A 69,650-nucleotide genomic window follows, 5' to 3' on the forward strand; every position below is an offset into this window, starting at 1 on the left:
ATAATGTCTTAATATTGACGTAAAAGTGCTATTTCTAAGTGAAACAAACTGCCGGTGGAAATAATCATTTTATTTTTTAATATGGGAAAAATGTCTTGTTCTGCAAAAACACCTTGTCTAATCAGAGTCAGTTATGCAAGTCTGAAATGTTTGTGCATCAACCACACCGGGCCAATTACACAGGGAGCTTGAGGAATGATTCCACTACTATTTTTATGTGCGTCACTGTGGATGTCCCAAACACACCAGCATGATGTCACCAGTCATAATGGAAGAAATAAAGCTGAAAAGGGACAGAGTTATGGTTTCCAGGCACATAATGCCGTTTTGTAGCACAATCAAGTAATTATGTTACCTTCTGTTGTGATTGTGATAAAAACGCTGTACAAATCAAAGTAAAAAGAAATTTGACATCTTGAAATTCTCTGTCTCTTTAAAAACTGCTGCTCTTTCTGAAACTTTGTCTTCAGGAAGTCATCACAACATGGCTCCTCTATTAACCCTTTAACAACATCTTTACCAGCGTTGCTCTGAGCAGTAGCTCCTTTAATGAGCTCAGCAGACGCTCAGTTCCACCAGGTGTTTGCTAATTACTTCTGGCTAGTCTGAAGGAGCTGAGTGGCGGACGGCTGCTCTGCGAGGCGGAAGCTTGGAAACTTCAGCCCAGAGGAGGAGCTTTGTTCTTGAAGGCGGAGCTAAGTCCAGCCAGGTATTTTGTACAGCTGAATGCCTGATTAAAGGATTTCTTAAACATGCATAAAAGAATCAAGGCAGCACTCCTGGTATGTTTTTGGTGCGGGAACAAAATTATAACATGATATAATGCTCAAAAAGTGGATTTTACATGACATTGCCCGTGAAAGGCTTAACTGTCTATGGGAACTGTTGAAGCAGCAACTTGTGGTCTGGGTTGGCCACCAGGTTTCCATCGTCTGCGGCTTCAGTTGGACTTTCTGGCTGAAAACTGTCTCACAGAAACTGGCGCAACCAAGACTGTTGTTTCCTGGTTGTACATATTGCCAAACATATTGCAACGTTATCACCAACATAGTTCAGATTCATATCAGACTCGTTAACATTATTAACATTAGACGCTCCTCATCTAACAAACGGGGATGTCGTTTTCTCTGTGGCGTCGTGTGTGTGCCAGCTCGTGTTCACGCCTCACACATCTTCACCTTTTCCTCCTCTGACGCCGTCTCAGTTCTAACCTCTTGCTTTTTCATTTTCTGATGCATAGTGACAATGCTACCTGTCTGAGTGTCTCTGCAGCGTTTCACCCCCGCAGCCTTTGTTCGGAAGCCACGGCATCGATGATGATGTCGTTTGTTTCCTCCTACTATCTCTTTGATATGAACATTAAAGCGAGCGAACGTTAATTGGAGCTGAAACAGAGTTAAATTGCACATCCTCTCGAATGTAGCAAATGTCTGACTGAGCTGTAATTTGAAACCCCTCACAAATATTAAGAGATGTTTTTTTTGGTTTTTTTCAGGATGACAGTTTTACGTCCAATGAAACTAAGAGCCCGAATGTAGAAAAAAGATGTCAGTCAGTACTGGACTGACCTGGAGTGGGAGATTAAACTGGATGAATGTGACATTATTCAACTAGATGTGCGTTGTAGCTGCTGTTGGATGTAAAATGCCCTGAAGCATGAACCAGTTCCTCAAATTTGACTTTTAATCTCCAGTTTGGTCACCACACCATTTGTTTTTGCTAAAATATTGCAACTTTCTGAAGTGACTGAGGAAGACCTATTTTGATTGGCTAATCTTTGACGATTCAGCTCATGTATTATAACATCAAATAACTCTAGCTCAGTCCCCGTCAACACGGAGACGAGATCAGGCTCATCCCCAAAGGTTTTTGTCGTTTTGGTTGCGCATTCTCACAGATCCGATGTCTTGAGAGAACAGAAAAGAAGAAACCAGGTTCCAGAGTGGATACATTTACGGTTTTATGTGCCCATACAAGCTATATTTATTTGGGTATTTTTGGATGGTATTATGTTTTTTCCAGACCCATAGTGTCATATTATAGCATAATAAAATAACTATGTTACCTTCAGAGGCCCAATGCTTTATATATCAAATATGACTTAAAACAAAATTTGACTTTGTGATTCAACACCTTGAAATTGGGCCTCTGTCTGTTTAAAACTCTGAAACTCCGTGTTCAGGAAGTCATCACAAAATGGCTCCTCTATTAACCCTTTAACAACGCGTTGCTCTGAGACGTAACTCGTACGTTGAGCTCAGCAGATGATCAGTTCCATCGTGTGATGCTAATTGCTCGTCTGAAGGAGCTGAGTGGGGGAGTCGTAATGGAGAGCTGCTCTTACTGATGGAAGCTTGGAAACTGGAGATCAAAGGAGGAGCTTCGTCCTCGAAGGCAGGGCTAGGGCCACCCGGGTGTTTTGTACAGCTGAATGGTGGTCATGGAGACCAAATGAATTCTCAAACATGCATCAAAGAATCCAAGCAACACTCTAGGTATATTTTTGACGATGGAACGACATTATAACATGAACTAAAGCTGGAAAAAAGGTCAACTTTACATAATACTGCCCCTTTAGAAACAAAGCAGTGCTAGCTTCATCTCTTTCTCTGTCTTGCATGACAACAAACATGGTTCTGTGGCAGCGTCACAGCGCCACCAATAGGCCCAGCATAGTTAATACTTTCAGTGGTGCTGCAATCCTTTCTTGGACGCAAATTTTTTCTTAATCATTTGCAAATATTTACTGAGTTACCCCGAGTCCGAGTCCACTTCTGATTGGCTTGCTGCCAAGCAGGCCTGCTTCATATGGGAACGGGAGTTTCTGAGTTTGAGACAGAACCTTTGAAGCTGCATCTACTGCAATGTTTTGTTTTGATATTTAAATTTCTACTGTAATTTGTGTCTTTTTAGAGAAGCTATCCAAGACTTTGCTTTGTTTTTCACCTCTCAAATGTGTTTTCAAACCTACAGTAACTTTTGAGCAATTTGTCTTTACAGAATCCAACGTGAGGAAACTCCAAACACCTTTCGACAGGAGAAGGTTGAAGTCCCCTTTTTCCAGCACAAGGCCACAGACTTGGATTGGGAAATTGGAAACTAAACTTTAAAAAGACACCAATAGGAAAAACTTTCTTGTGTCTTTCAGAATCTTCAAAAACTTTTCTCTCTGAACTTTTTCCCTCAGACAGATACATTTCCAACGTTCGCTTACAGCACAAAGAACTCTTATGTAATGTTATGTATTTTTAGAGAAAACAATCCAAGAATTTCCAGTAGTTATACAACACCGCAAGACTGACAGCGTTCTGTTCAAAGCTCCATCTAAACTAATGCAAGTCGGTCAAAAGAGAGTAATGGGAGAAATGAGGTGGAGGCTAAGAAACGTTGTTATAGTTTCTCAGTTGTTGCTCGTTGGCCTTTCGTCTCCCTGCTATAATTCTGTAGCACTTTCTTTTCTTAAGCCTTCTTCACCGTTTTCTTCCCCCCAAAAATCCTGCCCTTACCCTCAAGCGGCACCTTTAGTCGGCCGCAATTCCAAACGGAGCACAAACACAGCCAGAGACGCACATCCACAATAACAATGAGAGAAACTCGGAGGCATCCACGACCGGTTCACATTCAGCGGCGTGACTGCCAGGGCGAGTTTACACAAACACGCATGGAGAAATGGTGTGGCAGGGTTTCCAAATGAAAAATGGAGCTAAAAGGCGCTCAGAGCTCTTGTTTCTTTCATTTTGCATGCTTCGATTTAGAATAAACTGGAGCGCTTTTGCTTTTGCTATGAAGGAATTGATGGGACACATGAGCGCTCTGCCTCGACATTAGTAGCAAAGTGCGCTGCCTCGTTTCGGTGCGTCCTCCCCAGGATTCACGTTGCTGCGTATCAAAGAGGCGAGTTTCTGTTGCTGCTCGAGGAGAGATCCGCAAGAATCTGCCTGTTCTTGCTTTCCCCGACTGTTGAACTGTGCAGTATAGTTTACCCATCCTCACCACAGCCCCACAATGCCTCCTTTCTCTTCCTTCCCTTTTCCATCCCTTCTTCTTTTGGTCTTGCGTTACTCTCCTCCCCTCGCTGGCTGATGCTGTGTGTGTGCTGCAGGGAGTCTGCTGTGCTTCTGCCTCTCTTCTCCACAAAGGTTCTGTCCTTTGAGCTGAGCGACGGGGGAAGCTTTGCAGTGAGCACCTGAGGAGAGGCAGGAACAACGCAGAAGACGGCAGACATAGGTGGCAGTTTGGAGATGGAGGAAATGTTACGCTTCAGTAAAAACATGGGCCTGTTTATCGCTGCTCCATTGCCTCGAACATCAGGGCGCAGAAAGATCTGGGAACTAGAAATCTACACAGCACGACTTTTAGAGTAATGCGTTTTGTTTTTTTTAAGGAAAGTCTTTTTGTGTTTTGCATATTTTGGGTGTTTTTCTATTTATTTTAACCACAGTCAGATCTTGTAATGCTATTGTTCTGTTAATATTTAACACCAACAATGATGTATTTTTTAATACCTCTCATTCTTTTAATAGAGCCCCTAGCTACACCAAAAGTTATCTCACGGATAAATCTCCAACAATTAGCAACATAAAAAAACCCATCATAAACGCATCACACAGTCACCAATTATGAAACCAGCAACAAACATTACATTTTGTAAAGTGCCATCAGTAAATTCATCCATCAAATATGTTGGTCAGCGTTGCAGTGGTTATGGATCAAAAGCAACTGTAACCAGGTGAGTTAATTATTTCAGTCTTCATTACTTCATTCTAATTTTACTTTTTACTATCTTCTTTGAGTAGCTCTAATATTTCTTAAAAACTAATATATTTTCACTAGAAACTAAATAAAAAAATACTTGGTAAGATAACAAATTCAAAGTTCTGCAAATTCAAACTAGTTTCATACTCATCTTATTTGTATGTGTATCACATCATTCCACCCACAACAAGGAAGAAAGTAATAAAAGTTTCCAATACTAACGCCGATACTGAACCTCTAATTGTGACTGTAGGCCAGAGAATGAAGAGTAAATGATCTCCAAAGAGAATAATTCATTTGTTTTCAGAGATTTTTTTTTCTGGGCTCACACTGATTTACAACTGGTGATTCCTCCTTATATATATATATATATATATATATATATATATATATATATATATATATATATATATATATATATATATATATATATATATATATATATAACTACTGAAAGGCCCTAGTTGGAATTGCTGTTCCATTCACAAACAATAAAGCACGTCTTTAATCCTCACATTTTTAGCTAATAACCAACTCCACATTAACTAAGTACTGAACTATATGAAACGATGAGAATTGATTCTAAAGTTATTTTAAGATCTTGTCATTATTTTTGTGGAGCCCCATTTTGATCAGGTTTGTTAAAGTGGTGAAGGTATTTTATTATTGGAAATAGTCTCCTTACCTGTAGAGAATATCATACACAGTTGAAACCAGAGATACAAACATTGTTTAAAAAGACAGACATGTATAAATTAGGACACATTTTTCTTGTTTTAGCTAGGTTAGAACCATCCAAATTATTTATATTTGATAAACGCCCAACAAATTGGCAACAACATGTTTTAAAGGGGTAGAATTCAAGGACAGCATCAAAAAAGTAAAAAAAAAAACATCTCACCATTTAGCAAAATGCCAGAAAACTAAACCAAGAAGTTTTTGGTCTGATTTAACATCAGACACCAAGAAAAAACATGTTTGTGTCTTCTTAGTGTATGTAAATATGATTTCAACAATGCCTATGAATTTATAGAATAGTTAAAAAAAATCCTCAGAGAAGTGGAAGGCTAACAGCTAGCCAAGCAAATCCTCTGTTTCAGACTGTATCCTTAAATTAAAACCGAAACACAAAATGATGTACAAGGGATACATTGCTATGTCAGCAGATATCAAACATCTAGACTTTCCCAAGATATCAGTACTTTGTCTTCTGACCACAAGGATTGTCTTTGTGGCCCAGCTGGAGTGGTCTGATGAGATGCAGCTCACAAGGCAGATTGATACAACTAGTATTGTCAATTAGTGTAGCAAGACATCCGTTTAGCTGAGAAATCAGCAACAACATTCAAACGTTTCTGTGAAAGTGTAGACAATTAACATCTGCTAGCATAACAGGTGTACCTCAAGGGTATGAACATTTTCATTTTGCGCTATTTTTAAGTTGCTAAAATCAGCTAAAATCAGCATTGCAGTTCATGGTTTGAACTAATAGCCTAGCAAAATTTGGTTTTCAGTGCTTAGCCCTTATGCTGATATTACATAACCTTCACAACGATGCTAAAACTTTGCTTAGCCTTGCTTTCTAAAATCTCTAATGAGTTTCAGCTACATTTAAATCTGTTCTACAGCCTCGTTCATAAATCAAAAGTACTGACTATCTGCTGCACACTGGCGAACTATGGAGAATTCAGCCAACACCGTGGTCATAATTATGGTCTACATAAGCTAACTAAGAAAACTCCAGTTCTTTTCCAGTTAACTCTTTATCACTTTTCTTGCTACAATATCCCACAGTGTTGTTCTACCTCATTTATTATTTCCCACTCATCTACACTGCTCTTTTTAACTGCATGGCCAACAATGATTTAACTTCTTTGACCTCTACATCACGTTATAATGTTATTCCCTCATCAAAAAGCATACCTGCAGTGTTGCCTTGATTCTTTCTTGCATGTTCAAGAAATCCTTGAATATCCCGTGCCAACCATTGAGCTGTGTGAAATAGTTGTGGGTGACTTCCTGAAGGCGGAGTTTCAGAAAGAGCAGGAGATTTGAAGAGAGAGAGGCCCAATCTCTAGGCGTCAAATATCAAAGTCAAATTTCTTTTAAGTCATATTTGATATATTCAACATTTTTATAACAACTGAAGTTAACATAGTTACTTGATTGTGCTATAAAATGGCACTATGTGCCAGGAAAACAAATAATACTGCCTCTTTAAAGTAACTGTTTACAAAGTAAGCAGTCTATGAGAATAAAGTAACGAAATTGCACTAGAACTTATGGAAATTGTATCTTGATTTGGTAGTTTTCATAAACTATGTGGCTAAATTGCTGTAGTCTTCTAGTGTAGTTACCATTAATTATATTCATTTCCACTGCGACTGTTTTCATAGTCCATTCCAGTTTATTGGGATATTACAGTGGATTGTTTTATTCATTTATTTTTTACTGTCAACGTGGGTGCTAGTGGACTCATACTAGCCAACACTTCTCTAAATATTCAGGAGCCTAAAACGCTTTCTTGGTTTAAACTGACCAAGCAAAATGTTGGCTTCAGCTTCATGTAAGGACTTGAATGTGCCTCTTTGTCAACCTTTCCCCTCCTTCCCCGTTCTATAAATAGAGCCAAACAAAATAAAAGAATGACAGTCTACAGCATATCAACCCGTCAGCGGTCTGTGACCATAGGCATCAAAGAGAGTTGGATCAAAAGCGATGAAAAATACATCTTAAAAACTTCATTCACGCAGCCAATTGCCTTCAGTTACAAGGCGCTTCAAAGCCAGAGCGTCACCTCATTTCCTCCGAGACGCTGAAGTACCGAAACCATTAGCTGGATGTCTGAAAAATATTCACTTCATGTCTGATTTTTATCATGTATAAAGCTTTTAATGAGAAGAAGAAACAGCACCCAAACCAGAGTGTAGTGTCAAAGTTTTAGGCAGGTGTGGAAAAAAAAAAAGACGCAATACAAAATTACGTTTCAGTCCACATTTCTGCGTTAGAAATGTGTTGGTCTGGTGTAATATTGTAATCTTAAGTGTCATGTTTTCATTGGCTGTAAGCATAAATCATAATAATCATAAATAAAAGCTTGAAAACACAAGTCTCTGAGGAATTGATCTATAAGCAGTGTATGCCCAGAACAACCTCCAACAATAAGCTGCTTATGACTGCTTATTTAACACAAACAACAAATATGCCTTAATATGCTTTATTACACACTATGGAAACCATCTTGGCACTACCACAGAGGCTTACATCCAAAGTTTACCTCATCATTTGGGGAATCTGTGCCAAGGAAAATGAATGGTGCATAGCAGGGTTGACATTTTAACGCGTGGATACTTTTACAAGATGCTAGAGAAACGATTTAGATTTTTGGTGTTTTAGAAGTAGGAGAGAGTAGGAGGCAAACAAACAAATAAACAAACATGACCTCTGCATTCTTTAAATTTGTCCATTTTCAAAGCCGCTTTTGCAGCTTTGAAAATTAGCTTTGAATAACTTCAGTTGTTCTAAAAATGTTGTGAATTACCTGGAATTCACTTCCAGGTATTTCCTCTGTGTTAATAGTAATCGGTTGACTTTTTATGAATCCAGGTTTTCCTTTGAGATTAGGGTTAGGATTCCTGTGGATTCCCAGTGAGACGGCAGCCACTTTGACATTTAAATCAATTCTCAATAAACATATTTCTTTGCGCCAGTGAATGTTTTAGAATCCCTACAGTGGCCATCAGTATTCTGGTGCTCCACATTGTTGCTGTGCCTCTCCCAAAACCCAGACAAATGGCAAATATAACCTTTAGTTGTCCAGACACACACATGCATACACACACATATGCACAGTCACATTTACAGGCGAAAGAATCAAAAATGTCTCCTAGATGAGAGCTCAAACTTTGCTCTGCATATTAGTTTCCCAGCCTGCTAAGCCATCATTAATTATTAATAAGTAGCGGATGTAATCCCTTATTCATGGAGATGTGACCGTGGTTTCAGAGATGGGTCCAGAATCTGAGACTTTATTAGATTCAGTTTGTTTTTCACTTTGAGCCTTTACACAAGCATGACGCTGAAGTTACTGTGAGGAAGAACTCTGAAAACTTAAACTACACCAACATGTCATTGCCAAAGGGATAATCAAAATAAGAGCACCGATGTGTACAAATGATGATTAGATGAACGTATCAGAACATGGGCACAATTTCAGTTACTTCAAGCATTCAGCATCCAGAGTTGAGCAAATCTTCTGTGGTGTAGACAGAGCATCTACCTATGTGACATATATTAAATATATGCGTACGTGAAAAGTTAGTCAGTAACAACGCTAGATCTGTCAGGAAGGCGTGTGCATGTGTGTGAGTAACACATCTTCTCTAGCGAGGATCTTGGTGAGGAGCCAGAGCAGTCGACAGAGGTGGAGATCATCAGCCTCATCAGGGTCTGGAAATAAAGGAGCTGCAGAGCCTTCAGTCAGTGCTGGAGGATTAACGCTACCGGTAGTCTCTGTGGCTCTCTCTCGTTGTCTGCTAGTTCTAGCTTATGTTTAGTCTTTCGAGCTTTGCCATCAGAGTTTCATATCCTTGCGTTGCTGTCTCCAGGTTTCATCAAGGAAATTTCCAAGAAGGAGTTATCCTAGTGATGGCCAAATGAAGCCTCATGAAGCAATGAAGCTTCCCGGCCTGCTGCTTTGCCCAAAGGTTCGTTACTCGGTGGTTCATTCATTTCTCACTAGTGACATCTGCTGTCCAAACTGTGGCAGCCTTGTCACTCAGACAGACATATTTAAAAACAATTAGTAAATGTAATATTGTCACAAAATTTTTGTCAAACTCATGTTTAGTAACATGAGAGTTTATTAAATCCTATTTAACTTTAATCATTTTTAGTTATTAAAATGATTTGTAGTCAATCCTGGTACATGTTGACTGTCAGTGGCTGTTTTCTTTTGTCATCGACTGATTTGACAGACATTTGTTTTAGTGTATTCAGAGTGCGGTGCTTGTTGGGGCAGACGGTATTCTTTGAGTTTTGATTTGCCTCCTAAAAACGAAAATTCTTCAAAAGTTCTCTTTTTCTTGGATTCCTATTGGCTCTCTGATCTGATCCCTTATATTTTTACTCATCAGGCCAGAATTTTACTCTTCCAGCAGCTTTAGTCTGTTTCTGCTGTTAGAGACTGATATATTTTTGCAGAACAAAGAAGTGGAAATTTCAAGAAGGTGAGAATTTTGGAGGTGAAGGTGTTAATTATTTTTTATTTAAGAATCTTGTGAATGATCATCTCAAAGTATTCGCAGATATCAGATTTTTTTCTTCTCGCTGACTCCTTTTCAATCCAGTTCATTTATGTAGCACATTTCAGCAACATTGCAGTTTCAAAGTGCTTTACATAATAAAAAAAACACACAAATATAATGTCATAAAATATACCATAATCAACAATTGAGAAAATCAATAAACTTTACATTTTGATGAGTGCCATCATCAAAATCATTAAAACACATGAACTATAAAAGGTTCCTTTTATTTCGGCCACTGCTGAAGACAAATACTCCTTTGCTGCGATCAAATACAATAACCCGAGAAGCAGCGGCTCATCACGCCTTTATTTTGAAAACCGACATGCAAAATGAAGCAGTCACGTGACCCATGCAATGCGAGGGCTTGTTTGTTGCCAGTCACGTGGTTTTCAACAAGACGACACAAGCAGCGAAGCCATCGGACACGCCCCCTTATTACTCGGTACACGCCTGGAAGCCTGGCTTCAGATAGCCCATCACTAAATTGTCCATCTGTTTTCACCTCCCAAGTCTCTTACCTGCAAAGAATCTGCCTGCCTGCTCCGCCCAGCCCCATCCATCATTTAACTCCATCTGGACCTTTGGCTCACATTACCCTCACCAAAGTCCACACGGGTTCCAGGACAACCTTCCCCCCACAGTTCACCAGAACCGTCATACAAGTAAACAGTTTCTATTTGCATCTAGATCAACTCACCTCTGACCACCAATAACACAGCTCTGTTCCAGGTGCCGCCGTTCGTGTATCACTTCCATTATCCAGAGACGCTACGCGGACCTGTCATTGTTGTTCGATCTTTTGTTAATAAATCCCTTTTTCTAGACTTGGACTTGTTGAGTCTGCATGTGGGTCAGAAGATTAGAGCCGAACATGTCAAGATCAGAAGATTCTTGTTTTGACTGCTGGAGGGAAATGGTACCTTGTGAACATAAACACTGAAAACCACATAGTGCAAAACAGTGAATTGTATTAGATATGTACAAATGTATTTACAGACTAGTACTAAACAATTCAACTTGATGAAATCCCCGCAGATATTATTTCTTTGGGGGGAGTTAGCTCAAATGGTAGAGCGCTCGCTTCGCATAGGAAAGGGCCCAAACTTCTGAAAAAAGAGGCCAGAGGGGCCGAGTTTTCACGGAGTGGTGATGCTTGGACAGCATTTCAGCGTATTATTGTAGTTCGTAGGTTTAAAGCAGTTTATCTCAAGCTGTCAAAGATGGGTCGCGGACCCACGAACCTGTGCGTCACGCTGTTCGTCTGCCACTTCGTGAAGCCGCTCGCAGGAGCAGATTCATATATTCATCCTATACCATTAGTTATGTTGGATTTTGCGCCGTAGATATTTTAAAATTGTTTTTTATTGTGCCGCCTTTACAAAATGTTTTACTGAGTTATGGTTATAATACATATCAGGCTAAATATGCATAACCAAAACTGTAAATTCAAAAGAAATTCAAACTTTTTTTTTCTTTTTTTTTCTCTTTACCTTTGTGGTTGAGTCCATCTTGAGGAAACAGCGATATGATTCTCGCCTTGATTAGCCGCAAGAGCACGTCCCTGACGTACGCGGACGGCGGAGATCAGTGGAGGATGACGGAGGTAGATGGATTACCAGTATTTTATTTTACTTTATTTTTTTATCCAATTACTCGATTAATTGTAAGAATAATCGATAGATTACTGAATTACTAAAATATTTGTTTACAACAGGCCTAAATTAAACTGTAAAGTGATCTGAAACTGCTGATTTGATGTGACGTTGCCATAAATAAATTAATCAGTGAAAACAGTGATTTGTAATATTTTTCTCTGAGAAATATACCTAAACATACCATAAAGCACCGGTTGCAGTGGTTTTTTTTTTCAGTTAACATTTTCAGAAAGTTCAGAATGGTCAAACTTTGCAATTTTTACATCTATTTATCAATAATAGTACAGCTTTTAATTCACTTCATATTTGTGCCTGGTAATGAATGTATGCGATAATATTAGATTGTTTTTTTGGGGGGGAATATTTTCATACAATGAATTACATTTTCAATAATCATAAAAAAATCATAAAAGGATAAAAATAGTCTAGTGTTCTATTAGCTCTTATTTTATTGTCATATGGAGACAAAATTTGTTTTTTGATAGAAAATAAAACTGAATGACTTTTAAAACATCTAATCTCAAAAGTGAGCATTTTTTCCCTCTGACGTCTGAAGCAGCGTCTCACATCAAGGCGCCTGAATGGGCTCCTTGCGCGTCAGCTTCCGTGTTTGGGGAAAAGCGGCTCGGTTTTTTCCAGTCTATTAAAAATGTCATTTTACAGTAGGTGTTTGCAGGGCTTGCCAAAGCTAACAATTAACGATGTACATCATATTTGTAAGGCGGGATCCAAAGCCCCATCAAGCAAAAGTTGTTTCTATTCTTGTGATTTAGCCTCATCCACAGCGCCTCCACAGTTGTTACGGTAAAAATATTATCTAAGTTTGTTTATATATCACAATTATTGTGTTGCAGACAGTGAAGTACAAATTGTGTTACTTTTATCTCCTGCCTGGCACAGCAGCGTTCTTACCCAGTGGTGAATGTCTATAGACAGCTTTGTTAACGTGAACCGTCCAATAAGTGTTGCCTGATTTTTTTTCTGCCTTGATTGACATCAGGTTGAAGCTTTAAGTTAGCTAACCTCGCAGCTGTGTTGTGTCGATGATGCATTTGAAAGCTTGTGTTTTGTATTGCAGATTGCATCGTAATGAACCCAAATATATTTTTAATTGTGTGTAAGCAAATTGTAAGGTGATGTTTTCTGGATTTGCCAAGAACACCCATCATTATCGTTTATGGTAAGTAAAAAGAGCAAACTTCAATGGCTTTTTCCAAGTAGAAATGCAGTGTTTTTGTAACCTTGGCTTGCTAAGAGTTATGTTGTTTCCGACATGTTTTACACTTGTGTACCCCCTTTCAACGCCATGCTCCCATATTATTATTTTCTCGTAAATATCCCACATTGTAGACCGCCCTCCCCCCTCCCCCGTGTTATTTTCCCTTCCCGCTCCCCTTTGACGCAAGATAACTATGAGTAATTGTTCTGTTCTCATGGTCTGTTCTTGAGAAAATTTGTAAAAAATAGAGATAAAGAAATGTGCCAAGTACTGTATCCAGGAAATAACATTCTTCTAATTTTGATTATGCAGTTCGACATATAGGATCATTGTCATATATTATCAACGTCAACAGTATTAAGCATTTAATGTGCCATTTTACTTTCAATCTTATTGTTTATTAACTGCTCTCCTTTAGATACCCATTGTAATCATTTTTATTTTTATATTACACCAGGTTCTACCGAGAGGTAGTGGGATCGATGCCCGCATTCTCCAGAAAGTCTTTCTCTATACAGCTCAGTCTTTTATCCGTCCCATCAATGAAGATTGAGTATCTTGTGAAGTACTGGGGTATGCCTCAAGAGTCTATACTCATGACCCAGTTGCCAAAATGGATGATATTGATTTTGGGTTTTTTGCTCTTTTCATGACATTACAACAGTTCATGAGATAATTAAAAGAACTAGCAATGGAGCCTTGACCAAAATTGTACATCTAGGGTGATCATGACTATAAAAAGTAGACCCCTAACACATACAACGGTGTTAACATTTGTTTTATTCCACATTATTTCCTAAGGTAAAGTATCTGACGAGGATGGGATTTGAACCCACGCATACTTAGCACAATCAATTAGGAGTCCATCGCCTTAACCACTCAGCCACCTCGTTCTTGCTTTCCTCATTGAGTGAAGGGGAGATGATCAAGTTTTGCAAAGAAGTCTTTCGATGTTTTTTGGAATGGACCCAAGTTAAAATCCTGAGATTTTCTGAACCCTTTCCCTGCCATCGTGTGGGGAATTAGCTCAAGTGGTAGAGCGCTCGCTTAGCATGTGAGAGGAAGCGGGATCGATACCCGCATTCTCCAGAATGTCCTTTACTATCCTCCTTCTCATTTATCAGTCCCATCAATGAAGATTGAGTATCTCGTGAAGTATTGGGGTATTCCTCAAGAGTCTATACTCATGACCCAGTTGCCAAAATAGATGATATTGATTTTGGGTTCTTTGCTCTTTTCTTAACATTATAACAGTTCATGAGAGAATTAATAGAACTAGCAATGCAGCCTTCACCAAAAGCGAACATTCCGTGAGATAGTCTTTAAACTATCCAAAGTAGGCTATTAACACAGACAACAGAGTTGATGTCTGTTTTATGCCACTGTATTTCATAAGGTAAAGTATCCGACGAGGATGGGATTTGAACCCACGCGTGCTTAGCACAATGGATTAGCAGTCCATCGCCTTAACCACTCGGCCAAAAATGGGGCAAAAGGGACTGCTAGAGGTGGGGGAAAAAGAAAGGAGAGGGGAAAGAAAGGGGGGGGAAAAGAAAAAAGAGAGAGGAAATATCTGAAGCTTCTTCTTAAGTTCATGCTTCAGATATTATTGTATTATTGTAGTAATAATACCTGTTTTATGCTCCACAAAGCATTTTTTACACTAATTTCAAGTTCAATATAGCATAACATCCACATTACTGTTAATTCTGAATTACTGAATTACTATACTGTTGATAGTATCACTTTTGAGAGGGCCAACAAAATTATAGAACACAAATAAATGATCAGTGACATTTATTCACTCTTACACAACTACATTCACAGAGGACTAACAATATACCTCAACATGTATAAAGCAGCACCTAAAGGCTCACTAAAAACATACAGATAGCAACACCTAGAACAAAAATGATGAGATATTAAAAGATGAAAACTAAAAAGAAAATCTTTCAAACAGTCACTGCTTCCCAAGAGACTCTTTCCATTCCAAAATGGTCTGTCCAGAGGCTGGACAGTACCATTTTCCCTTAATCTGTGTATGGCCAGTGCTTTTGTTTTTCGCCTGGCCACAAACTGAACACTGATAGTGGTAGTCCTGCTTCCATTGGCGCTTTTTGGGAGGCTCCCCTCTTGCCAGGCGTTCCTGGTCTTCTAATTCTGCCCTATTCTGTCTCCACTTCCTGTAGCGATTCATGTTGGCTGGAGCCTGATCTGATGGTGATGATGATGCTGAACCAGCAGCAGCTGCTGGGATTGATGAGTGAAGTGGTGGTCTATAGTACTGATATAATGGACCCAGAGGAGATGGCAGGGGTGGGAACTGTCCTTGTCCAAATGAGGTCAAAACTGGAGCTGGTGGACCGTAGCAGAAACCCAAAGAAGTGGATGGCGCTTGTGGCATCTGATTCTGCTCACAGTAGGACCAAGCAGATGATGGTGGCTGGTTAGTCTGTGGACACAGGAAGCTGGCAGGAACTGGGGCCTGTGAAAAGAGTCCTGGCTGGTATGAAGGAGGACATTGCTGGGCGGAGCCAGCTTTACCACCAACCCGTTGACGGATCAGTGCCTCGCCTTCTCTGTTTTCAGGTTCCTTAAACTCCATGCTTTTATGTCCATGTTCCACAGGAAGGGAGGGGAGCTGTCTCGCTTGTGGAAAGGAGGCGTCAGCCACGGACACCTTCGGAGGAAGATTCACACCTTGGAGAAGAGTGTCCCTGTCTGTTCTCTTCTGCCGCTCATGTAGCCTGAAAGATAATACAACATAAATTGTTTCCTTTCAAAATCAAGCCATCTTTAAAGTGCAATATCTGTTGAAAATAAAGGACATCTTACCAAGCACACACAGTGGTATTGTTGATGGTGACCAACAACAAGTTGGTCTGGTCCTGTATGGGCCTGGAGTCCTCAAGTAGTTGTTTAAAGTGGCAGTACGTTTGAACAATAGATTGTGGGATGGGTAAAACCTTCCCCTTGCTGTCTTTTGGTCGGTTTCTTGCTTGCTGATATTCTTTCAACAGCTTGAGGCAAACGCACTCAGACACTCTGTTTGCGTCAGGTCTCTGGGCAGCCTGGCCATGGGTCATGAAGAGTCTGTGTAACAAACAGGTCATTCAAATAGCAGAAAAACACAAGCTCATTAACACTGATTTGATTGGAGCAGTAATGAAATGCAGTAGAAAAGTTCTTCTCATTTTGATGAGTTCAGCAAACCCATATTAATCTCCTAAGCTTAATGCTAAGAGAAAAAAAATATTGTATTTGCAATTCATGACTTGGCTTCCATCAGTGAATATGCAATCAAGTTATCCATTGTGTCAAATATTAGACAGGTTACCTTTCAGCTGCTTGCTGACCAGGTGCAGAGCCACTTCGTTTCCGGGAAGCCCTCCAAGGTCCTGGTAACGTGCTCTTCTTGGTTTTTAAGGTGTATTTGGCAGGCTGCTTGTCCATAGCATGCAGGTTAGAATACAGCTGCAAGACATTTTCTACCTCTGTTGTTGACAATGCAGTTATTGTTCTGTTGAGGCTCAAAAGGTACTCTGCCAAGCTGTCAACTGCCTCCCATCCAGGAAAACCTCTGTAGTCACACCGGGTCTCCTTAAAAGAAAAATACATAGATACAGATATGCACACAGTCATTTCTTTATGTTATCTGAAACAATTTCCTGGAACTGATGGTTGACCGGACTGGATAATCCGTATTTCTACCAAAGAAAAAGGCCAACATGCCACAAAAGAAAAAGAGAGAAATAATTTAGTCTAAAACAGTGGTTCCAAACAAGTGCTGCAGAAGCCTTTTAATCATTTAAGTAAGCTGTTTGCAAGCAAGACACCAAAAACATGCAGGGAAGGGGTACATGAGGACCAGGTAAGGGAACTACTGGTTTAAATAAAGTAGATTAAAGCATAAAATCAAGTACTGTTTCAGATTTATTAAGAAAAAATGTTTAGATGCTGAGAAAGATGGAAAAGGGAAAGTAAATCAAGCTAAGCCAAAGCCTAATCTGGAAATATGATTTTATAACAACAACTACATCCCAAAATTGTCTATTGAACATAATCCAGCAACCAAACAAAGTGTTGCATGCTGTAATGAAACAAAATGAACCCACATAGGTCTCACTCTACCTGGGATACTTGGTCCACCTGGGAACAGCTACTTGGTCCACTAAAGGAGTGGTCATCAGTAAGCTGACCTCCGACTGAAGCAGCAGCATGAGTGGGAGAGGCAGGGGTTGAGTCGATACTGGTTTCCTGTAAACACACAGAAGCGACAGCAAATGTTCCTTATATCGCCCAAAAAAAAAAACCTTTTTCTCTGCACTCATGATGGCAAGGTATTTATAGTGGCTGCTTATTTGTTTCAGTGTAAACCACTATATTAACGTGACAATGGAATCTTATTTTTAAGAAAATATCTAAATATGAAAATGGCGTACACAATAATAAACAATGTTACAAACTGACATTTTTGGCTCTTACAGTATTTATAACATAAAAGTTTGAAATGTTTTTTTTTTTGCTTTTGTTCATCTCATTTACATGATCATCACCAAACTATTCAATAACAACCATCTTCAGTTACTGATGATAATCTCATAAATTATAACAATAGATTGTAAATGCCAATGTAGAAGCATGGAACACATGAGGGTAATTTGCTCTGTTAATAAGACAAATTACTCACTAAATACAAGTGTAATGTAATTAAAACATTACCTGAGATGACATGGGAGAAGATTCTTCCTGGAGAAAAAGAATGTTAGGGGATGGCATTTCCAACTGGCTTTCACACTGTAGCATGTCGTGGGGGCTCTCTGAGAGAATGTCAGTGACGTCACTGATGGTGACATCAGGACTGTCCTCCTGAGCGTTAGCTGGCATCTCTGGCAAAATAACTCCCAGTTCGCTGTCCTGCTGGGGACCTAAGAGGTCTCCTCTGTCTGACTGTGCAAGAAGATACTCCACAGCAATCCGCTCACCTTCAAGGAACATAAAGGACATTTGACAATTGTATTTGAAAGTGGCAAATTTGCTGTACAAAAATCAGCATTTTTGTGGAATTTGTTAGGTAAATGTCCAATACCTGTCGGACAGCCTGGGGGAACAAACTCTGGCAAGAGGGCATGACCCAGCACTTTGTTGCTCAGAGTGTTGAGGTTGGACATCAGACGAACATCATAGAGTTTACTGTGCGATCTGCGACTCATATCTAAAGCTTCTTGGGTTCTTTTCATGTTCCATCTGGATCCACCCTCAAGCATATACATTTGAGTGTGCATGGCATTGCTTCTCCATCCTTAAAAAACAGAGTTGCAAAGATTGGCAGCATTTATGAAATGATAACTTCTATGGAATTTTTTTCAGAAATTATGCTTACTCTCATTTTTAGATGTAAGGTTACAATTCTGGTGTTACAAAAATGAATGACATCAAATATACCAATTCACAGTTTACCTGGTATGAAGGAGCACTGGTGTCGATGAAAGCTTTCAACTGAAGACGAGCCCCTGCTACATCTGAAGGTTTGAACTTCTTTGTCTCCCTTTTGTGTTGAGCGAAGCTTGGTGTACAGTTCAACACCAGGTGGATCTTGGATGCATGGCAGGTGCTTCTGCTGCACTTGCCACACATGAGTCATGCTCTCAGGGTTGATCAGGCGGAGACCTGAGGTGTCAGTCAGTTCCCACATGGAGTTTAATAATTCCTGAATGAGGTTCCGGGTTTCTTCTACCCCTCTTGTCCTTCTTCTGCAATGTTTAGCAAGCTCACTCGAATTAATGTTGGCCAAAACTTGGGCGTCAGTGGGAGGATGACCAGTATATTTTTTCTTCAGCTCTGACCTCTTTGCTTCTTTAAGGCAGCTGACATCATCTTGATCCCATTCAAAAATGCAGCAGGACAGCTTGGAGCAGAAAGTTCCATAAAGAGGATGATGTTCTGTGGTGAGACCGGTTGTGAATCGTCTCATGTAATGAAAGATGTCAAGCCTCACTTTAGTTTTCCATGGTCGAAACCACTCAAGCACTGGAGGCACACCTGTTTAAGCAAAAATAAATATATAAATAAAACACAAATTAATCAATTCTACAGCAGTTAATTTACCTTATGACTCACAGCTGATTGTATTAATGTTGCTACATAAAACATAACTGCTACATAGATCACAATACCTTGTTCAAAATACATTTCTTAATAAAATAATTAAAGTGACCCTAAAATATTTTAAACTTTGAACTGTAAACAAATGTTACAGTGAAGTGCAACGAGGTCTAAAAATCACAAACCTGATTCACTACAGCAGTCTCTGTCAACATAAAGGATTTGTGGCTCTGGTTCCCCAGCATTCCGGAAGCGCATGACAATTCCTTGGCACAGTTCCTCTAACCCTGCTCCTTCACCTGTGGTCAGCACACAGTTCAGAACCTGGCCATATTCATTGGTGATGTTTGTCATCCATGTAGCGGTCTCAGAAATTCCACCAGCAAGTTTCTTGGTGATCTGTTTGGTAAAAAAAAAAAAAAAAAGGTAATTATAATCTGATTAGAATTTGGAATGCAAATTATAATCAGAATAACAACATATTTTAGAGGTGTTTTACTGTACCTTTTTGGTTGAATCAAGCTTTAAAATCCTTCCATATGTTGACGTGATGACACCCTTCATCTCGGACAAGTGACAGAGTATTTCATTGGCATGCACAGTCTCAAACCACTGTGCAAGAGGAAGGGGGCTAAACTCTGGTGGATTCTGATAGACCACTTCATGGATCCTACTTAACGCGGTCTTCTTCTTGTGAAGCTCACAGTCAGTCAGATAATCGATGGTGCGTTTTGCCCACTCCTCACTGTGCAGTTCTTCTAATGCTTGCTGCACGTAACTGGAGCTATTTCCAACAGTGCGTGGTTTCAGCAAAGTCACACACCTTTTGTCCAGAGCCAGTTGTGTGGTGAGAATGGCTGGAAACCTGTTTCTATGGGCAGGATCTAACTGATTTAGCACCTCTGTGCTCCATGGACAAACAGGAATCATGCATTTACTGCACCGTGGATAATCTCCCCCAATCAAATAATATCTTGAATCAAGATCTATAACTTCTCTGACCTTTGTGTAGATCCCAGAGTGATGCATCTTGGTGTTACATTGATGACACTTAAGAGAAATACCCCACATCCGCATAGGTGCCCATAAAAACATCCTCTGCCTGAAGTAGACCAGGGGATCTGGAGGTGCATTCATTATCTTTGGTAGAGAGGGTGGATGAAACCAGTTTTGTGAGAAGTGTTGTTTAAACTGTCCAGTAGAATTATAAAGGCACTGTGCAATCCATTGCTGGTCTGCTGGCTTGATGACCCGCAAAAACTGCTTGGGAAGAAAGCTGACCCAATTCACCTCCGGAGGCCTAAGGTGGGGAATAGATGAAGCAACTGAAGGAGTTGGCTGGGGGTGTTGCACTGTTGCAAGGCACTGTTGTGGCTGAAGTGCTGGTTTCTGGGGAGATGCTGCTGGTTTCTGGGGAAGTATTGCTGGTTTCTGGGAAGATGCTGCTGGTTTCTGGGGAAGTATTGCTGGTTTCTGGGAAGATGCTGCTGGTTTCTGGGGAAGTATTGCTGGTTTCTGGGAAGATGCTGCTGGTTTATGGGGAAGTATTGCTGGTTTCTGGGGAGATGCTGCTGGTTTCTGGGGAGATGCTGCTGGTTTATGGGGTGAAGTTGCTGGTATCCCATGTAGTTTAAATGCTTGATGTTGGTCTGGCATAGATGGTGATGTTTTGCCTGGTGGCTCATGACCTTCTTCAATATGATGAAGCAAACCAACTGCACCCATGACCTTTTTCCCACAATGTTCACAACATTGCTCTGCATGAAAGTCAGACAAATGTTCAGAGAAAAGTTCCACATTGACATCTTCACTACATAATGCACACTTTATCTGATTTGGAGTTTGACTGACTGACATAGTGGGAAGTTGGCAGCTCCCTGAACTTGAGCTCCTCTGCGCTGTCTGGTCAGCTGGAACTGTGCCTACACCTGAAATGTTTTGTGTGGCTGGATCTGCTGCAGCTTCAACTATGCTTGAGCTCCTGTGCATAGCAGGATTAACTGTTTTTAAAGCTGAACTGATTTGTGGGCTTGAATCTGCCGCAGCCCTAGGTACATCTGTGCTGCTCCCTGCACCTGGCATGCTTTCTGCTTCAATCCCTGTTGTATTTGCCTGCTCAGCTGACTGTGGAAAAACAACATTGAATAAACTTGTGTAATAAATCATTAAATTATTTCCAGTGTTCTATAGCCATTTCGAATTATTGTCTGTTTTTGTCTTACATATTAAGATAGGTAACAAAATAATAACAAAAACTTAAGTGAAACACTTAAAAATGTCAACAGTCACTGATATGCAACATAGCCTTTTTTAATCTATTGTATACAATAAAAGAAATTAACTTACCGTATGATAACCACAGTTGCAGGGAATTTTTTTCCCAAATATGTCGATTGTCCTGACTTTTTGGTTGAAGGCAGGAGTCAGTGGGCATGTGTCTATCCGCTGGATGACAGATTTCCATCTTCTGGCTCCAGGTCTCTTCCCGGTGGTAAATCGGAACTTGCCCTGAGCATACAGCTGCATAACACCAGCCCAGTAAGAGTCCGGTTTTCCTGTCTTCGTCATCTTTAAAACTGTACAAATCACAGCAGATGTTAGAATAATATTCCAAGCAACAGTTTCCTTTTATGGTGGACAGTAACTATCCACCATATAAATAAACTATTAACCATAAATACTCATTTTACCTCGATTAAACAGTCAAAAAGTAGGAGACGGAGGAGCAACAACATTCGTTTCTTTCCGCGCAGGTCACTGCGCATGTCATACGTGATGACGTAACACGCAAAATCCTAGGAGTTTGTTCGGATTGGTTAGGACTTTGTTAGGAATTGTTAGGACTTTGTTAGGAACTTGTTAGGACTTTGTTAGGACTGTTAGGAATTTGTTAGGAATGTTAGAAATTTGTTAGGAACTGGATTGACGGCCAGTCGGCAGCGGGTGCGGCCACCTCGTCCTTGCTTTCCTTATTGAGTGAAGGGGAGATGATCAAGTTTTGCAAAGAAGTCTTTCGATGTTTGTTGGAATGGACCTAAGTTAAAATCCTGAGATTTTCTGAACCTTTTTCTTGCAAGCGTGTGGGGAATTAGCTCAAGTGGTAGAGCGCTCGCTTTGCATGTGAGAGGCAGCGGGATCGATGCCCGCATTCTCCAGAAAGTTCTTTTCAAGACAACTTACTCTTTTCTCTTAAGATCGAGTATCTTTTCAAGTACCACAATCTGACGTAGATTGGGTCAAGGATTTACAACGAGCTCTATTGATATTGTGTTGAATGAAACCTCCTTAAAATACTGAGATCTTCTGATCGTTTTTCATGCAAGCATGTGGGGAATTAGCTCAAGTGGTAGAGCGCTCGCTTAGCATGTGAGAGGCAGCGGGATCGATACCGGCATTCTCCAGAATGTCCTTTACTATCCTCCTTTTCATTTATCAGTCCCATCAATGAAGATTGAGTATCTGGTGAAGTACTGGGGTATTCCTCAAGAGTCTATACTCATGACCCAGTTGCCAAAATAGATGATATTGATTTTGGGTTCTTTGCTCTTTTCTTAACATTATAACAGTTCATGAGAGAATTAATAGAACTAGCAATGCAGCCTTCACCAAAAGCGTACATTCCGTGAGATAGTCTATAAACTATCCAAAGTAGACCATTAACACAGACGATGTCTGTTTTATGCCACATTATTTCCTAAGGTAAAGTATCCGACTAAGACGGGATTTGAACCCACACCACCTCTTAAACACTCGGCCACCTCGTCCTTGCTTTCCTCATTGAGTGAAGGGGAGATGATCAAGTTTTGCAAAGAAGTCTTTCGATGTTTTTTGGAATGGACCCAAGTTCAAATCCTGAGATTTTCTGAACCCTTTCTCTGCCATCGTGTGGGGAATTAGCTCAAGTGGTAGAGCGCTCGCTTAGCATGTGAGAGGAAGCGGGATCGATACCTGCATTCTCCAGAATGTCCTTTACTATCCTCCTTTTCGTTTATCAGTCCCATCAATGAAGATTGAGTATCTCGTGAAGTACTGGGGTATTCCTCAAGAGTCTATACTCATGACCCACAATGCATGTTATCAAATTTGGGTTCTTTACAATTTTCTTGACATAGTAACAGTTCATGAGAGAATTAATGGAACTAGCAATGCAGCCTTCACCAAAAGCGTACATTCCGTGAAATAGTCTTTAAACTATCCAAAGTAGGCTATTAACACAGACAACGGAGTTGATGTCTGTTTTATGCCACAGTATTTCATAAGGTAAAGTATCCGACGAGGATGGGACTTGAACCCACGCGTGCTTAGCACGATGGATTAGCAGTCCATCGCCTTAACCACTCGGCCACCTCGTCCTTGCTTTCCTCATTGAGTGAATGGGAGATGATCAAGTTTTCCAAAGAAGTCTTTCGATGTTTGTTGGAATGGACCTACGTTAAAATCCTGAGATTTTCTGAACCTTTTACTTGGAAGCGTGTGAGCAATTAGCTCAAGTGGTAGAGCGCTCGCTTTGCATGTGAGAGGCAGCTGGATCGATACCCGCATTCTCCAGAAAGTGCTTTTCAAGGCAACTTAGTCTTTTCTCTAAAGATCGAGTATCTTTTCAAGTACCACAATCTGATGTAGACTGGGTCAAGGATTTACAACGAGCTCTTTTCATATTGTGTTGAATGAAACCTCCTTAAAATACTGAGATCTTCTGATCGTTTTTCATGCAAGCATGTGGGGAATTAGCTCAAGTGGTAGAGCGCTCGCTTAGCATGTGAGAGGCAGCGGGATCGATACCCGCATTCTCCAGAATGTCCTTTACTATCCTCCTTTTCATTTATCAGTCCCATCAATGAAGATTGAGTATCTGGTGAAGTACTGTGGTATTCCTCAAGAGTCTATACTCATGACCCAGTTGCCAAAATAGATGATATTGATTTTGGGTTCTTTGCTCTTTTCTTAACATTATAACAGTTCATGAGAGAATTAATAGAACTAGCAATGCAGCCTTCACCAAAAGCGAACATTCCGTGAGATAGTCTTTAAACTATCCAAAGTAGGCTATTAACACAGACAACAGAGTTGATGTCTGTTTTATGCCACTGTATTTCATAAGGTAAAGTATCCGACGAGGATGGGATTTGAACCCACGCGTGCTTAGCACAATGGATTAGCAGTCCATCGCCTTAACCACTCGGCCACCTCGTCCTTGCTTTCCTTATTGAGTGAAGGGGAGATGATCAAGTTTTGCAAAGAAGTCTTTCGATGTTTGTTGGAATGGACCTAAGTTAAAATCCTGAGATTTTCTGAACCTTTTTCTTGCAAGCGTGTGGGGAATTAGCTCAAGTGGTAGAGCGCTCGCTTTGCATGTGAGAGGCAGCGGGATCGATGCCCGCATTCTCCAGAAAGTTCTTTTCAAGACAACTTACTCTTTTCTCTTAAGATCGAGTATCTTTTCAAGTACCACAATCTGACGTAGATTGGGTCAAGGATTTACAACGAGCTCTATTGATATTGTGTTGAATGAAACCTCCTTAAAATACTGAGATCTTCTGATCGTTTTTAATGCAAGCATGTGGGGAATTAGCTCAAGTGGTAGAGCGCTCGCTTAGCAAGTGAGAGGCAGCGGGTATCGATACCGGCATTCTCCAGAATGTCCTTTACTATCCTCCTTTTCATTTATCAGTCCCATCAATGAAGATTGAGTATCTGGTGAAGTACTGGGGTATTCCTCAAGAGTCTATACTCATGACCCAGTTGCCAAAATAGATGATATTGATTTTGGGTTCTTTGCTCTTTTCTTAACATTATAACAGTTCATGAGAGAATTAATAGAACTAGCAATGCAGCCTTCACCAAAAGCGTACATTCCGTGAGATAGTCTATAAACTATCCAAAGTAGACCATTAACACAGACAATGTCTGTTTTATGCCACATTATTTCCTAAGGTAAAGTATCCGACTAAGACGGGATTTGAACCCACACCACCTCTTAAACACTCGGCCACCTCGTCCTTGCTTTCCTCATTGAGTGAAGGGGAGATGATCAAGTTTTGCAAAGAAGTCTTTCGATGTTTTTTGGAATGGACCCAAGTTCAAATCCTGAGATTTTCTGAACCCTTTCTCTGCCATCGTGTGGGGAATTAGCTCAAGTGGTAGAGCGCTCGCTTAGCATGTGAGAGGAAGCGGGATCGATACCTGCATTCTCCAGAATGTCCTTTACTATCCTCCTTTTCGTTTATCAGTCCCATCAATGAAGATTGAGTATCTCGTGAAGTACTGGGGTATTCCTCAAGAGTCTATACTCATGACCCACAATGTATGTTATCAAATTTGGGTTCTTTACAATTTTCTTGACATAGTAACAGTTCATGAGAGAATTAATGGAACTAGCAATGCAGCCTTCACCAAAAGCGTACATTCCGTGAGATAGTCTTTAAACTATCCAAAGTAGGCTATTAACACAGACAACGGAGTTGATGTCTGTTTTATGCCACAGTATTTCATAAGGTAAAGTATCCGACGAGGATGGGACTTGAACCCACGCGTGCTTAGCACGATGGATTAGCAGTCCATCGCCTTAACCACTCGGCCACCTCGTCCTTGCTTTCCTCATTGAGTGAAGGGGAGATGATCAAGTTTTCCAAAGAAGTCTTTCGATGTTTGTTGGAATGGACCTACGTTAAAATCCTGAGATTTTCTGAACCTTTTACTTGGAAGCGTGTGAGCAATTAGCTCAAGTGGTAGAGCGCTCGCTTTGCATGTGAGAGGCAGCTGGATCGATACCCGCATTCTCCAGAAAGTGCTTTTCAAGGCAACTTAGTCTTTTCTCTAAAGATCGAGTATCTTTTCAAGTACCACAATCTGATGTAGACTGGGTCAAGGATTTACAACGAGCTCTTTTCATATTGTGTTGAATGAAACCTCCTTAAAATACTGAGATCTTCTGATCGTTTTTCATGCAAGCATGTGGGGAATTAGCTCAAGTGGTAGAGCGCTCGCTTAGCATGTGAGAGGCAGCGGGATCGATACCCGCATTCTCCAGAATGTCCTTTACTATCCTCCCTTTCATTTATCAGTCCCATCAATGAAGATTGAGTATCTGGTGAAGTACTGTGGTATTCCTCAAGAGTCTATACTCATGACCCAGTTGCCAAAATAGATGATATTGATTTTGGGTTCTTTGCTCTTTTCTTAACATTATAACAGTTCATGAGAGAATTAATAGAACTAGCAATGCAGCCTTCACCAAAAGCGAACATTCCGTGAGATAGTCTTTAAACTATCCAAAGTAGGCTATTAACACAGACAACAGAGTTGATGTCTGTTTTATGCCACTGTATTTCATAAGGTAAAGTATCCGACGAGGATGGGATTTGAACCCACGCGTGCTTAGCACAATGGATTAGCAGTCCATCGCCTTAACCACTCGGCCACCTCGTCCTTGCTTTCCTTGTTGAGTGAAGGGGAGATGATCAAGTTTTGCAAAGAAGTCTTTCGATGTTTGTTGGAATGGACCTAAGTTAAAATCCTGAGATTTTCTGAACCTTTTTCTTGCAAGCGTGTGGGGAATTAGCTCAAGTGGTAGAGCGCTCGCTTTGCATGTGAGAGGCAGCGGGATCGATGCCCGCATTCTCCAGAAAGTTCTTTTCAAGACAACTTACTCTTTTCTCTTAAGATCGAGTATCTTTTCAAGTACCACAATCTGACGTAGATTGGGTCAAGGATTTACAACGAGCTCTATTGATATTGTGTTGAATGAAACCTCCTTAAAATACTGAGATCTTCTGATCGTTTTTCATGCAAGCATGTGGGGAATTAGCTCAAGTGGTAGAGCGCTCGCTTAGCATGTGAGAGGCAGCGGGATCGATACCGGCATTCTCCAGAATGTCCTTTACTATCCTCCTTTTCATTTATCAGTCCCATCAATGAAGATTGAGTATCTGGTGAAGTACTGGGGTATTCCTCAAGAGTCTATACTCATGACCCAGTTGCCAAAATAGATGATATTGATTTTGGGTTCTTTGCTCTTTTCTTAACATTATAACAGTTCATGAGAGAATTAATAGAACTAGCAATGCAGCCTTCACCAAAAGCATACATTCCGTGAGATAGTCTATAAACTATCCAAAGTAGACCATTAACACAGACGATGTCTGTTTTATGCCACATTATTTCCTAAGGTAAAGTATCCGACTAAGACGGGATTTGAACCCACACCACCTCTTAAACACTCGGCCACCTCGTCCTTGCTTTCCTCATTGAGTGAAGGGGAGATGATCAAGTTTTGCAAAGAAGTCTTTCGATGTTTTTTGGAATGGACCCAAGTTCAAATCCTGAGATTTTCTGAACCCTTTCTCTGCCATCGTGTGGGGAATTAGCTCAAGTGGTAGAGCGCTCGCTTAGCATGTGAGAGGAAGCGGGATCGATACCTGCATTCTCCAGAATGTCCTTTACTATCCTCCTTTTCGTTTATCAGTCCCATCAATGAAGATTGAGTATCTCGTGAAGTACTGGGGTATTCCTCAAGAGTCTATACTCATGACCCACAATGCATGTTATCAAATTTGGGTTCTTTACAATTTTCTTGACATAGTAACAGTTCATGAGAGAATTAATGGAACTAACAATGCAGCCTTCACCAAAAGCGTACATTCCGTGAAATAGTCTTTAAACTATCCAAAGTAGGCTATTAACACAGACAACGGAGTTGATGTCTGTTTTATGCCACAGTATTTCATAAGGTAAAGTATCCGACGAGGATGGGACTTGAACCCACGCGTGCTTAGCACGATGGATTAGCAGTCCATCGCCTTAACCACTCGGCCACCTCGTCCTTGCTTTCCTCATTGAGTGAAGGGGAGATGATCAAGTTTTCCAAAGAAGTCTTTCGATGTTTGTTGGAATGGACCTACGTTAAAATCCTGAGATTTTCTGAACCTTTTACTTGGAAGCGTGTGAGCAATTAGCTCAAGTGGTAGAGCGCTCGCTTTGCATGTGAGAGGCAGCTGGATCGATACCCGCATTCTCCAGAAAGTGCTTTTCAAGGCAACTTAGTCTTTTCTCTAAAGATCGAGTATCTTTTCAAGTACCACAATCTGATGTAGACTGGGTCAAGGATTTACAACGAGCTCTTTTCATATTGTGTTGAATGAAACCTCCTTAAAATACTGAGATCTTCTGATCGTTTTTCATGCAAGCATGTGGGGAATTAGCTCAAGTGGTAGAGCGCTCGCTTAGCATGTGAGAGGCAGCGGGATCGATACCCGCATTCTCCAGAATGTCCTTTACTATCCTCCTTTTCATTTATCAGTCCCATCAATGAAGATTGAGTATCTGGTGAAGTACTGTGGTATTCCTCAAGAGTCTATACTCATGACCCAGTTGCCAAAATAGATGATATTGATTTTGGGTTCTTTGCTCTTTTCTTAACATTATAACAGTTCATGAGAGAATTAATAGAACTAGCAATGCAGCCTTCACCAAAAGCGAACATTCCGTGAGATAGTCTTTAAACTATCCAAAGTAGGCTATTAACACAGACAACAGAGTTGATGTCTGTTTTATGCCACTGTATTTCATAAGGTAAAGTATCCGACGAGGATGGGATTTGAACCCACGCGTGCTTAGCACAATGGATTAGCAGTTCATCGCCTTAACCACTCGGCCACCTCGTCCTTGCTTTCCTTGTTGAGTGAAGGGGAGATGATCAAGTTTTGCAAAGAAGTCTTTCGATGTTTGTTGGAATGGACCTAAGTTAAAATCCTGAGATTTTCTGAACCTTTTTCTTGCAAGCGTGTGGGGAATTAGCTCAAGTGGTAGAGCGCTCGCTTTGCATGTGAGAGGCAGCGGGATCGATGCCCGCATTCTCCAGAAAGTTCTTTTCAAGACAACTTACTCTTTTCTCTTAAGATCGAGTATCTTTTCAAGTACCACAATCTGACGTAGATTGGGTCAAGGATTTACAACGAGCTCTATTGATATTGTGTTGAATGAAACCTCCTTAAAATACTGAGATCTTCTGATCGTTTTTCATGCAAGCATGTGGGGAATTAGCTCAAGTGGTAGAGCGCTCGCTTAGCATGTGAGAGGCAGCGGGATCGATACCGGCATTCTCCAGAATGTCCTTTACTATCCTCCTTTTCATTTATCAGTCCCATCAATGAAGATTGAGTATCTGGTGAAGTACTGGGGTATTCCTCAAGAGTCTATACTCATGACCCAGTTGCCAAAATAGATGATATTGATTTTGGGTTCTTTGCTCTTTTCTTAACATTATAACAGTTCATGAGAGAATTAATAGAACTAGCAATGCAGCCTTCACCAAAAGCGTACATTCCGTGAGATAGTCTATAAACTATCCAAAGTAGACCATTAACACAGACGATGTCTGTTTTATGCCACATTATTTCCTAAGGTAAAGTATCCGACTAAGACGGGATTTGAACCCACACCACCTCTTAAACACTCGGCCACCTCGTCCTTGCTTTCCTCATTGAGTGAAGGGGAGATGATCAAGTTTTGCAAAGAAGTCTTTCGATGTTTTTTGGAATGGACCCAAGTTCAAATCCTGAGATTTTCTGAACCCTTTCTCTGCCATCGTGTGGGGAATTAGCTCAAGTGGTAGAGCGCTCGCTTAGCATGTGAGAGGAAGCGGGATCGATACCTGCATTCTCCAGAATGTCCTTTACTATCCTCCTTTTCGTTTATCAGTCCCATCAATGAAGATTGAGTATCTCGTGAAGTACTGGGGTATTCCTCAAGAGTCTATACTCATGACCCACAATGCATGTTATCAAATTTGGGTTCTTTACAATTTTCTTGACATAGTAACAGTTCATGAGAGAATTAATGGAACTAGCAATGCAGCCTTCACCAAAAGCGTACATTCCGTGAAATAGTCTTTAAACTATCCAAAGTAGGCTATTAACACAGACAACGGAGTTGATGTCTGTTTTATGCCACAGTATTTCATAAGGTAAAGTATCCGACGAGGATGGGACTTGAACCCACGCGTGCTTAGCACGATGGATTAGCAGTCCATCGCCTTAACCACTCGGCCACCTCGTCCTTGCTTTCCTCATTGAGTGAAGGGGAGATGATCAAGTTTTCCAAAGAAGTCTTTCGATGTTTGTTGGAATGGACCTACGTTAAAATCCTGAGATTTTCTGAACCTTTTACTTGGAAGCGTGTGAGCAATTAGCTCAAGTGGTAGAGCGCTCGATTTGCATGTGAGAGGCAGCTGGATCGATACCCGCATTCTCCAGAAAGTGCTTTTCAAGGCAACTTAGTCTTTTCTCTAAAGATCGAGTATCTTTTCAAGTACCACAATCTGATGTAGACTGGGTCAAGGATTTACAACGAGCTCTTTTCATATTGTGTTGAATGAAACCTCCTTAAAATACTGAGATCTTCTGATCGTTTTTCATGCAAGCATGTGGGGAATTAGCTCAAGTGGTAGAGCGCTCGCTTAGCATGTGAGAGGCAGCGGGATCGATACCCGCATTCTCCAGAATGTCCTTTACTATCCTCCTTTTCATTTATCAGTCCCATCAATGAAGATTGAGTATCTGGTGAAGTACTGTGGTATTCCTCAAGAGTCTATACTCATGACCCAGTTGCCAAAATAGATGATATTGATTTTGGGTTCTTTGCTCTTTTCTTAACATTATAACAGTTCATGAGAGAATTAATAGAACTAGCAATGCAGCCTTCACCAAAAGCGAACATTCCGTGAGATAGTCTTTAAACTATCCAAAGTAGGCTATTAACACAGACAACAGAGTTGATGTCTGTTTTATGCCACTGTATTTCATAAGGTAAAGTATCCGACGAGGATGGGATTTGAACCCACGCGTGCTTAGCACAATGGATTAGCAGTCCATCGCCTTAACCACTCGGCCACCTCGTCCTTGCTTTCCTTGTTGAGTGAAGGGGAGATGATCAAGTTTTGCAAAGAAGTCTTTCGATGTTTGTTGGAATGGACCTAAGTTAAAATCCTGAGATTTTCTGAACCTTTTTCTTGCAAGCGTGTGGGGAATTAGCTCAAGTGGTAGAGCGCTCGCTTTGCATGTGAGAGGCAGCGGGATCGATGCCCGCATTCTCCAGAAAGTTCTTTTCAAGACAACTTACTCTTTTCTCTTAAGATCGAGTATCTTTTCAAGTACCACAATCTGACGTAGATTGGGTCAAGGATTTACAACGAGCTCTATTGATATTGTGTTGAATGAAACCTCCTTAAAATACTGAGATCTTCTGATCGTTTTTCATGCAAGCATGTGGGGAATTAGCTCAAGTGGTAGAGCGCTCGCTTAGCATGTGAGAGGCAGCGGGATCGATACCGGCATTCTCCAGAATGTCCTTTACTATCCTCCTTTTCATTTATCAGTCCCATCAATGAAGATTGAGTATCTGGTGAAGTACTGGGGTATTCCTCAAGAGTCTATACTCATGACCCAGTTGCCAAAATAGATGATATTGATTTTGGGTTCTTTGCTCTTTTCTTAACATTATAACAGTTCATGAGAGAATTAATAGAACTAGCAATGCAGCCTTCACCAAAAGCGTACATTCCGTGAGATAGTCTATAAACTATCCAAAGTAGACCATTAACACAGACGATGTCTGTTTTATGCCACATTATTTCCTAAGGTAAAGTATCCGACTAAGACGGGATTTGAACCCACACCACCTCTTAAACACTCGGCCACCTCGTCCTTGCTTTCCTCATTGAGTGAAGGGGAGATGATCAAGTTTTGCAAAGAAGTCTTTCGATGTTTTTTGGAATGGACCCAAGTTCAAATCCTGAGATTTTCTGAACCCTTTCTCTGCCATCGTGTGGGGAATTAGCTCAAGTGGTAGAGCGCTCGCTTAGCATGTGAGAGGAAGCGGGATCGATACCTGCATTCTCCAGAATGTCCTTTACTATCCTCCTTTTCGTTTATCAGTCCCATCAATGAAGATTGAGTATCTCGTGAAGTACTGGGGTATTCCTCAAGAGTCTATACTCATGACCCACAATGCATGTTATCAAATTTGGGTTCTTTACAATTTTCTTGACATAGTAACAGTTCATGAGAGAATTAATGGAACTAGCAATGCAGCCTTCACCAAAAGCGTACATTCCATGAGATAGTCTTTAAACTATCCAAAGTAGGCTATTAACACAGACAACGGAGTTGATGTCTGTTTTATGCCACAGTATTTCATAAGGTAAAGTATCCGACGAGGATGGGACTTGAACCCACGCGTGCTTAGCACGATGGATTAGCAGTCCATCGCCTTAACCACTCGGCCACCTCGTCCTTGCTTTCCTCATTGAGTGAAGGGGAGATGATCAAGTTTTCCAAAGAAGTCTTTCGATGTTTGTTGGAATGGACCTACGTTAAAATCCTGAGATTTTCTGAACCTTTTACTTGGAAGCGTGTGAGCAATTAGCTCAAGTGGTAGAGCGCTCGCTTTGCATGTGAGAGGCAGCTGGATCGATACCCGCATTCTCCAGAAAGTGCTTTTCAAGGCAACTTAGTCTTTTCTCTAAAGATCGAGTATCTTTTCAAGTACCACAATCTGATGTAGACTGGGTCAAGGATTTACAACGAGCTCTTTTCATATTGTGTTGAATGAAACCTCCTTAAAATACTGAGATCTTCTGATCGTTTTTCATGCAAGCATGTGGGGAATTAGCTCAAGTGGTAGAGCGCTCGCTTAGCATGTGAGAGGCAGCGGGATCGATACCCGCATTCTCCAGAATGTCCTTTACTATCCTCCTTTTCATTTATCAGTCCCATCAATGAAGATTGAGTATCTGGTGAAGTACTGTGGTATTCCTCAAGAGTCTATACTCATGACCCAGTTGCCAAAATAGATGATATTGATTTTGGGTTCTTTGCTCTTTTCTTAACATTATAACAGTTCATGAGAGAATTAATAGAACTAGCAATGCAGCCTTCACCAAAAGCGAACATTCCGTGAGATAGTCTTTAAACTATCCAAAGTAGGCTATTAACACAGACAACAGAGTTGATGTCTGTTTTATGCCACTGTATTTCATAAGGTAAAGTATCCGACGAGGATGGGATTTGAACCCACGCGTGCTTAGCACAATGGATTAGCAGTCCATCGCCTTAACCACTCGGCCACAAGTTGGGTAACAATAGTCTGCTTGGGGGGGGGGAAGAAAGGAAGGAAGGGGGAAGAAAGGGAGGGGAGAAGAAAGGGGAAGAGTGAGGCCGATCCCAGAGTCGCGAGTTCGATCCTACCAGTCGCCATACTATGTTTTAGTGAAAAGATTTCCCACAATTAATGTTTAAGTGTTATGAAGTAACGGCTGTTTTTTTGTATCTTGAAAACATTTTAAATGCTTTTTTGTACAGATAGTGTAGTACTGTAAACTAAAACCCAACACTTGTCATAAAAGGCTTTCTTTTTAAAACTTTGAATTGCTTAATTAATTTAGCTTTTTTATTCTGATATATTCAAATTAATGTGTTAAATTATACTGTATACTATATACTTGATGTATATTTTAATGTCCTTAATCATACCCAGTGCTTATTTTCATTTTTCACAGCAAAACAGTGACTGAAACTAAAATTGCAAGTGTCTTTCCTAAAGTACTTTGAGTGAAGTGAATGATATCTTTTTTCTAGTGTATGCTTAAATTACCAATAATTCAGAATTTGAAGCAGCTAATATTTACTCACAAAAGACCATAGACCTTATCGGTTTAAAAGAACCAAATATTTATTCAACAATTAAGACAGTGAATTAAACATTTTTAGTTAGTCCCAAAACATTGTAGCATTTGGATGCAACACATTTCCATTGAAGTCTCCCATTTCTTTTTCTTAACCAAGAAATTTGTGGTTTGCTGAAGGACTTAAATCCTTTTACTGTATGGTTTGTTGAATTACTTTGTGTACACAATGACAATAAGAATAAATATCTGTATCATTAACCCAAAACAAAATAAACACACTATGAACTAAATAAAACTTATATACAGTGAAGTTATTTAAAATAAAGAAAATGTTTATTTTTTCTTTTTAATTTGTTCCAGCCACTGCTCTTTAGTGAGACTTTCATTAGAGGGACAGTAAATTTGCCCTCTATATTGGCTGTGTCCTGTCTCTCATCAGCCTGATCACTCGTATGTCACAAGCATACCTGGAAGGCAGATTAACCAAGTATTTATTTTGCAGTTACATTTGCATGTAATGTAATATCTTCATTCCTTCAGTTAGCATTTTACTAAATGTTTTACTCACTTTTGGGTGAGGATGAGCCGAAATAGTTTCTGGTGCGGCAAGTCCAGCTGGTCTCGGATGCTCTGGGATGTTGATAGATACGTGAGATTACACCCGCTGCACCTGAGTGTCTCCGTCACAAGGAGGTAATACCTATCAATATCCAGGACTTTCCGAGCCCTCTTGTGGATGCCAGCACCTGTAAGATGATTCCCACAAGTTTTGCAGAACACCCTGACCTTCCACTGATGGTAGGGCATCCATACGAGGAGCCGATGTGAAAAAAACCTCTCAGGTGTTGGCACCTGATGGTAAATGAGGGTCGGCGCAGGAGGCTCGTACCACAGCTTTAAATCTGGGCGCAGTTTGCCAGATTTAAAGAGGGTATTTGAGATCCATCTTTGATCCTGCACAGGGATGGTTTTCCTCATCTCACTCGGCAACCAGAAAGAAGCTGCATTATCACCTGCAGCTGGTTGTAACAGAGACGTTGAAGGCTGTTCCTAAAAACAACAGAACATAAATATGTTTGAAAACAGATATCTTAGAACTGCTTTACTTTAATGAATATACAATGCTGTACTCACAGATGCAACTGTCTTGCCGGAGTGTGTCTGGGAGGATGGAGCAACACTAGGGCTCCTCACAGAGGATGGAGAGGGACTTGGGCTCCTCACAGAGGATGGAGAGGGACTCGGTGTCTTCCGGGCCACCAAGTTTGGCTTCACTGAATCCGAAAGAGAACCCCCAAAATAGGACTTAGTGAACTGAAACGAGAAATGTACAATCATGTGAAGTATATACTTTATAAATCACTACATCAAAATAAGCACAAGAAAATGTTTTGTTCAAAAACTATTATAGTTTGTTGCCAAGACAGAATCAATAATATAAAGTATTGAGCAAACAAACATGAACATTTACCCTTGACAAAGATGGAGGGGACCTCAGGAAACAGCGGGTGGCTGTTGCTGTATCTCCAGAATTAGATTGTGAACCCACAGACTGTGGGGTTCACAACCCCACAGTCTTGTGGGGTTCACAACCCCACAGTCTCCCACAAGACTGTGGGGTTGTGAAGTGATTGTTATTAGATATTATTTTAAACCAGCTTACTTTAACAGTGTGAAAGCCACAGTCACAAGTGACAGACGCTCCAAAAAGGGTGGTCTGTCCCCGAACTTGCATGGGGCATTTTTCTATCTGAAACAGTGTAACATAATCTTATTAATGACAGCTACTCAAGTCTGTCCTTTTTTATAAACATATCTACACACACAAGTGAATGAAACAGTGACTTCACTTTACCTTCTGATAGATATCATGCCATTTCTTCTGCCTTGGGGCTGGTCTATTCCCTGCATTGGAAGGCCAAACCCCAGTGCTGGCAAATGCCTTAAGCCTTGCCATCCACTCCCCATCCCCCATACCTTTGTGGCTCTTTGGCTTGGTGCTCATCTGAAGATAACATTGGGAATTAGCAGAATCAAATTCCATAAACTAATGATGCACTTTGTGCACAACTAACAATGGGTATGACATAAAAGCATTTAAAAGTAAAATCAAAGCCATAGTTTTCTGTGCTAATTATGATGAGGTAAAAAAAAACAAACTATAAACCTCGATCGATCGATCGATCGATCGATCGAGGTTGGTCTATATATAGGTTGATATCTATGTATGCATTTACATTTTAACTTAAAATGTTACTACTATATTATAAAATAAAATGTGTCCTTACTCTTGCACTCAGAACATGACATCATTATGTCGCCCTTTTATTTAACCCACAATATATTATTTTAGCTGATGTACAATTATAAATACGAAATCTGTTTGAACGACAACAGACAATAAACAATATTAATGGGTACTCACAGCAAGATCGTTTAGGTCGAGAGATCAATGATGTGATGACGAATCCTTCTTCAACGAAGCTAGGCTACTGACATCTGACTTTCAGAATCTTCCAACGGTTTTTATTTTTAAAAATAAAATTCGAAATTTGTTTTGGTTGTGGTGGTGGGGGGCGTGAGGGCGTCTGAGGGAGGGAGGGCTCACGGTGATTGGCAATGTTCCATTGTGAGCGCGGACATTGATAGGTTCGCATGTCGCCACGGTGATTGGCCGATTTCCATTGTGAGCGCGGACATTGATAGGTTCGCATGTCGCCACGGTGATTGGCCGATTTCCATTGTGAGCGCGGACATTGATAGGCTCGGTCCATTATGAGGCGGTATGACATTGGCTAAACCGTTCAATGTGAGAATGGAGAGGGGCAAGCGTCATTGGAGGAGAAACACCGACTAACGTGAGCGAAGTAGGCCACCTCGTCCTTGCTTTCCTTATTGAGTGAAGGGGAGATGATCAAGTTTTGCAAAGAAGTCTTTCGATGTTTGTTGGAATGGACCTAAGTTAAAATCCTGAGATTTTCTGAACCTTTTTCTTGCAAGCGTGTGGGGAATTAGCTCAAGTGGTAGAGCGCTTGCTTTGCATGTGAGAGGCAGCGGGATCGATGCCCGCATTCTCCAGAAAGTTCTTTTCAAGACAACTTACTCTTTTCTCTTAAGATCGAGTATCTTTTCAAGTACCACAGTCTGACGTAGATTGGGTCAAGGATTTACAACGAGCTCTATTGATATTGTGTTGAATGAAACCTCCTTAAAATACTGAGATCTTCTGATTGTTTTTCATGCAAGCATGTGGGGAATTAGCTCAAGTGGTAGAGCGCTCGCTTAGCATGTGAGAGGCAGCGGGATCGATACCGGCATTCTCCAGAATGTCCTTTACTATCCTCCTTTTCATTTATCAGTCCCATCAATGAAGATTGAGTATCTGGTGAAGTACTGGGGTATTCCTCAAGAGTCTATACTCATGACCCAGTTGCCAAAATAGATGATATTGATTTTGGGTTCTTTGCTCTTTTCTTAACATTATAACAGTTCATGAGAGAATCAATAGAACTAGCAATGCAGCCTTCACCAAAAGCGTACATTCCGTGAGATAGTCTATAAACTATCCAAAGTAGACCATTAACACAGACGATGTCTGTTTTATGCCACATTATTTCCTAAGGTAAAGTATCCGACTAAGACGGGATTTGAACCCACACCACCTCTTAAACACTCGGCCACCTCGTCCTTGCTTTCCTCATTGAGTGAAGGGGAGATGATCAAGTTTTGCAAAGAAGTCTTTCGATGTTTTTTGGAATGGACCCAAGTTCAAATCCTGAGATTTTCTGAACCCTTTCTCTGCCATCGTGTGGGGAATTAGCTCAAGTGGTAGAGCGCTCGCTTAGCATGTGAGAGGAAGCGGGATCGATACCTGCATTCTCCAGAATGTCCTTTACTATCCTCCTTTTCGTTTATCAGTCCCATCAATGAAGATTGAGTATCTCGTGAAGTACTGGGGTATTCCTCAAGAGTCTATACTCATGACCCACAATGTATGTTATCAAATTTGGGTTCTTTACAATTTTCTTGACATAGTGACAGTTCATGAGAGAATTAATAGAACTAGCAGTGCAGCCTTCACCAAAAGCGAACATTCCGTGAGATAGTCTTTAAACTATCCAAAGTAGGCTATTAACACAGACAACGGAGTTGATGTCTGTTTTATGCCACTGTATTTCATAAGGTAAAGTATCCGACGAGGATGGGACTTGAACCCACGCGTGCTTAGCACAATGGATTAGCAGTCCATCGCCTTAACCACTCGGCCAAAAATGGGGCAAAAGGGACTGCTAGAGGTGGGGGAAAAAGAAAGGAGAGGGGAAAGAAAGGGGGGGGAAAAGAAAAAAGAGAGAGGAAATATCTGAAGCTTCTTCTTAAGTTCATGCTTCAGATATTATTGTATTATTGTAGTAATAATACCTGTTTTATGCTCCACAAAGCATTTTTTACACTAATTTCAAGTTCAATATAGCATAACATCCACATTACTGTTAATTCTGAATTACTGAATTACTATACTGTTGATAGTATCACTTTTGAGAGGGCCAACAAAATTATAGAACACAAATAAATGATCAGTGACATTTATTCACTCTTACACAACTACATTCACAGAGGACTAACAATATACCTCAACATGTATAAAGCAGCACCTAAAGGCTCACTAAAAACATACAGATAGCAACACCTAGAACAAAAATGATGAGATATTAAAAGATGAAAACTAAAAAGAAAATCTTTCAAACAGTCACTGCTTCCCAAGAGACTCTTTCCATTCCAAAATGGTCTGTCCAGAGGCTGGACAGTACCATTTTCCCTTAATCTGTGTATGGCCAGTGCTTTTGTTTTTCGCCTGGCCACAAACTGAACACTGATAGTGGTAGTCCTGCTTCCATTGGCGCTTTTTGGGAGGCTCCCCTCTTGCCAGGCGTTCCTGGTCTTCTAATTCTGCCCTATTCTGTCTCCACTTCCTGTAGCGATTCATGTTGGCTGGAGCCTGATCTGATGGTGATGATGATGCTGAACCAGCAGCAGCTGCTGGGATTGATGAGTGAAGTGGTGGTCTATAGTACTGATATAATGGACCCAGAGGAGATGGCAGGGGTGGGAACTGTCCTTGTCCAAATGAGGTCAAAACTGGAGCTGGTGGACCGTAGCAGAAACCCAAAGAAGTGGATGGCGCTTGTGGCATCTGATTCTGCTCACAGTAGGACCAAGCAGATGATGGTGGCTGGTTAGTCTGTGGACACAGGAAGCTGGCAGGAACTGGGGCCTGTGAAAAGAGTCCTGGCTGGTATGAAGGAGGACATTGCTGGGCGGAGCCAGCTTTACCACCAACCCGTTGACGGATCAGTGCCTCGCCTTCTCTGTTTTCAGGTTCCTTAAACTCCATGCTTTTATGTCCATGTTCCACAGGAAGGGAGGGGAGCTGTCTCGCTTGTGGAAAGGAGGCGTCAGCCACGGACACCTTCGGAGGAAGATTCACACCTTGGAGAAGAGTGTCCCTGTCTGTTCTCTTCTGCCGCTCATGTAGCCTGAAAGATAATACAACATAAATTGTTTCCTTTCAAAATCAAGCCATCTTTAAAGTGCAATATCTGTTGAAAATAAAGGACATCTTACCAAGCACACACAGTGGTATTGTTGATGGTGACCAACAACAAGTTGGTCTGGTCCTGTATGGGCCTGGAGTCCTCAAGTAGTTGTTTAAAGTGGCAGTACGTTTGAACAATAGATTGTGGGATGGGTAAAACCTTCCCCTTGCTGTCTTTTGGTCGGTTTCTTGCTTGCTGATATTCTTTCAACAGCTTGAGGCAAACGCACTCAGACACTCTGTTTGCGTCAGGTCTCTGGGCAGCCTGGCCATGGGTCATGAAGAGTCTGTGTAACAAACAGGTCATTCAAATAGCAGAAAAACACAAGCTCATTAACACTGATTTGATTGGAGCAGTAATGAAATGCAGTAGAAAAGTTCTTCTCATTTTGATGAGTTCAGCAAACCCATATTAATCTCCTAAGCTTAATGCTAAGAGAAAAAAAATATTGTATTTGCAATTCATGACTTGGCTTCCATCAGTGAATATGCAATCAAGTTATCCATTGTGTCAAATATTAGACAGGTTACCTTTCAGCTGCTTGCTGACCAGGTGCAGAGCCACTTCGTTTCCGGGAAGCCCTCCAAGGTCCTGGTAACGTGCTCTTCTTGGTTTTTAAGGTGTATTTGGCAGGCTGCTTGTCCATAGCATGCAGGTTAGAATACAGCTGCAAGACATTTTCTACCTCTGTTGTTGACAATGCAGTTATTGTTCTGTTGAGGCTCAAAAGGTACTCTGCCAAGCTGTCAACTGCCTCCCATCCAGGAAAACCTCTGTAGTCACACCGGGTCTCCTTAAAAGAAAAATACATAGATACAGATATGCACACAGTCATTTCTTTATGTTATCTGAAACAATTTCCTGGAACTGATGGTTGATCGGACTGGATAATCCGTATTTCTACCAAAGAAAAAGGCCAACATGCCACAAAAGAAAAAGAGAGAAATAATTTAGTCTAAAACAGTGGTTCCAAACAAGTGCTGCAGAAGCCTTTTAATCATTTAAGTAAGCTGTTTGCAAGCAAGACACCAAAAACATGCAGGGAAGGGGTACATGAGGACCAGGTAAGGGAACTACTGGTTTAAATAAAGTAGATTAAAGCATAAAATCAAGTACTGTTTCAGATTTATTAAGAAAAAATGTTTAGATGCTGAGAAAGATGGAAAAGGGAAAGTAAATCAAGCTAAGCCAAAGCCTAATCTGGAAATATGATTTTATAACAACAACTACATCCCAACATTGTCTATTGAACATAATCCAGCAACCAAACAAAGTGTTGCATGCTATAATGAAACAAAATGAACCCACATAGGTCTCACTCTACCTGGGATACTTGGTCCACCTGGGAACAGCTACTTGGTCCACTAAAGGAGTGGTCATCAGTAAGCTGACCTCCGACTGAAGCAGCAGCATGAGTGGGAGAGGCAGGGGTTGAGTCGATACTGGTTTCCTGTAAACACACAGAAGCGACAGCAAATGTTCCTTATATCGCCCAAAAAAAAAACCTTTTTCTCTGCACTCATGATGGCAAGGTATTTATAGTGGCTGCTTATTTGTTTCAGTGTAAACCACTATATTAACGTGACAATGGAATCTTATTTTTAAGAAAATATCTAAATATGAAAATGGCGTACACAATAATAAACAATGTTACAAACTGACATTTTTGGCTCTTACAGTATTTATAACATAAAAGTTTGAAATGTTTTTTTTTTTGCTTTTGTTCATCTCATTTACATGATCATCACCAAACTATTCAATAACAACCATCTTCAGTTACTGATGATAATCTCATAAATTATAACAATAGATTGTAAATGCCAATGTAGAAGCATGGAACACATGAGGGTAATTTGCTCTGTTAATAAGACAAATTACTCACTAAATACAAGTGTAATGTAATTAAAGCATTACCTGAGATGACATGGGAGAAGATTCTTCCTGGAGAAAAAGAATGTTAGGGGATGGCATTTCCAACTGGCTTTCACACTGTAGCATGTCGTGGGGGCTCTCTGAGAGAATGTCAGTGACGTCACTGATGGTGACATCAGGACTGTCCTCCTGAGCGTTAGCTGGCATCTCTGGCAAAATAACTCCCAGTTCGCTGTCCTGCTGGGGACCTAAGAGGTCTCCTCTGTCTGACTGTGCAAGAAGATACTCCACAGCAATCCGCTCACCTTCAAGGAACATAAAGGACATTTGACAATTGTATTTGAAAGTGGCAAATTTGCTGTACAAAAATCAGCATTTTTGTGGAATTTGTTAGGTAAATGTCCAATACCTGTGGGACAGCCTGGGGGAACAAACTCTGGCAAGAGGGCATGACCCAGCACTTTGTTGCTCAGAGTGTTGAGGTTGGACATCAGACGAACATCATAGAGTTTACTGTGCGATCTGCGACTCATATCTAAAGCTTCTTGGGTTCTTTTCATGTTCCATCTGGATCCACCCTCAAGCATATACATTTGAGTGTGCATGGCATTGCTTCTCCATCCTTAAAAAACAGAGTTGCAAAGATTGGCAGCATTTATGAAATGATAACTTCTATGGAATTTTTTTCAGAAATTATGCTTACTCTCATTTTTAGATGTAAGGTTACAATTCTGGTGTTACAAAAATGAATGACATCAAATATACCAATTCACAGTTTACCTGGTATGAAGGAGCACTGGTGTCGATGAAAGCTTTCAACTGAAGACGAGCCCCTGCTACATCTGAAGGTTTGAACTTCTTTGTCTCCCTTTTGTGTTGAGCGAAGCTTGGTGTACAGTTCAACACCAGGTGGATCTTGGATGCATGGCAGGTGCTTCTGCTGCACTTGCCACACATGAGTCATGCTCTCAGGGTTGATCAGGCGGAGACCTGAGGTGTCAGTCAGTTCCCACATGGAGTTTAATAATTCCTGAATGAGGTTCCGGGTTTCTTCTACCCCTCTTGTCCTTCTTCTGCAATGTTTAGCAAGCTCACTCGAATTAATGTTGGCCAAAACTTGGGCGTCAGTGGGAGGATGACCAGTATATTTTTTCTTCAGCTCTGACCTCTTTGCTTCTTTAAGGCAGCTGACATCATCTTGATCCCATTCAAAAATGCAGCAGGACAGCTTGGAGCAGAAAGTTCCATAAAGAGGATGATGTTCTGTGGTGAGACCGGTTGTGAATCGTCTCATGTAATGAAAGATGTCAAGCCTCACTTTAGTTTTCCATGGTCGAAACCACTCAAGCACTGGAGGCACACCTGTTTAAGCAAAAATAAATATATAAATAAAACACAAATTAATCAATTCTACAGCAGTTAATTTACCTTATGACTCACAGCTGATTGTATTAATGTTGCTACATAAAACATAACTGCTACATAGATCACAATACCTTGTTCAAAATACATTTCTTAATAAAATAATTAAAGTGACCCTAAAATATTTTAAACTTTGAACTGTAAACAAATGTTACAGTGAAGTGCAACGAGGTCTAAAAATCACAAACCTGATTCACTACAGCAGTCTCTGTCAACATAAAGGATTTGTGGCTCTGGTTCCCCAGCATTCCGGAAGCGCATGACAATTCCTTGGCACAGTTCCTCCAACCCTGCTCCTTCACCTGTGGTCAGCACACAGTTCAGAACCTGGCCATATTCATTGGTGATGTTTGTCATCCATGTAGCGGTCTCAGAAATTCCACCAGCAAGTTTCTTGGTGATCTGTTTGGTAAAAAAAAAAAAAAAAAGGTAATTATAATCTGATTAGAATTTGGAATGCAAATTATAATCAGAATAACAACATATTTTAGAGATGTTTTACTGTACCTTTTTGGTTGAATCAAGCTTTAAAATCCTTCCATATGTTGACGTGATGACACCCTTCATCTCGGACAAGTGACAGAGTATTTCATTGGCATGCACAGTCTCAAACCACTGTGCAAGAGGAAGGGGGCTAAACTCTGGTGGATTCTGATAGACCACTTCATGGATCCTACTTAACGCGGTCTTCTTCTTGTGAAGCTCACAGTCAGTCAGATAATCGATGGTGCGTTTTGCCCACTCCTCACTGTGCAGTTCTTCTAATGCTTGCTGCACGTAACTGGAGCTATTTCCAACAGTGCGTGGTTTCAGCAAAGTCACACACCTTTTGTCCAGAGCCAGTTGTGTGGTGAGAATGGCTGGAAACCTGTTTCTATGGGCAGGATCTAACTGATTTAGCACCTCTGTGCTCCATGGACAAACAGGAATCATGCATTTACTGCACCGTGGATAATCTCCCCCAATCAAATAATATCTTGAATCAAGATCTATAACTTCTCTGACCTTTGTGTAGATCCCAGAGTGATGCATCTTGGTGTTACATTGATGACACTTAAGAGAAATACCCCACATCCGCATAGGTGCCCATAAAAACATCCTCTGCCTGAAGTAGACCAGGGGATCTGGAGGTGCATTCATTATCTTTGGTAGAGAGGGTGGATGAAACCAGTTTTGTGAGAAGTGTTGTTTAAACTGTCCAGTAGAATTATAAAGGCACTGTGCAATCCATTGCTGGTCTGCTGGCTTGATGACCCGCAAAAACTGCTTGGGAAGAAAGCTGACCCAATTCACCTCCGGAGGCCTAAGGTGGGGAATAGATGAAGCAACTGAAGGAGTTGGCTGGGGGTGTTGCACTGTTGCAAGGCACTGTTGTGGCTGAAGTGCTGGTTTCTGGGGAGATGCTGCTGGTTTCTGGGGAAGTATTGCTGGTTTCTGGGAAGATGCTGCTGGTTTCTGGGGAGATGCTGCTGGTTTATGGGGTGAAGTTGCTGGTATCCCATGTAGTTTAAATGCTTGATGTTGGTCTGGCATAGATGGTGATGTTTTGCCTGGTGGCTCATGACCTTCTTCAATATGATGAAGCAAACCAACTGCACCCATGACCTTTTTCCCACAATGTTCACAACATTGCTCTGCATGAAAGTCAGACAAATGTTCAGAGAAAAGTTCCACATTGACATCTTCACTACATAATGCACACTTTATCTGATTTGGAGTTTGACTGACATAGTGGGAAGTTGGCAGCTCCCTGAACTTGAGCTCCTCTGCGCTGTCTGGTCAGCTGGAACTGTGCCTACACCTGAAATGTTTTGTGTGGCTGGATCTGCTGCAGCTTCAACTATGCTTGAGCTCCTGTGCATAGCAGGATTAACTGTTTTTAAAGCTGAACTGATTTGTGGGCTTGAATCTGCCGCAGCCCTAGGTACATCTGTGCTGCTCCCTGCACCTGGCATGCTTTCTGCTTCAATCCCTGTTGTATTTGCCTGCTCAGCTGACTGTGGAAAAACAACATTGAATAAACTTGTGTAATAAATCATTAAATTCTTTCCAGTGTTCTATAGCCATTTCGAATTATTGTCTGTTTTTGTCTTACATATTAAGATAGGTAACAAAATAATAACAAAAACTTAAGTGAAACACTTAAAAATGTCAACAGTCACTGATATGCAACATAGCCTTTTTTAATCTATTGTATACAATAAAAGAAATTAACTTACCGTATGATAACCACAGTTGCAGGGAATTTTTTTCCCAAATATGTCGATTGTCCTGACTTTTTGGTTGAAGGCAGGAGTCAGTGGGCATGTGTCTATCCGCTGGATGACAGATTTCCATCTTCTGGCTCCAGGTCTCTTCCCGGTGGTAAATCGGAACTTGCCCTGAGCATACAGCTGCATAACACCAGCCCAGTAAGAGTCCGGTTTTCCTGTCTTCGTCATCTTTAAAACTGTACAAATCACAGCAGATGTTAGAATAATATTCCAAGCAACAGTTTCCTTTTATGGTGGACAGTAACTATCCACCATATAAATAAACTATTAACCATAAATACTCATTTTACCTCGATTAAACAGTCAAAAAGTAGGAGACGGAGGAGCAACAACATTCGTTTCTTTCCGCGCAGGTCACTGCGCATGTCATACGTGATGACGTAACACGCAAAATCCTAGGAGTTTGTTCGGATTGGTTAGGACTTTGTTAGGAATTGTTAGGACTTTGTTAGGAACTTGTTAGGACTTTGTTAGGACTGTTAGGAATTTGTTAGGAATGTTAGAAATTTGTTAGGAACTGGATTGACGGCCAGTCGGCAGCGGGTGCGGCCACCTGGTCCTTGCTTTCCTCATAGAGTGAAGGGGAGATGATCAAGTTTTGCAAAGAAGTCTTTCGATGTTTGTTGGAATGGACCTAAGTTAAAATCCTGAGATTTTCTGAACCTTTTTCTTGCAAGCGTGTGGGGAATTAGCTCAAGTGGTAGAGTGCTCGCTTTGCATGTAAGAGGAAGCGGGATCGATGCCCGCATTCGCCAGAAAGTTCTTTTCAAGACAACTTACTCTTTTGTCTTAAGATCGAGTATCTTTTCAAGTACCACAATCTGACGTAGACTGGGTCAAGGATTTACAACGAGCTCTATTGATATTGTGTTGAATGAAACCTCCTTAAAATACTGAGATCTTCTGATCGTTTTTCATGCAAGCATGTGGGGAATTAGCTCAAGTGGTACAACGCTCGCTTAGCATGTGAGAGGCAGCGGGATCGATACCGGCATTCTCCAGACAGTCCTTTACTATCCTCCTTTTCATTTATCAGTCCCATCAATGAAGATTGAGTATCTGGTGAAGTACTGGGGTATTCCTCAAGAGTCTATACTCATGACCCAGTTGCCAAAATGGATGACATTGATTTTGGGTTCTTTGCACTTTTCTTGACTTTACAGTATAACAGTTCACTAGCAATGGAGCCTTCACCAAAATTGTACATCCCAGGAGATAGTCTTTAAATTATCCAAAGTAGACCATTAACACAGACAACAGAGTTGATGTCTGTTTTATGCCACATTATTTCCTAAGGTAAAGTATCCGACGAAAATGGGATTTGAACCCACCGTGCTTTGCACAATGGATTAGCAGTCCATCACCTTAACCACTCTGCCACCTCGTCCTTGCTTTCCTCATTGAGTGAAGGGGAGATGATCAAGTTTTGCAAAGAAGTCTTTCGACGTTTGTTGGAATGGATCCTAGTTAAAATCCTGAGATTTTCTGATCCTTTTTGTGTTCTTTGCTCTTTTCTTGACATTGCAACAGTTCATGAGAGAATTCCCCAGCCAAGATACAGTCAATAGTTTTTTGACAAAATAGAAATGGTAAAGAATGTCTGCAAAATACTCTTGTGCTATTCTGCCAGCTTCATCAGCTTCAGCATCTTCGCTCAAGGTCTAATTTTAACCTCTTTCTTAAATTCAACTAGACATAATTGTGCTATCAGCCTCTTTTTAAAACTGGCCTCAGTTCTGATTTTTTCATGTCCTGCACAGCTGACAGTATGTTGTACTTGTTTTCCTTTTAAACTTCAAGGCCAGATCATGCATGGCTTTTTTCACTTGACTAATCAGCTGGCTGTCCACGCTCTATTGTTCTCACAGAGCACAGCTGAGTATTAGGCCCAGTATCCATTTTGTTGAGTTTGGCCAATATTTACCCTGTTGACTGACAATATCCTAAATGCAAATAGGATAATACAACAGATGACATTGGTTGAAACTTATCTTGTGTGTCCTTTGCTGCTTATCCTACAAAATCTTTTTACAATTGTGTCAATACTAAAAAAAATGTATTAAGCTCTTGTTCCATATAAGTACTGAAAAGTCATAGAGCTCATCTGTGTTTACTAGGGAGAAATGACTTTCAAAACAGTTTTAAATCAACACAGTTGTATCCCGAATTCTAATTAATGTACAAGTTTTTCTGATACCTGTACGTTTGTTCATTTGGGCATTGCTTATTAAAGATTTGAATTAATGCAAATTCGTTATCTTTTATTGTCTGGCTGTAGATGGATGTTGGTTGCTGTCTTTGTCATTAACTCTGTCATATATTATCCTGTCCAGGATGAATACGTATCTTCAATGTGAAAAATTCAATCATTTTCAGTTTAACTTCACGGGTTCACTGTAAGTCTATGGAAGATTTAATTTGACAGAGGTGAACTGTATGCATTCAACAAATGAAACCAGACAAATAGCCAATTTCACTGAAAAAAAGCAGTCCGAACAGGTCCTTCCCTGTCAGAAAGCTTAAGACGGATCAAAAAACAGTTTGAAGCGTGTGCCAGGGTTTCTTCAGTAGTACCAAGATTCATATCTGTATCTCAATCACAGTGAGAGCACAGTTGAGAGAGAAAGGGTGTGTGTACCGCCCATTTGAATTTTTGACAATGAGAAGAAAATGAATGTCAGGTCTCAGTGTTTTCCCTCTGACTTTAGTACACTCTGAAGCACTTTCACAGAAAAATGCGAGTCCTAGAGCAATTTTGAAAAAGATTTTATGAAAGTAGACCCTCGGCAAAAAAATCATACACATATTTCAGGCCAAGAGAGCAATAATTGTAGGTCTGAGGGTGAGTTGAAAAATCCTCAGCAGTCAGAAATCCAGGCTGTCTCACCCCATACTTGAGCTGCAGTTACACTCTAATTTAAGAAAAAAAACAAAAACTTTGGTGCACTTAGAGGCAAGCTGTGGAAAAATTGTAAACAGTACTGAGTTCCTGTCTTCACGTCTGTACAGAGCACAGACGTGTCTACAAACTAAAAGTTGAATGGCATTTTCTAGGTGAAGCCATGATGGCACAGCGAGTCCTTAAAAAAAAGTGGATTTTCAGGATTCTTCAAAATCTGACCCTATTGACTTGACTGGGGTTTTTGTGGCATAGTTTAATAGTTTATTGTCACCTATTACATCATGAGGGTAACTCGAAACGCCAGCAGAGTTAATAGCACCCCACTTGAGATCAAGCTGCACGCTTTGATAAAATATTTTATATCAAATTGTGGGGGTGCATGCAGCGGCTTCTGTCATGCCTGGGGGTTTTCTTTTGGGGCGTAGTTTTTCGCCTTTTACGTCGCCGTGGCAACAAAAGTAGGCAGTGTCTCAAGATTGGTCGGAGCTAGTGCCGTTAGCACCTAGCATACGTCATTCACCCAGGATGCACTGCAAATTAAACAACAAATTATTATTTGAATTTATAAAAATTAAACAGCCTTCAATATTTTTACCGCACTGATTTTTCAAAGTGAAATAAATCTTTTTGAAATGAAGTCTATTTTCACAACTAATCATGTCCCACTAAGATTTGTAAATACTTACTAGGTATTTAGAACTAAAAGTTATACTGTTTTACCTCAAACAATATTGTTTGAGGTAAAACACACTAACTTCCACACTAATATTTAAGAGCCTCATAGATGCTCTTTAAATGTGGTTATTTTCCTGAATATGTTGGAACCACGTCTGACTTAGCATTGTGTCTAAAATTAGCTTCCACTTCGGCGCTGGTATTTTACCTGGATAAACAACTACTGTGCGAATTCACATGGAGAAGAAAAGTGATGTTAGACTCTCAAAGGGCCTTTCAACATATACAAGAAAGAACAGAGTTTCAATGTAATGAAACGACCGAACAGCACAATAATGTGCGCGGTAAAAATGATCACAAAGACCTCCGCCGAGGAAAGGGAGAAAAAGGTCTTGAATGTGCACCGTCATTAGTCGAAATGTCAAAACAACTGACTCTGCATGGTGTCGGCCATATGCGCTGGAGTCATAAGCACCAGCTGTAATGCGTTCACTACGTACAGTATGCTGTGCCACAGAGCTTCACACAACTTCCACACTAATATTTAAGCCAGAGTTGATTGACGGCACCTGAATGGAGAGGCTTTAAGACATCTGTGTTCAGTCTCTCAGCATCATCAGCTAAATGCAGCCTCGTTTATTCTGCAAAGCTGTTCAAACGCGTGAGCGTGCCATACGGCAGTCGGCCGCAAACATTTCCTAATCGTTTACGGTGATGTTTGATTTGTTCCGCATCCATTAGCAAGGCACACACAGACATGAGGCACATCCGCACGCAAAATGTACACACTATGTTTCCTCCTAGACAAATGCACGTGCATGCTCACTGTAAGATTCATGTGCAGCTCATAACCATTCGTTTTCCAACGATGGACATCTCAATCTTTCTCAATATTCATTTCAATATGTTCTTTATGTTGAGTGATTTCCTCCATTGTAGCCATGGGATCTGTTATCAGCAGTTGCTTCTCGTCGGAGAAGCTTTACCTGCCTGTTGGAAACAGAAACAAAATGGAGAGTCATTAAATAAAGTTGCGCCGGGCTGTTTGATATGCTATGCTAGAGCATCCTCAACAGCTAAGCACCAAAGGATGTTGCTGATGATGATGTTTGCTTTTGTGTGAAAGCTGTAGAGTACCTGCACATTCAGATAGTGCGGATGTCTGCATATTGAGATTTAGCTGCTTTATAAAGCACATAACTACCTGACTAATGACTTTCCTGATGTCTAAGCCCCCACCTCGTTTTCGGACAAATCGTTCGCAGTCGGCACAAGCACGTTGGCTAAACAAGTCAGCAGCTAAATGGCTGTAAATCAGCTGTTTTCACTGCATTGTGCAGAGTGTCATGAGAGCTGCTTATGCTTTCACAAACGCAAAGGTGCTTCATAAACCCAAAAAGCGGCAGGACCAACAGGAAACAGGTAAAACAGAAATGGCTCTTTCACTTTGAGTGTCAATGAGTTCCAAGTTCAACGAGGGGTTACCAGGCAGTTTGATGAAGAACATATTGAACTTGATTTATAAGGTTTGAGACTGTAACAAAAATAAATAAATAAATTGCTACAGAAGGAACAGTGAAAGATTTCTAAAATTATGTAAGCTGTAAATTATGTAAGCTGTTGTTTAAATTTAATCTATGTGCTTTCTGGTACAAAGGACTATTCTGTTTTATGATAAGTCAGCAAATACTTCATAAGAAACTTATCAATTCCCACATATGTTGATGAGATACCATCTCTGCAGCATGTTTTATTGACCAACTACAGATAGCTACAGTGGATAGCAAAGGATTAGTCCACTAACTGACTCTACCATATCAAGGTATACAAAGGTGTTAAATCCACAGAATGGATCATTACTGTGACTTAAAAACCTTTCAGTAAGAAGCCAGAGAACAAACCGAAGTAAGCAGAGTTCCTTTTAGCTGTGTTGTGCACATGGTGTTGTCCCTCCCCCACCTGTTGCTGATCAATGCCAGTACATTGCATTGATCCGAAAAACACTGAGGGTTTTGATTCGAAAAGCAAAGGAGGCACCAGCGATCACTCTTAATAACTTAACTCATGTTTTGTTGCTGAATGTGAACAAAGGGCAGGTATGAGAATATGAAAGTTGACAGTTTTATGCTTTTACATTCTGTCCTAGTTAAACCTAAAGAAAGTCACGCTGACAGTCAACTTGATTAAAGATGGTTTGACAGTAATGATGACTTCATTTGAATGGGTTTTCACTTCAACATGTTGAGTTTGGGAGTTGCACAATGTAATCTTTCATGCAGATCTTCCCTGTTCTGTGTAGGACTGACCTAACATACCTTATTTTATTTTTTTTTAATTGTGAGAGGAAGCCAGAGCACAGTGTTGCCAGATTGGGTGTGTTTCTGCTCAATCGGGCTGGTTTTGAACAAGCCGCTTTGGGTGAGTTGTTGAAATCTCGGCTGCTTTTCACATTTGATGTAGTTTATAGAAAGTGTTCAAAAAATTCATTCAAAATAGTTGTCACTGTATGGCAGAAAAACAGAAAACATTTAATAAAATGTAGTCTTATTGCATTTTATCTTATTAGTTTCTGCATTTTGAAACGTCTAGAGTCTGTTGAATGTGACATCATCAATGCTTAGCCATTGATAAATCAAGCGTCACTATGTATTAGTATTGTAAAGCACAAATCCTAGACATCACAGTGAACTGTTAGGCACTATTTCCTTACATCATAATTTAAAAACACAGTGCTACAAAAAACTTAAGTTTCGTGTTAAAAGAATCCTTGCAGTCCCAGATCTGGTTCCAGTCAGAACGTCACACAGACCATCAAAAACATTACAAGTCTGTTTTGGCGCTTTTAATGTGAGTTTCATTACAGGTTGAGATTTGGGATGTTTTTTTTGGAGTTGGCTCAGTTTTACTTTGTTTTTGGGTTGGAAGCTGTCAGTCAGATCTGGCAGTCTTGACTGGAGCAGTAAGTACAAAGAAACCCCCTGCAATGGATGGGCAGAACATTAAACTCCACAAAGAGAATCTGAAACTCAAAACTGTTTTACTCTGTGTGGCAGCAGTGGTGTCCAAAGTCAGTCCTCAAGGGCCTGCATTGCTTAGTTATTTCATAGATGCAGCACACCTGAACCAATAAATGTTTGTCAGCAGGTAACTTCAGAACCTTTTCATTCTGAGGTATTTGGATCATTTGTTCACACACTGATAGCGGTAAGTGTCACTGCAGCCTGCAATGTCAGGGTAACAGACGGACTTAGCAGGGGTTGGAACCATCAACCCTCCAGGTACAGGATGAACCTCTGCCTCCTGAGCTACTTTGACAGTTTTGCAAATCGTAAGGATAAACTTTCAATCCGACAAACGTGCATTGGGTAATGATGAAGCTAATTTCCTTTACAAGAAACTATTTCTCTGGAAAAATATCAATCTGCAACGTGAAATTATTTAAGAGAAACCTAAAGGTGCAATTTCCTTCCCACTTTGATTTATTTATTTATGTATTTTTGTCCTTTTACCTCAGCTGTTACATCACCGAGGTTACGTTGATGTTTGCCTGCCACGTTTCTGAAGCAGAAAATGAAAAGTTTCGCGCTTTCTAGTTAGGAACTCCCACAGGATTGCCTGTGGCAAATTCGTTCTCAAACTTATATGAGCGAGTGGGTTTATCTCCAATTGTACTTAGCTCAGCTCAGCTTTGCAAGTTTTACTTTAAACGATTCACACACTACTCCGTTTATTTAACGCATATATGAAAATAGAAAACTAAAGAGAAAAGTTCAGCTTCTTATATGAAGTTGTGTGGAAAGGAAAGCGACTGTCATTCTTCTGATTTTATGCCTTTTTCTACTTGCAAGTCAAATTACCCTGCACAGTGTTGTCAGTCTCTTGCCTGGAAGCTTGTTAATAGACAGTGTAACTAAGTGTTTTAATTCAAAGTGCACTCATATTTAATTAAGCGTATGGTAATAGCTCTGTCAGGAGAGAAACTTTTATACCTTCTGATGCTGGTCTTTTGTTTTTGCCTGACTGCTACCTGCGGTGCTGTGTGGATTGTTTCAGGATTTGCATGGCCCTCAGTCAAATTTTTAATTCAGAAAGCCCCACATGAAGGTATGCTAATCACAATTACAGGTTTTAATTTAAAGACTCCCCCTTTGATGTTTCAGAGCGCCAGACTGTAACAACTTATTAAATCAAGGATTTCAGAGGACAGACTTGACGAACTTTGACCTAGCATGTAGAAAACCGCAGGGGTCACATTGTTGATTTGTCACAAAGATTTAGCCCTCATGTGTGAATTGTAAAATTCGTGTTGTGGAAGTGAACAGTCAGCAATTCATGCCAAGCGCTCTACTTTGACTATAAAAGTTGGGACTTAGATATATTGATAAATATCTCCAATATATTAGATTAAATGTTGGAGAGCCTCAAGCCAATAATCTCCCACTTTACCTTCCAGGAACACGGGATGGTTGAAACTGAGAGTGAACATTAATTTATGTCCCATTCTGATTTATTTGGCTAATAATTATTAGACCACTTGGGGGAACTCACAGATCATAAAACTAAAGTCAAGTCAGGGAAAAGTGAGGCACCCGGTTATCCTGCCATAAAACATTATGAACTGAAACCCATTGATATCTCTAGAAAGAAGGTTTTCACAAAAATCAAAAGAGAAACAGATACTTCAAAGACATGACAAGAATTGTTTTTATACTAAAATCTCAATTTCCTCATTCATAGACCTGTGTCACAGTTGTTCTTTTTGGGGTTTTTTAAATGGCACTATTTACACCAAAAGAAGAAAAAATGCTATGGTGCAAACATTAGAATCTGCTTGCTATCTGAACTTCATCAAAAAGCTATTTACATTTTTTTAATGAACCTCAGCTGCATTTGATTATTTGTAGTTGAACATGTTTCATGTTTAAGTTGCACCTCAAATCGGGAACAAATTTCAAGAAAACCACAAAACAGTATAATAAACAGAACATTGGCCAACATATTTGATTAGAATTGATGATTTTAATAATAGCACATGATAAAATGTATGTTATTGGTTTTCACAATTGGTGACTGCATGATGTGTTTAAGTGTTTTTTTATGTTTTCATGGTGTAAGGCACTTTGAACTGCCGTGTTTCTGGCATGTGCCACACAAATAAACTTGAGTGATAAATTCTGGATCCAACCTCAACTGGATTGCTTCCTGAATATGTTTGAAACTTCTATTCTATTTCTGGAAGTACGAGAAAATGTTGAATAATTTCTTATCAGGACATTAACATTAAAAATGGAAAAAAAATCCAACATATGGTCTAGCAAAACCTGGACTGAAACTTTTACATGTTGTTCAAAACTGAACTGGGGATGTGGAAAATTTTTACTCTACTCTTGAAAACAAAGAAATCAAAAATACTTTCAATGAAATAAACACACTTTCACCTTGGGACCTCTTATGAACCTAATAATAATAATTATACATGCAGTGGGTATACCTTCCTCCCTCCCAGGCCTGGTTGTGCGAGGTCAGGGGTCATCAATGTTTAATGAACCAAAGGTCGACATGGAAAAGTCAAATTTCCGCTGCAGACACACAACAAGCAACCACGCCCACCCAGAGCTGGATTTGAACTCGGTGCAAAGATTCCAATTAAAAAGCATAAAAATCTGGGTGGCACTTTAACTATTTGCTGTCAGCCACAACCATATGTCACCAAGTGTGTCTCTGTTTGGTTGCGTAGCCGTAAAATAAATGAAATGGGCAACAATCAATCCTTTGGAAAGTACCTTTCTTTCAGCCGACTGCTGAATAATGAGATCAGCCTTTTCACAGAGCCTTGTCGGAAAGCCATTCAGTTTTAGTGCCTTCATCAAATATTCAATCTTCATCTACTGTTCGGGCTCGTCCATGATCATCATCATAAACAGTCCCGAATCCTAATGAATCCTCCTGATCAATGCGAACCATTGATTCGTTGTTGTTCCAAGACTTTTGTGAATCACTTTCTCACCAAAGGAGAATACGTTCCAGAAGATATTTTACCTAGGCAATAACTGCAATTCATTGCCTCATTATGTTTTCTGTGTAAGCGTAAATAATACAATCTTGGGTGAGGACCTATTCAAAATGAGAAGATCAGCTTGAGAGACAACGAGTATTCGGAAGAAAAAAACTGAACCATGTAGACAACTCAGGTTGCACTTTTTAGAGTTGAGAACGATCTCAGTAAATGTGCCTGAATGGATGAGCACTGAAGGAATGTTCTGTTTCTGAAGACTTTTGCCAGAAAAGTCTCAATAAAAGCAACTTTCATCATTCGTCTTCACCTTCTGTGAGTACATTTTTTTCACTCACTAAAACTCTGCCACACTGCCGACTGAGGAAGTTGCAGTACAAATAAAACTAAAAAATAAAGACAACTTGGCTTTTCTAAAGCCTTGAAACCTCTGTTCACAGCATGGTGTGAGTTTGAAAGGTCTTAGCTGGAAGTAGAAAATGAATAAGTCGTTTTTTTTTAGGAGAGTATGACAGAAATATGTGTAAAGAAGACTTGGTGTTATGAAATGTGTGCATAAAAGTACCAGAGATGAAATTGACGGAAAAAATCCTCTCTTAATAAAGTGGTGAGGCACCTCATAAATGAAATAAAATAAAATCTGCCTGAATCAGAAGCAAATTTGGCCAGGTCATGTAAATGAGTGTGGATATGTCTGAGGCTCAGGTCCTAATGACATAAAAGCCTAAGTAGGTCATTTCCATAATGACCGACGAGAAGCAGCGAGCTCTACTCTGCAGATAAACTTCAGCTAAAAATAAATGCACTCACAGGCCACTTTATAAGATACACCATTTCAATTGATTTTATTCTTCTTATTATTTATCTCAAATAGTGCATCAGATAATTATATGTCACCAACTCAATGCATTTAGAGATATTTGGGTAAGATGTCTTGCTGGAGTTTAAAAAAAAAAAAGCAGAAAAAATATGGACAAAAAATATTGAAGGAGTGTGCTACATGCAGTGATGTGAAAACTGCTTCTCTGTTATGTTCTAAAAAGAAAAACATACCTAGTGAGAGAGAGTTTTGTGGCCAGAATACATATAAAAAAATCTGCTGCTTTGCCTCTGTTAAAGGGACAGTGTTGTGTATTTTCCAGGCATATAGTGTCACTTTATAGCATAAGCAACTATTCAGTTAAATACAGTTGTTATTCAAATGCTGTATATGTCAAATATGACGTAAAAGAAACTTGACTGTGCAATTTATCGCCTTGAAATTGGGTCTCTGTGTCTTTAAGAAGCTCCTGCTCTTTCTGAAACTCCGCCTTCAGGGAGTCATGACAACATTTCTTCTCTATTAACATTGTTAAACAATGTTTTGACCAGTGTTGCATTGAAAAGTAGCTCCTATAATGAGCTCAGCAGATGTGCAGTTTCACCAGGTGTTTGCTAATTGCTGCTGGCTAGTCTGAGGAGCTGAGTGGGGGAGTGGAGTGGCGGGGACCGGCTGCTCTGTGAGGTTTTGCACAGCTGAACGGTTGCCACAGGAGTTTATAGGATTTCTGAAACATGCATGAAAGAATCAAAGCAACGCATCAGGTATGCATTTAATGAGGGAATGACACGATGTAAACCGCAAAAAAAAGGATTTAAAAAAAATACTGCCCCTTTAATGATGCAAAAAACCCATATAGATCACTGAAATAATTTGAAACCAACAAGAAGAGTTAAGATTTACTGAAAATTAACCAATGAAAATCAGACATTGCTGCTGAACTGTGGTTCACCACTCGATCTAACAAAATGAACACATGGACGAAAATGACGGCAGCTCTTTAAGCCGTTCTTAACTTTGCCCATGTCCGCAGCTGCAGCAATACCTTAAAAAGGTTAAAACAATTGGAACAAAGCTGGACGGAGACCCAAGAATAACTTGGCACCCCACGCAGCGAGGAGGACGACAAGCCAGGTGAAAATCCAAAGTTTGCTGTTAGGCAGCAAAGGATTAGGTATAAATAATCCCCCTGTGGCTCAGGCTGCACACGGTCACAATTCTTTCATCTTGTTTCACTGTCACCAGGTTACTGCAAGAAATAGATTTCATAAAACCTCAGGAGGCATGTGTCACAAGGGGTTCAATGATAGACAGAGCTAAAAATAAGTGGGGACTAAAAAAAGGCTTTTGCAGCATTAAGGACTCTCCTCATTAGCCTTTCTAACTCTCCTGTTAGTACATCCTAAGCAGGAACAAGATGGAGTAAAAGGACAAAATGGCAGGCCTTTCATCATCCTTTGAATTCTGACTTGAGCAACAGAGCCGTCTTTAATTCTTTCCTGCGTGAAGTCTCCCGAGCCCCGGTGTTTTAGTTGGGTCTGCGCCGATGCGTCTCGTCCCTCCTACTCTGTCTCTGTTCCGTCTCGTGTCGTCGTGACAGCTGGACGTTTCATCCCAGCCCTGAACTCACACTGACGCCCGACTTTCTTTAATTTCTTGCTTTGTTGCCTCTTGTGAGAACGCATGTCCCATAACACTGGGTTCACGTTTCTCACAAAGCGCCACCCACAGACATGTAGGGCCGGTTCAGTAAGAATCTTTGAATACCAGAAACATGTTTACAGTTCAAAGCCCTCTGGAGCTCACGCATGTTTTAATTAGACGTGTCTGAATTCAGAGTTCCCAGTTATATCCTAATATAATAAAGAAACAGCTCCAGTAAAGTGAAAATCCTTTCTGTTGTCCAGCAGGAAGGAGGTTGGTTCTCTACCCAGGAGTTGAGCTATAAGATTGTTACGAGAATAAATTGATATCAGGGTTAAGTTCACATGGATTCAGGTTGCCGTGTCACGAATTGCCATAACTGTTAGCAGCTGAATTTCCATTAACCACAGAATTGCGCAAATTGGAGCTATGAAAATACATTCCCAATTTTGGAAAAAAACTTATGAAAAGTTTTCTGCGCGAGGACGAAGTGGTTTTTCAACCTCATGAAAATGGATGCATCTCTCAAAACTGCAACTGCAAAACTGTTTTCACGTCACACAAGTCACGCCATCAACAGCCGGATGTTACTACTGGATGAAACGCCAAAGAAAACTACAGGAAGTGTTAGGAGTATGATGGTTTGTTTTTGTCTGTTTTGGACGATGTGCCTCTGGCTCCACCAGAGCTCTCACCGCGTCACAGCTCATAAAAAGTTGTGTGTCATTCGAATGTGTTGAATCCAGCTCTTCTGTAAAGTGGCCGACTGCAGTTTCCTCCAAAACGTAGCCACTCCCAATGGCTACACATGCTTCAGGCTTGTTGCGCCAAGGCCTGAAGAAGATGCCAACTGCTCCTCTGATTGGCTGAACTATGGTTTCAACAATGTCAGAAGAAAGCTAACACACTGCTGAAGTGGTCATAGCTGAAATTCTGAGTCAATACAGCAGAGAAAACTTCATACCAATTAGTTTGATCCGCTGCACTTGTTGTTCATTTGTCTCAACGCATTATAAGCCCCTTTATCTTTATTAAGGTTAGAATGGGAAAAAAAGAACAATTACTGCTTGCTCCACTCAGCTAATTAGACTTTTGTCAGCTGGCACATATCACAGGGGAGGAAGAGTAAATACAAAAGTGATTAAATAAAGATTTTCAATCAGCCGCACAAATGAAGATGAGTCCAGACGGCTCTCTTTAAAGGAAACAGCAAATAACAGACGGAGATAAAAGTTGTTCATGTTTACGGCCTGTAAACCATAAATAGCTGTTCTGAAAGTGACATGTTGGAACTGTTTATGCTGACAATGTTTGTTTATGGTGCATTTTATTAGAACATCAATATTCATTTAAATTTCTTATATATACTTTTTTTTACTTTCTTCTATGTTCACAACAAAAATAACCACTTTTGCAGTTGTGTGCTTTTGATTTGTGTGTTTTTCAGAAGCTATGAGCTAGCTGCTAGCAGCTGCACGTCCATAAAACAGTTAAATTAAGCTGCTCCATTAGCTATTACTGTTTAGTTTTTATTAAAGAGTAAATTTTAAAATATAATCACCTAAAGAAACATGCAATTACTTGTGCAAAGACACACAGTTACTTTACAAAAAAGATGTTTGCACCGACTCAAAGTTCGAGTAAAATTCTGATCAACAGTAAAACTGATTGTATTTATTTATGCCTATTACCTTGTTTATGATCTGATAATAACTCTCAACAACACATCCAAACTTGTCTTCTGCATGAAGTTGTATTTGTTTTCAGCTATGACAACTTCCCCTGTGTGCATCAGTGCACATGAGGCAATGTTTGGTGTTTGAACTATTAAAATAGGCAGTTGTAGCTGCTTTCAGAGGAGTTCTCTACCTGCTCCAGTAAGAAGACGGTGGATGTGTGAACAGAGACAGGCTGCCCACCTTCAGGCCTTCTGATTGTGACAGACGGCCGAGTGACAACGTGGGTCTCGGCAGTTAATTGCAGCTCTTGTGTGATAATACATTCCCGAATATGTAATTACACATTTCAGTGTATGCATTTTCACATAGGTATGATTGAACACCGAAGGAAAAAAAAAAGTTTTACTCCTGGCTGTTAACAGACAGAAATAACTGCTGAGCTGATTGAAAAAACAGAAATCCTGCTTCACTCAGTGAAGCCTTCAGGGTTAGATGATTCTTTCTCTGGGTAATGAAGCAACCTTTGGTGAGATCAAATAACAATTGTAGGACTCCAGGTATCATTACGGAATATCTTTTTTGAAGAAATACCGCCATCCATATCTTACTAATGGGGAAGGGGTAAAACCAGCCATTCAATTACAACTACTGCCGTAGGTAGTTTTTAAGTAGCACTCTTGAATTAAGGTGAGATTAGTAAAACTGTAGCCAGCAGAAATGATAGATATTACATTTATTCTTGTGGTGACTGTTACAAGCTGCAGTAAAAGTATTGTGCAATGGAAAAACACATCAATGGTAAACACTTACTGAATAAAGCTGCTTTGAATAGCAAAATATTTTGAGAATATGCCTCTCATTATTGTTGTGTTCTGCTCAAATGTGCATTTCAAAATATTGAAATGGCCTTATGATTGATTTTATATTTGTTGACAAAATTCACAGTAATTCACAGCCCGTAACATTCTGCGGATTGTTCAGCAGCAAGCCAAGTTTTGGCGTTTGTTCTTTTATTTACAGTGTGTGTAAAACACCAGCATGTTGTTTTCACCGCAATTACCCCTGGGACGTTTCACACACTGCTGCCTGCAACAGCTCAGAATCCGTAACCAGAGGCCTTCTCAGTGTACATGTGACTGGATTTAATTTCTATGATTCTATTGCTGCTCAGTTCCCACCAAAACAGGGTTTGTTTGGGTTTTTTTTGTTAGTCAAGAGAATGGTCGAGGAAGAGGAGAAACATTGGGGGCAAACAGGGAAGGTTTCAGTTTGTTTGAACATTTTCATCAGCTTTAGGTAACCAACCAGCTCCTGTTTGTTCCGGACAGAAAGAATCTCCGATCTAATAGTTGTGCTGGTTGGTTTCCTGCATCGTCCAGGGGCAGAGTGGGCATCGTGGCGAGGGAGGAGCGGGGCGCCGTGCCAGGCGAGAGCTCAATACCAAAGGAAAATAAGATGCAAACCCAGCAACTGCTCCAGAGAAAGTGATCTATAGCGTGTGTGTGTGGGGGTGTGTGTGGGCGTGTGAGCGGGGTGAGTGTGTGTGATTCTGCCTGTGAAGTGCAACTCAACACTCCTGCTTGGAAGGGGCGAGCTGAAACAAATTACACTTCAGAGCAAGGTTAATGTACAAATATGTTTCTGCTTCAGGAACAAGCAGCAACATGAAGCCTTTCCCATGATGCAGTTATTTGAAGTTTTCCTTTTTTCTTTTCTACACAGGAAAATATCAACATAAGTATTAGTGGAGACCAGACCACAAGAACTAGTTGCGCATATTTACCAGTAACCATGTTATATATGATTAGGTATGCAGAACTCTGGAAGAAGCCAACTCATATACATGTAAAGGGTTAATAAATTTTACATTGTATTTAGTTTTTTATTGTGTTATTTTGAAGATATTTTGATTATTTTGTTCTGTCATTTCCTCTTCCTACAGACTCTGAGTCATTAGAGTTTACTTCACCTGCCACTAATCTAGCAACAACACTTCCCAGGACTCTCTGCTCAAATAAACACATTTCCTTACCCACATGCATGTATAAATGGTAGAAAATTACTTTAAAATCATCGGCAATAGAAGAGGGTAACGTGGCCAGCACCCACTGATACTCCAAAGAGAAACAAATTCCCTGAAACAGTAACAAGTTGCTTTAAAAAAAAAACTGGTCTGCCAGCTCACGTTGTCTATTCTTTCCCATTTCCGATTGGTTTTGTTTTTGGAAGTTTTGGAGTTATCTGGTTACTGGCTAGTCAGCATAAACCCAACATGCAAGAACTTGGCATATATTACATAAACCACATACATTTTTTAGCTTATTTGATTTCAAATGAGAAGACAGCTTCATATTAGCAGCTGTCAGCTGCTTCACATTGCGTTGATGTTCCATTGGGCCATCACTTTGTTGCTGGATGTGTTGCTCAAGGGCTTCATGCCCAAATTACTTCATTACTTCTTAATGAATTCAATGAGGTTAGGCTGATTGACAACCCTGACAGCTCTCCTTACGCAGCTGCTTTACTCACAGCGAGCTAAACCTATCAAAGCCCACACAGACTCTGCTGTACATGTACACCCTACCCTTCTGCCGAGTTGAGACTATCAAATCGATTATGTAAAAGATCGACACAATATTTTTGCATAGGTGTAAAGCTGAAGGAAAATAATCAAACGTTCCCACCGTCATGCACACACAGACAATGTAAAGACAATGTAAACCCAATGTAAAGACACACAAGGATGAACGCCATACACACACGCTCAGTCACTACACTATTATCCCAGGGATAGTGGTAGCCCTTGTACTATGCTTTGCTATTGAGAAACGATTGCTTTGTAGGAGTTAGAAATGACTAGATCTGATTTTACCCATTCAATAACGTTTGGCGGTGACATATTTAATATGTCGGCTAGACTGTGAAGGAAGCCACACTGTGAAGTTTACCAGAAATTGCGTGCGCTATAAAGAACCCCGTTGAGAGTAAGGCCACCACATCGTTGCCAGCAGTAAAATCTGCTAAGCATTCCTCTTGCTGCGACTTTAATTGCTTGATATTTGGGAGCGTTGCCAACGTGGACCGAACCTTTTCATTCACTTTCTCCGCTGCCGTTGTCAAACTACAACCCTGCATAAGCGGCCCACAATTCTAAAACAGTGGCAAAAAAAATCAATGGCATTGGCCCCAAAGTTTGCTCTGAATTCAGCAAGTTTAGCTCCTCTACTTGGCATTCACAGCATTCTCTTGGAATTTTTTAAACTCCTAGAGATAAATATGGACTCAGCCTCACACTGCTCTTGCTCTTGCTTTTCATAAAAAAAAAAAACATTATTAATGTTCTGATCTGACTGTATGTTGTTGCTGGGTTTGAGTAAAACTATTCAGAAGAATTCCCTTATCACGTTGTGGAAATGCGTAGCTGTGAGGTTTGTTGGGAGTCGGATCATTTGAAATTAGATGAGGTGAGAAACAAAAGTGCTGATCCATGTAAGACACTGGAAGGTCTGTAATTCCACAGTTACGGCCCTTGTGGACCAACAAAACAACGCCGCAAAGCCAGCTGCGTCCGAGGCGCGCTGTCAAACACAACACATCCGAATCAAACCGGCTGCTCTCAGACGCCTGTAGCGCCAGTATAGGTGGCTTACATAAAACCAGGTATTAAGAGCTGAACCAAGACGGAGCGCGTGTGAATGTGACAGTGATGGTTTGTGAGTCGTACCGATGAACACATAAATCAGGAGCTTGCCTATGCAACCACCCGGCGCGGCCTTTCCTTCTCCTGCTGCTGGGCGATGTCCAGGGCTGCATGTGAGTCCCGGCCAGCTGGCGCCTTGCTGTCGCTCAGGGCACAATCTCTACATGCAGATGGACTCCACCTACAGCTGGCAGCGAGCGGAGAGAAGCCCCATGATCAATTAATCATAACTACTACTCTCTGGCCACGCTCCTGCAGAATGATAAATTCAGGTGGAGGACTTGTAAAACCAACTTCTTCTGGAAAGAAGCTGTGTAACTTAGCACAAAGTGCAATACTTCATTCAGTATGACTCGAAATGCTTAATAGAAACACGTTTCGTCCTCAAAGGGAAAGCTAGGTCCAACCAGGTTTTTGGTGCAGCTGAACGGTTGCCACGGAGATTAAAAGATTTCTCAAACATGCACAAAGAAATCAAGGCAACACTCCAGGTATGTTCTTGATGATGGAACAACATTGTAACGACATAAAGCTTTAAAAAAAAAAAGGAGTTGATATTATATATTACTGCCCCTTTAAATTTCAGCATTGTGAAAAGAAAATCATTAAGAGTTAAACAGAAAGAAAGGCTGTTACAGACTTGAAAGTGGGACAGTAGAAAGGTCATATTTTATGACAGGGTTGTTCTCTTCAGTGTGATGTTCTGTTTTAATTGTAGTTTTCCACCACAAACTTCTTCATTTTGCATATTTTCCAAAAAGGATAATATTAGTCTAATCTAACCAGAGCAGGGTTTTCCTTGCTGTTCTTTCACAAGGCCCTGAGAACAGATTCCCCCTCCTGAGTTATGGATATTTCTTCTTCTTCCTTCAGGTTTACAGAAGGACTCTTGGTTGTTTCTGTGATTATTATGCTATACGTCTCCACAACTTTCTCCCTGACCTTTCTGCTGAGTTTCTTGGTCTTCATGATGCTGTTTGTTCTCTACCGAACCGCTGAGGCCTTCAGAGAACATCTTCAGACCTGCAAGTGGGTTTCATAGTAAGGAGGTCTGCTATACTTTGTATCCGTCTATCACATAAAATCCCAATAGATAATAATAACTTTGTTTTTCTAATGGAAAAAAAATTGTGGAACAATTTTCTTTATGCTGAGTTTTGCCTATCCACTCTGCAGCAGCTCCAGATTCATTCAAAGGCCAAATGATATTTTAACAAAAGCACCAATGAGCCACCAATGAGAGTGAAAGCAAGAAAGTTTATTACGATCGCTGCTTCAGTAATTTCATTGTGGAGTAGAGACTAAAAGCTCCGCTCGCCCATAAAGGGGAGTTTTCTTTCATGTAGCTTGTATGTTTCACTGAACAGATTCAGAGTTTATTGTGTAGCTCATCTCGCCTCAAACCACATGTCCCATTAGAGAAAATTACTTGCATTTTCTTGAAATGGGAAAAAAAACCCAAAACAAGGGTCTAAGACTGTAAGAACTAAACCTCCCGTCGGTGTCTCTGCCTCCCACACAACTGTTTACTTCCCAGAGATGTAGGATGTCAAGTCTGTTGCTGGGGCAGACTCTCTTTTTCTCTCAGCTGTTTGGATGTTATTCCTGCTGCTCATTAGGACTGGGTTGTGATTCCCTTCCGGGTTTAATGGGAAGAATGGGAATACCTCTGCACGACGTGCGATCAAACATTTACAAATGGGAGAAAGATATATTTTTTGTGTGTGTGTATGTGTGTGTGTGTTTGTCTTCAGTTACAGACAATCTCGCCCTCAAAAAGGAAAGAATATTTCTGTATCACGGTGGATATTGCTGAATATATCACGTGTGTCACCCAGTTGAGCTTTTGCTAAAAAACTTGCATATATATCCCAACATGGCAAACTCAGGGTGAAAAATGACCCTCTGGCCAAGCTGTCAAACAGTCGTGGGTCTTAAATCAAAGGCGAAGAGGTGTGATGGAGTCTGTTTCTGTACGTAATGTGATTTGGGTGTGGCTATTTTTAGTACAGCAGGAAAATAAAAGGAGAAAGTGACTCAGGCATGCTGTTTTCTCCTCCCTATGCAAATACTCCCACTTATATACATGTTATATGAAGGTATGTTGCTTTTTCAACTTGTTAATCTAACTCCTCTTTATTGCAGCCTTTCATTAGTCCTGATCATTTATCTCACCGTTGTTGTTCCTTATTCTTCTGACAAACCAGCAGAATGAGATCCTGAAGTCACTTCTCCACTCTTCAGCTCTTTTTAAAGAAATGTTCACACGTTGATGAAGGATCTTCTTTTTTCATGTAGTTCTAAGGTGATTTACTTGCAATCAAACAACAAAATATATGGTTGCTTCCACCAAATGGGTGCCATTTTCATCCAAGATGTATCTTGTTTTACTGATCAAACACAAAATACAAACAAAAACGGATCAGTGACATAACTTCCTGTATCCATCTATCAGTCTCTGACTTTATGCTGCCTTCAATTTGTAGTAGAAACTCAAATTCTGAGTTCCCATTTGGATAAAAATCAATTGGAACGCCACTGAATCCTGCGTCAGACTTCTCGCTTGGAACGTCGGAGAAACTCCAACGACCCCCAAGTCAGGATTTTTAAGGCCGACTTTACATTTCCATATGGACGCCCCTCTCATCAACAGTAGTTGTGGAAACATGTTTATTTTACACCTGTAAGACTGCGTTGAAAATCAATGTAACATGCAGCACCTGCAACTATAAACTGAACAAATTAAAAGTGGTGGTGCTTTCGGAAAGTACAGCCTAGAACACCAGGTTCTGCAAACAACAGATCTAAGTCCAACCAGGTCTTTGGTGCAGCTGAATGGTTGCCACGGAGATTAAAAGATTTCTCAAACGTGCTCGAAGGGTTCTTGGGCGTTGCCATGTTGAAATCCCAACTACTCTGACTATGTTAACCGGAACGCTGTTATTTCTTTTTAGAATTTTCCGACCACTTAAGGACAAATAAGTCCGTGTGAAGTCAAACCCATCTGTGACTTCCAATGTAACTGGAACGCAGCATCAGTCTGAGGAATGTTTACCCCAATCCTCACTTTCAAATCTGAGATGTTTGATGGGTTTCTTGCCAGTTTTCAGTCTCCCCACAGCGTCTTCTTAAAACGACTTTTGAAACTTAATGCCCCAGATGATAATAATACCATTACAAAGGCTGATGCTGCATAGTGGTATTTTTCACTCATGAAAAGTCGCTCTCCTCAGGATGCCAGATGCTCGAAACGATCAGTGAAAATGAGGCTCGACTTACTTTCAGAATATTTCCTTTCAGAAGCTCCGACCACTTACGGACAAATAAGTTCTTAGACATTCAGTGTATTGTTTATTGTATGAACACTATATATGAATAAAAAAACATAAAATTAGACTGACACTTTAGCAAACCCAATGTGACCTCATCTTGAGACACCAGAACACTGAAGTCCACACCCTTGATACTTATGCACCCACACTTTTCAGAAAGAGAAGTTTAATGGCAATACTTCAAACATGTGGAAAGACTAAATGTTCAGAAATATTCCTTTGATTTCCCCAAATATAGACTTATTCAACATTTGTTTTTCAATTCCATAGCACATCTGGAAAGATAGAGAATAGTCTCACAGCTTGATTTGAAGAAAAAAAAAAACCCACAAATTTTGGACTTGGAGAGGAAGTAAGAGTAAAGTAGGATCCTGTAACTGTCCAACATCAGGGAAACTCTAACACTGCTTATTGCTTTTCCCAATAGATTTTAAGTTCTATGAAAAACAGAGGCTAATATTTACTTTATTCACCCAGTTTACCAACTCCTGCCATGCAAATGAGGCCAGGATAACCTTAGCCCGTTCGATGAACTCGATAAGGAAAAATTACAACAAAAAAAAAAATTAAAACGAATTAAAATTGGCAGAGAATCAGTCACAGTGGTTATAAATATGTGCCAGGATTAATTAGGCTTGGAAATGAAGCTTTCCTTCAGTGTGGCCCACGATTCTAATACGTTTCTTAAAGGTTTCTCTGCTCCAAAGTAAAATGATCAGTGAATAATCTGTTTGAACACATGCCCCCGTTGAAAAAAATACTTAGGCTTTTTTCAACTTCATATATATATATATACGTATATATTGTATTTCATCCCACTTCAGACTGTTGAAAGAAAAGTGGTGATAAAAGATGAAATCATTCATTTGCTGAGGACTTTACGCTGCAGCTGAGCACTAATATTGCATAAATTCAGGGGCAATGATGGGATTTATACTCTCATGGTTTCATATGAAAGCATTTCCACAGATTATTCAAAAAATAAAACCTCTGCTTCCTTTGAGCATTTCAAGCTTGTCAAACAGGGTGGCTGAAAAGACCTCGGTTGAACTTTCCAAAGTCTTCACTTGCTGACTGTTGTCACTCACACATGGATTAAGATCGGGATGTCACTTCAGTTCATCAGGTTATTGTACCACACAAGGGTTATGACTGTGCTTATGACAATTTCTGACCATTCTTCCATTAGTGTGTTTGTGAGGAAATACACTGATGTTGGACAAGAAGGCATTGTTCACAATCTTCGCTCCAATTCAACCAGAAGGTGTCAAGTTCTTAAACTTCCAGCTTACTCATCTATACTGGTGAGGTCCTTGCTGTGTGTACTGGTTTGCACTAACGTTGGAACAACAATAGATCATGTTAAAAACTCATCCAACAGACTTGAGAATATGAAATTGTAAATAACATACCACATTTTATAATGGCTCCCACAATCCATGGTGGTGAGACACAACTTTTTTTTTTTTAATGAAAAAAAAAATCTGCTTACAAACCTGAAAACATGAAATTAGTTGAAATTGTTTGGCCAAAATGCTCCTTCCCTGAAAAGCCTTTAGCGAGGCTCCCACACTGGACCATGAGATATGAACAATAAACCAATGAAAATGTTGAAACGTTTCAGTCGGTGAGAGACAGAGGACCACACAGGCATCCGGTTAGTCACTACAAGATGATTGTCTGGCTGCTGAAGGTTTACTCTCATTTCAGGCAAGTTACAATCTTACTAGCATTGTTGAAAGTTAGGAATGAAATTCTATTTTTCTTCCGCAGCTACATAGTTCCAATAAAAATAAAACTTTTCGGCAGTTCACCGTGCTCCTAATCCATTCTCTGCCTTTCTCCTGACATATTCCCGCCTATAAATAAACCGTCCTCTGGAGAGAAAGAGACTGAGGGTGTAAGCTTCAGCTCACAACCAATTTTTTTTTTTTTTTTTTTAAATCACACCCCCATGTGTCTCATTCCCACAACTCCAAAGGCCTGGCGCTGTGGCCTACCATCTACGGAGCTGACAGTAGCTGTGTTTCCATTGTGCAATCTGATATTTCGAAAATAAATTTGCTTAATCGAAACACGGCAATTTCGATAAAAGATTTTTATTAAATGTTTTGCTGCTTGGAAGAGGTGTCTTTTTTTTCTTCAGCCGTATCAAAACTGCAATGGAAACACTTTCACTTTTGTTTTTAGACATCATTGACTTGTAAAATCCCCCCAAAAAGGGTAAAATGTCTAGGGGGAGGAGAACGTTTTATAGACATTATAAGGTATTACCAGCGTAAGGCTTCTCTCAGAATTATAGGCTCACATTTGTCTGCATTTCTCATTTACATTCTTCTCGTCATTTCCATTATCTGCTCCTCTTCCTCATTGTGAACCCTGCTCTAGCCCCCCACCCGCCCCTCCTTCCCCTGAACAGATTCCCGCCAACCTCCAACAAATCAGCGCTTGACCCACTCATACATTATTCTCTAAAAACGAAAGGCCGAGCCAAAAAAAAAAATCTGAGGTAGTTCACCGGCCGCGCGCATTTGCATTTCATAATGGCTCCCACAAAATTGGATTCCAGTAATCTTGTTACAAAGACGAGGGGAAGAATTTATGACATCACTGATAACAAAATTCATGCGGGGGGGGATTTGTCATTTGGAAAGCGTCGCGCGCCAACCTGCCGACTCATTCTGCGCAGAGCTGAGATCAGAACTGGGAAACGTGTGTCAAAACTCAAGAGTTCATCCCCACCCCTCTTGTTTGTCTCACTAAAATTAGCCATGTTGTTTCAGTAACCAGAAACATTCGGAGTTAAGGAAATGAAGGGTAGCTATATAGGAAATGAGAGAAAGGAGGTGAAAGAGAATGAGAAGAAAACAGAGTGAATATGAGCAGCAGAGAAAAAAAAATACAAAGAAGGCCAAGAGGGAGGGGAGCAAGACTTTGATGATTAATGCAGAAGTCTGCTTTGCCGTCTTAAATTTGCCCAAAGTGATCCACAGGACCACCCGCTGGGAGTAGGCCACACACACACATACACACCCCCCCACCCCTACACACACACACACAGTAAGTCTCCTTATAGATAAGACAATGCCACAATCCTTGGTTATTTCTGATGACAGCATTTCTGACTCAAAGGTGCTCATGAAATTTATTTCAGGACAGACAGAACAGAACATTTATTAAGATTGTTCGCTTCAGTCAATCAAAAGAAGGTGATTGCATCCAAACTATTTCATAGAGAGAACAGCTGCAGATCCATCTGGGTAAATTAGAGTGTATCAAAACGTGAAACTCATAATAGAAACTCATTTCAGACAGAATGATACATTTCAATCTTGTATTTGTTTTCATTTGCATAAAAACAGCTGAAAAAAGCAACGTTACACATTTTCTAGGCACATAGTGTCATTTTACATCACAATGAAGCAACTATGTTACATTCAGTTGTTATAAAAGTCATGTATATATCAAACATGACTTAAAAAGGTTTGACTGTAATTTGACACCATGAACTTGGGCCTCTGTCTCTTTAAGAAGCATCTGCTCTTTCCAACACAACTTAATAACCTTAATGTATTTACTTGAGTAAACTTAACATGATTGCTTGTAGCAAATTAACGAAAATTCCCCCCCCCCCCCCCCCCCCGGTTGGATCACTTGTTTTCATTTTACAGTGTATAAATGAACTGCACTGACACCCAAGTTGCTCTGTGGAACAGGGGTTGCGTCAATGTTTGGCTTATGTAACTAATAATAATTATGATTAAGAATTCATTATTATTTGATTATTTGATTTCTTTTTGTAAAAAAAAAAGAAAAAAAGAAAGAAGTCATGGCATTATTGGAGAATCAGGATTTGTTAGCCAAATGTCTCTCATAAAGGAATGAATTCAGCCTCACTGGATCGTCAACACTGAACACTTACAGCAGAATAAGCACAAATAAATTCTGTCATAAACATGAGAATACAGATTAACTTTCAGTCAAAATATTCAACCAAT

General features: G+C 40.3%; 2 protein-coding genes, 3 long non-coding RNA genes and 21 other non-coding genes across 26 annotated transcripts; 11 read left to right on the plus strand and 15 right to left on the minus strand.

The window, feature by feature from the left end:
- Positions 1-13,954: 13,954 nt before the first annotated feature.
- trnaa-agc lies at positions 13,955-14,027 on the plus strand. Its single transcript has one exon. It is a non-coding gene; the product is annotated as a tRNA-Ala (tRNA).
- A 701-nt stretch (positions 14,028-14,728) lies between these two features.
- Positions 14,729-20,615, minus strand: LOC111606855. Its single transcript, XM_023328205.1, has 9 exons — positions 19,548-20,615; positions 19,229-19,442; positions 18,399-18,980; positions 18,028-18,240; positions 17,661-17,923; positions 17,070-17,195; positions 16,276-16,538; positions 15,774-16,031; positions 14,729-15,685 (listed from the first exon to the last, which is right to left on the minus strand). The coding sequence occupies exons 1-9, from the start codon at positions 20,178-20,180 to the stop codon at positions 14,899-14,901; spliced, it is 3,339 nt and encodes a 1,112-aa protein (XP_023183973.1). The 5' UTR covers positions 20,181-20,615; the 3' UTR covers positions 14,729-14,898.
- A 4-nt stretch (positions 20,616-20,619) lies between these two features.
- LOC111606857 lies at positions 20,620-21,801 on the minus strand. The gene is made up of 3 exons (XR_002752262.1): positions 21,734-21,801; positions 21,390-21,619; positions 20,620-20,800 (listed from the first exon to the last, which is right to left on the minus strand). It is a non-coding gene; the product is annotated as an uncharacterized LOC111606857 (long non-coding RNA).
- A 324-nt stretch (positions 21,802-22,125) lies between these two features.
- trnaa-ugc lies at positions 22,126-22,198 on the plus strand. Its single transcript has one exon. It is a non-coding gene; the product is annotated as a tRNA-Ala (tRNA).
- A 1,115-nt stretch (positions 22,199-23,313) lies between these two features.
- trnas-gcu lies at positions 23,314-23,395 on the minus strand. The gene has a single exon. It is a non-coding gene; the product is annotated as a tRNA-Ser (tRNA).
- Positions 23,396-23,764: 369 nt separating this feature from the next.
- On the plus strand, positions 23,765-23,837 carry trnaa-agc. The gene has a single exon. It is a non-coding gene; the product is annotated as a tRNA-Ala (tRNA).
- Positions 23,838-24,154: 317 nt separating this feature from the next.
- Positions 24,155-24,236, minus strand: trnas-gcu. Its single transcript has one exon. It is a non-coding gene; the product is annotated as a tRNA-Ser (tRNA).
- A 123-nt stretch (positions 24,237-24,359) lies between these two features.
- trnaa-ugc lies at positions 24,360-24,432 on the plus strand. The gene has a single exon. It is a non-coding gene; the product is annotated as a tRNA-Ala (tRNA).
- Positions 24,433-25,548: 1,116 nt separating this feature from the next.
- On the minus strand, positions 25,549-25,630 carry trnas-gcu. The gene has a single exon. It is a non-coding gene; the product is annotated as a tRNA-Ser (tRNA).
- Positions 25,631-25,999: 369 nt separating this feature from the next.
- trnaa-agc lies at positions 26,000-26,072 on the plus strand. Its single transcript has one exon. It is a non-coding gene; the product is annotated as a tRNA-Ala (tRNA).
- Positions 26,073-26,389: 317 nt separating this feature from the next.
- Positions 26,390-26,471, minus strand: trnas-gcu. Its single transcript has one exon. It is a non-coding gene; the product is annotated as a tRNA-Ser (tRNA).
- A 123-nt stretch (positions 26,472-26,594) lies between these two features.
- On the plus strand, positions 26,595-26,667 carry trnaa-ugc. Its single transcript has one exon. It is a non-coding gene; the product is annotated as a tRNA-Ala (tRNA).
- Positions 26,668-27,782: 1,115 nt separating this feature from the next.
- On the minus strand, positions 27,783-27,864 carry trnas-gcu. Its single transcript has one exon. It is a non-coding gene; the product is annotated as a tRNA-Ser (tRNA).
- Positions 27,865-28,233: 369 nt separating this feature from the next.
- trnaa-agc lies at positions 28,234-28,306 on the plus strand. The gene has a single exon. It is a non-coding gene; the product is annotated as a tRNA-Ala (tRNA).
- Positions 28,307-28,623: 317 nt separating this feature from the next.
- Positions 28,624-28,705, minus strand: trnas-gcu. The gene has a single exon. It is a non-coding gene; the product is annotated as a tRNA-Ser (tRNA).
- Positions 28,706-28,828: 123 nt separating this feature from the next.
- On the plus strand, positions 28,829-28,901 carry trnaa-ugc. The gene has a single exon. It is a non-coding gene; the product is annotated as a tRNA-Ala (tRNA).
- A 1,115-nt stretch (positions 28,902-30,016) lies between these two features.
- trnas-gcu lies at positions 30,017-30,098 on the minus strand. The gene has a single exon. It is a non-coding gene; the product is annotated as a tRNA-Ser (tRNA).
- Positions 30,099-30,467: 369 nt separating this feature from the next.
- On the plus strand, positions 30,468-30,540 carry trnaa-agc. Its single transcript has one exon. It is a non-coding gene; the product is annotated as a tRNA-Ala (tRNA).
- A 317-nt stretch (positions 30,541-30,857) lies between these two features.
- trnas-gcu lies at positions 30,858-30,939 on the minus strand. The gene has a single exon. It is a non-coding gene; the product is annotated as a tRNA-Ser (tRNA).
- Positions 30,940-31,062: 123 nt separating this feature from the next.
- Positions 31,063-31,135, plus strand: trnaa-ugc. The gene has a single exon. It is a non-coding gene; the product is annotated as a tRNA-Ala (tRNA).
- A 1,115-nt stretch (positions 31,136-32,250) lies between these two features.
- trnas-gcu lies at positions 32,251-32,332 on the minus strand. Its single transcript has one exon. It is a non-coding gene; the product is annotated as a tRNA-Ser (tRNA).
- A 369-nt stretch (positions 32,333-32,701) lies between these two features.
- On the plus strand, positions 32,702-32,774 carry trnaa-agc. Its single transcript has one exon. It is a non-coding gene; the product is annotated as a tRNA-Ala (tRNA).
- A 316-nt stretch (positions 32,775-33,090) lies between these two features.
- Positions 33,091-33,173, minus strand: trnas-gcu. The gene has a single exon. It is a non-coding gene; the product is annotated as a tRNA-Ser (tRNA).
- Positions 33,174-33,498: 325 nt separating this feature from the next.
- On the minus strand, positions 33,499-35,277 carry LOC111607060. The gene is made up of 4 exons (XR_002752295.1): positions 35,198-35,277; positions 34,861-35,040; positions 34,295-34,776; positions 33,499-34,193 (listed from the first exon to the last, which is right to left on the minus strand). It is a non-coding gene; the product is annotated as an uncharacterized LOC111607060 (long non-coding RNA).
- A 94-nt stretch (positions 35,278-35,371) lies between these two features.
- LOC111607077 lies at positions 35,372-36,277 on the minus strand. Its single transcript, XR_002752298.1, has 3 exons — positions 36,152-36,277; positions 35,582-35,731; positions 35,372-35,476 (listed from the first exon to the last, which is right to left on the minus strand). It is a non-coding gene; the product is annotated as an uncharacterized LOC111607077 (long non-coding RNA).
- A 2,016-nt stretch (positions 36,278-38,293) lies between these two features.
- Positions 38,294-45,245, minus strand: LOC111607158. The gene is made up of 11 exons (XM_023329081.1): positions 45,178-45,245; positions 44,834-45,063; positions 43,122-44,248; positions 42,803-43,016; positions 41,973-42,554; positions 41,602-41,814; positions 41,235-41,497; positions 40,645-40,770; positions 39,851-40,113; positions 39,349-39,606; positions 38,294-39,260 (listed from the first exon to the last, which is right to left on the minus strand). Exons 2-11 carry the CDS (start codon positions 44,949-44,951, stop codon positions 38,474-38,476), a joined length of 3,951 nt encoding a protein of 1,316 aa, XP_023184849.1. The 5' UTR covers positions 44,952-45,063; positions 45,178-45,245; the 3' UTR covers positions 38,294-38,473.
- Positions 45,246-69,650: the final 24,405 nt, after the last annotated feature.

The sequence above is a fragment of the Xiphophorus maculatus genome, chromosome 23, assembly GCF_002775205.1.
Source record: "Xiphophorus maculatus strain JP 163 A chromosome 23, X_maculatus-5.0-male, whole genome shotgun sequence".
Taxonomy (NCBI): Eukaryota; Metazoa; Chordata; class Actinopteri; order Cyprinodontiformes; family Poeciliidae; genus Xiphophorus; species Xiphophorus maculatus.

Bases quoted from the DNA above. Each gene is read 5' to 3' on its own strand.
- LOC111606855 (XM_023328205.1), bottom strand. From the start codon at position 20,180: ATGAATGCACCTCCAGATCCCCTGGTCTACTTCAGGCAGAGGATGTTT. The intron at 19,443-19,547 runs GTACAGTAAAAC...TTTACCAAACAG, and splicing joins AGCTTGATTCAACCAAAAAG to ATCACCAAGAAACTTGCTGG. The intron at 15,686-15,773 runs GTAAGATGTCCT...ATTATCTTTCAG, and splicing joins AATACCACTGTGTGTGCTTG to GCTACATGAGCGGCAGAAGA.
- LOC111607158 (XM_023329081.1), bottom strand. From the start codon at position 44,951: ATGGAAATCTGTCATCCAGCGGATAGACACATGCCCACTGACTCCTGC. The intron at 39,607-39,850 runs GTAACCTGTCTA...TTTGTTACACAG, and splicing joins GGTCAGCAAGCAGCTGAAAG to ACTCTTCATGACCCATGGCC. The intron at 39,261-39,348 runs GTAAGATGTCCT...ATTATCTTTCAG, and splicing joins AATACCACTGTGTGTGCTTG to GCTACATGAGCGGCAGAAGA.